The 72,089-nt window shown below is 40.9% G+C and overlaps 1 protein-coding gene, 1 long non-coding RNA gene and 4 other non-coding genes across 6 annotated transcripts; all 6 read left to right on the plus strand.

Moving 5' to 3' along the window:
* The first annotated feature begins 39,291 nt into the window (after nt 1-39,291).
* On the plus strand, nt 39,292-40,121 carry LOC121982628. The gene is made up of 2 exons (XR_006112154.1): nt 39,292-39,517; nt 39,949-40,121. It is a non-coding gene; the product is annotated as an uncharacterized LOC121982628 (long non-coding RNA).
* LOC121983664 lies at nt 39,448-39,541 on the plus strand. The gene has a single exon (XR_006112684.1). It is a non-coding gene; the product is annotated as a small nucleolar RNA U31b (small nucleolar RNA).
* On the plus strand, nt 39,617-39,705 carry LOC121983635. Its single transcript, XR_006112656.1, has one exon. It is a non-coding gene; the product is annotated as a small nucleolar RNA Z195/SNORD33/SNORD32 family (small nucleolar RNA).
* On the plus strand, nt 39,809-39,890 carry LOC121983636. The gene has a single exon (XR_006112657.1). It is a non-coding gene; the product is annotated as a small nucleolar RNA Z196/R39/R59 family (small nucleolar RNA).
* On the plus strand, nt 39,937-40,083 carry LOC121983648. The gene has a single exon (XR_006112669.1). It is a non-coding gene; the product is annotated as a small nucleolar RNA F1/F2/snoR5a (small nucleolar RNA).
* Nucleotides 40,122-47,040: 6,919 nt separating the features above from the next.
* On the plus strand, nt 47,041-49,411 carry LOC121980225 (ABC transporter G family member 5-like). Its single transcript, XM_042532196.1, has one exon. The coding sequence runs from the start codon at nt 47,221-47,223 to the stop codon at nt 49,165-49,167; it is 1,947 nt and encodes a 648-aa protein (XP_042388130.1). The 5' UTR covers nt 47,041-47,220; the 3' UTR covers nt 49,168-49,411.
* The last annotated feature ends 22,678 nt before the right edge of the window (nt 49,412-72,089 follow it).

The following is a 72,089-nucleotide window of genomic DNA, read 5'->3' on the forward strand; positions in this document are numbered from 1 at the left end:
AGCAAGAAGAAGCAAGAATTGTAGTACGACAGTAAATATCGTGTGTAACGCATACCTCCGCCGATGCTTGGACCCTTTTTATATAGAGATCTGGTAGCGTGCGTGCACGCTTCCCAAGGTAGTCACACATATCAAAGCTTTCCCTGAAAAGACCTATCAGTAAAGTGACTCGGACACAATACCTTAACAGGACGAGCATATCTCTGAAGTGACAGTGGAAGCTTCCGCCATACGATCCTTTGTCTGACCATACCACCTGTCAGCGACATTAACTCCCAAAAGCATATCAAAAGATATCTTGCAGTGTCCATTGCTTGGCTGAGCAGAATGGCCGCTCGGCCAGAATTATGCTGTCCACATGATGTTTGTTGTAGCGCCAAGAGGGATAGTCGCTCGGTCTGTTCTCCAAGTGTCGTCCGTTACCAGGTCTAGCGGGATACCCACTCGGCCGGAAGTCCACTGTCGTGATATGTTGGTGGGTCGAGCGGGATGGCTGCCCAGCCGGAAATCCACTGTCTACATGCTCGCCTGATGTTGAGTCTGTTGCTTGGCAGAGCAAAGGAGCCGCCCGACCAGAGTTGAACTCTATCGGTGTTGTTGGACCCCCGGAGTTGTTTTGATGTGATCAACCAAGTTAGGTTAGGTCCTATTTGTTATTTGATCCCTATGTCTAAGTGTGTAGGAGCTTAGGAGCGCGGGAAGTCGAACGGAAGATGCAGCTAGCGAGAAGGACGACACAGGAAGGGAGACGACGGGCTCGGTGCGTCCGAAGGACAAAAAAGCTGCGGAAGAGTACACAGGTGGACGAGAAGAATGTGCACGACATTCAAGGGATGAGAAGCTAGGATGGAAGCCTACTCGAGATGAAGGTCGGAAGTTGGGTTCGGGTGATCCCTATTCCAGATGGCCGAGATCACCCAAACGAACGGAGCCGGAGCAGAAGACCCGGATCGAGGAGAGTTGAATCGGAGCAGAGGTCATGAACGAAAAAGTCAACTGGAGTTGACTTTATGGGTCCGGGTGCCCGGAACAATTCCGGGCGCCCAAAACCGTCCGGGGCGCTCGAAACCATTCCGGGTGCCCAGAACCGTCCGGGGCGCCCGGAACCCTTCCGGGTGCCCGAACTGGAATTTTATCTAGATCGCGGTCAAACCGTGATCCGTACGTAGGGGATAAAATTTTATCCCCCCAGGGCTCCCAGAAACCTTCGGGACGCTCCGACCAAGGCTATAAATATAGCCTTCGTCCAGAAGCTTGAATCATCTCTTCAATCAACTCTATATTCAACTTCTAAGCAACTATCTGAGCTTCAAGTGTGTAAAAGGCTTCTCCGCCTTCAAAGAAGGACACTTTCTTAATGCGCTTTTTCAACCGCCTTGGATTAACAACCTTCTTGGTTGTAACTAAGGCAACTGCTGAGTCTTCTCTACTATTTTTCTTTATTTTATTTTCTTAGTATTATTGTTGGTATCTTTTGAGTTGAAAAGTTTGAGGAGAGTATCTTTTATTTGTAGGCAATTCACCCCTCCCCTATTGTCGGCTCTGCTGCACTAACAAGTGGTATCATTGCAAGACAACCTCAGAAGGACTAACCGCCGTCTGAAGCAACAAAGATCAAGACGATGGCCGGTTCGAACATTCATCCCCCAAAATTTGACGGAGACTTCGCTACATGGAAACGACGAATGGAGGTATTCTTCAAAACTGAATTTGAAATTCTTTTAATAATAAAATATGGATATATAACGGCAAAAGAAAAAGAAGAATACAACTGGATGAAAAAGGAACAAGCCGATTTCGTGGCCAATGGAAATGCAGAATTCCACCTGCTCAGCGTTCTACCGCCCCAGGAGTTAAGTCGGATCGGAAGCTATGAGTCCGCCAAAGAGCTCTGGGAAAAATTCCTGGAGCTCCATGAAGGCACCTCAGAAGCGAAGTTAGCAAGGCGGAAATCCTCCGGACTCAGCTAACGAATCTCCAGATGAACAACGGCGAGAAGGTAGCACTACTCCAAGCGAGAATCAAAGAGCTGATAACTCAGGTAAATAACCTCGGAGAATCGATAACAAATCGAGACTCGATCCGGTATGCGCTCAACGCCTTCCCAAGATCTCCAGAATGGGCGTCCTTAGTAGATGCATACTACATCTCTAAGGATCTTGAGGTAAGTACTTTTGAAAATTTGTTTTCTACATTTGAACTTCACGAGTCTCGAATTGCAGAGCCAAGTCAAGTGAAGTCAAATCTTAATGTTGCCCTACAAGCCGAGATGGATGATCGCGACTCTGAAGCGTTAATCAATGAATCTGAAGCAGCTCTATTGTTAAGAAAGTTAATCCAAACGCAAGAGTCTGAAGGCTACATGGGATGAATCATCATCCTTAGAATCAGAAGTCGAAGCCTTCTCGGGATTAGCACTGATGGCCAACCATCTTTTCGAAGAAACCAGCTCAGAGATAAGCATAGATAAAGGGGGAGGATCATCAGAAGAAGAAAGCTGCGATGAAGGGGGAGCATCAGAAATAAAGGTAAGTGAGGTACGTAATCTAATTCCCAAGCAGTCTTTTCAATTTATTAAAGTACTCACAAAAGATTTAGTTAAATTAGAAAAGGAAAATAGTGAGTTAAAGTTAAAATTAGCAAAAGCATGTCCTCTACAAATGTACGATAATTTAAAATTAGAAAATAAAAAATTAAAAATTGAAATTGAAAAATTAAAAAATGATCATGCATGCTTAAATAACTTTCCAAAATCAAAACTTAGGATCTATGGAAAATTGAATTGGTATATTAGAAAACATCAAGGATAATTTAGAAAAGTTCCTAAAAGTTATGTACCTCCTAAGTTTTTTATTAATCCGGTAGGAAGGAACCTATACTAGACTCCAAAATCCTTTCTAGATTATTTTTTTTCTAAGTTAGCGCTTTCAGCAAGAAAAATTAAACAATTAATTTCTTTATGAGACTTTGTCTAAGAAAGTGGTTGTTGCTTCAATAACTAAGAAGGTCTAGTGCCTCGCCATTACCTGAAAACTGAAATATTGAAAGAAAATATTTAATTAACTTACTGATATATCATTGAAAGTAAATTATGCTTTAAAATGTTTTCCCTCTAAATGCCTAAGGTAGAATTTTTTTTGTTTAATTAGAAAATTTTCTTGCTTAAATTTTTTTTTTTCTAAATTCTCAAAAATATTTTGTCCAAAAATGGCCTAAGTCAGAAAATTTACTTAGAACATTTTGTCTTACTTAATTGTTTTTTTTTGCTAGATAATTATTACTATATTTTTTTTATGTGATCAAAAGGGGAGAGATAGGTACAGTTTAAGGGAGAGTTTTTTTTGGGGGGGAGTAAATTAAAATCTAAATTTTTTACTTAGTATTGTAAATTTTTTATTGCAATCTTTATGCTTAAAATGTTAGTTTAATAATTTCTTTAAATTATTACTTGTCTGTTTTATCCTAAATTGAACTTGGGTTAATGCATATCAAAAAGGGGGAGATTGTTGGAACCCGGGGTTGTTTTGATGTGATCAACCAAGTTAGGTTAGGTCCTGTTTGTTATTTGATCCATGTGTCAAAGTGTGCAGGAGCTTAGGAGGGCAGGAAGTCGAGCGGAAGACGCAGCTAGCGAGAAGGACGGCACGGGAAGGGAATCGACGGGCTCGGTGCGTCCGAAGGATGAAAAAGCTGCGAAAGAGTACACCGGTGGACGAGAAGAACGTGTGCGACATTCGAGGGACGAGAAGCCGGGACGTAAGCCTACTCAAGGAGAAGGCTGAAAGTTGGGTTCGGATGAGCCCTATTCCAGATGGTCGAGATCACCCAAGCGAGCCGAGCCAGAAAAAAAGACTCGGACCGAGAAGAGCTGAACCGGAGCAGAGGTCATGGATGAAAAAGTCAACCAGAGTTGACTTTATGGGTCCGGGCGCCCGGAACCATTCCGAGCGCCCGAAATCTTCCAGGGCACCCGGAAGGGGCACCCGAAATCGTCCAGGGCGCCCGGAACCCTTCCGGGCGCCCGGAACCCTTCCGGGCGCCCGGACTGGAATTTAATCCAGATCGCGGTCAAACCGCGATCCGTGCGTAGGGGATAAAATTTTATCCCTCCCAGGGTGCCCGGAACCCTTCGGGGCGCCCCGACCAAGGTTATAAATATAACCTTGGTCCAGAAGCTTGAATCATCTCTTCAATCAACTCTGTATTCAACTTCTACGCAATTGTCTAAGCTTCAAGTGTGTAAAAGGCTTCTCCGCCTTCAGAGAATGAGACATTCTTAGTGCGCTTTTTCAACCGCCTTGGATTAACAACCTTCTTGATTGTAACCAAGTCAACTGCTGAGTCTTCTCTCCTATTTTTCTTTATTTTATTTTCTTAGTATTATTGTTGGTATCTTTTGAGTTGAAAAGTTTGAGGAGGGTATCTTTTATTTGTAGGAAATTCATCCCTCCCCTCTTGCCAGCCCTGCTGCGCTAACAAGTGGTATCAGAGCAAGATAGCCTCGGAAGGGCTAACTACCTTCTGAAGCAACAAAGATCAAGACGATGGTCGGTGCGAATATTCGCCCCACCCCCCAAATTCGACGGAGACTTCGCTACATGGAACGACGAATGGAGATATTTTTTTAAAACCAAGTTTGAAATCCTTTTAATAATGAAATATGGATATACAACGTCAAAAGACAAAGAAGAAAACAACTGGATGAAGAAGGAACAAGCCGATTTCGTGGCCAACAGAAAGGCAGAATTCCACCTACTCAGCGTTCTACTGCCCTAGGAGGTAAGTCGCATCAGAAGCTATGAGTCTGCCAAAGACCTCTAGGAAAAATTCCTGGAGCTCCACGAAAGCACCTCAGAAGCGAAGTTAGCAAGGCGGAACATCCTCCGGACTCAGTTGATGAATCTCCGGATGAACAACGGCGAGAAGGTAGCGCAACTCCAAGCGAGAATCAAAGAGTTGATAACTCAGCTAAATAACCTCGGAGAATCGGTTACAAACCGAGACTCGATCCAGTACGCGCTCAACGTCTTCCCAAGACCTCCAGAATGGGCGTCCTTAGTAGATGCATACTACATCTCTAAGGACCTTGAGGTAAATACTTTAGAAATTTTGTTTTTTACATTTGAACTTCACGAGTCTCGAATTGCAGAGCCAAGTCAAGTGAAGTCAAATCTCAATGTTGCCTTACAAGCCAAGATGGACAATCCCGACTCTGAAGCATCAATCAACGAATCTGAAGCGGCTCTATTGGTAATAAAGTTAAATAAATTTATTAAAACTAATAAATTTAGATCGCAGTCAAAAAAGCATCAACACAACAAAAGGACGGTCTGTTGCTACAATTGCAACGAAAAAGGACATATCAAGGATGACTGCCCGAAGATGAAGAAAAAGAACAATGAAAAGGAAAGATCGACATCCTCTAAACGCAAGAGTCTGAAGGCTGCGTGGGATGAATCATCATCCTCTGAATCAGAAGTCGAAGTCTTCTCAGGATTAGCACTGATGGCCAACCATCTTTTCGAAGAAACCAGCTAGGAGATTAGCATAGATAAAGGGGGAGGATCATCAGAAGAAGAAAGCTGCGATGAAGGGGGAGCATAAAAAATAGAGATAGTGAGATACATAATCTAACTCCCAAATAGTGTTTTCAATTTATTAAAGTACTCACTAAAGATTTAGTTAAATTAGAAAAGGAAAATAGTGAGTTAAAATTAAAATTAACAAAAATATTGTTGGTGCGAGAACCATCCGACGATCTAACCTATGTTTTGATTATGTCAAAGGGTTCAAAGTTAAGGTGTTTTGGTTTCTAATATGTTGAACAAGTTTGCAGAAAAGTCCTAAGTGTACTTAGACAAAAGTCCTAGCTGCGGTTAGGCAGGTGGAAACCTCTAGGGGGTGGTAACCCTACGTCATAGGAGGTGGTAACCCTATGCAGAAAGTCTTGACGGGTCGAGAGCTTCAGGCAAAAGTCCTAGGGGGGTAACCCTAGGTGGAAAGTCCTGGTGTCGCGAACCAGGTGGAAGACTGGACCAGCCGGGAAGCGGAAGTCCAGCAGAAAGTCCGGAAGCTTCGAACGCTGAGCAAAAGTCCAGTCGATCTGGAGGATCGCACTGGCAACAGGTAAATATCCTGAGTGGAGTAGGTGAGGACGCGTTCCCCGTAGAGGGAACAATAGGCGTCGGGTCGACCTAGGATTTTCGGTTGGAAATCCGAAGTCAGACCCGGACAGTCCGATGACTGTCGATCATATCGCTTATAATATATCTGTGCTAACTTTGTTTTGCAGGGTTTTGTGTTTGGGACTAACACATTTTTCAGGAACAAAGAAGCACACTTGACCTCGGATGAACAGTGTCCGAGGCGCCTCTAGTGTCTGAGGCGCCTCCATGGGGCTTGGAGGCACCTCGGGAGCAAGCTGAAGCCAGTTGTCCAGAGGAGCTGGAGGCGCCTCAGAGCAAGCTGAAGGCGCCTTGGACTAGGCGTTGGAGGTGCCTTGGAGCAGCTTGGAGGCGCCTTCAATGGGATAAGGCGCGACCAGATCAGAGCTTATCCACGCATGCAACTTGGTGACCTGGAGCCGCCTCAGACAGGCTTGGAGGCGCCTCCAACACTGTATAAAAGGGGTCTTCGAGCAACAGCTTAAATAATCAATCAAAAAGTTGTCCTTCTTCAACGTGCTGCTCAAGAAACATTCCAGAAGTGCTGTAGCAACATCCCGACAACTCGGAGCTTCAGATTTAGCCTTTTGTTGTCGGTATAACTTTTATTACAGCTTTCAATTGTACTCAACTTGTAATAATTTAACGAAATATAAGTGTTGCCCAAAGTAAACGTTCAATGAACGTGGGCCTTGGAGTAGGAGTCGCCACAGGCTCCAAACCAAGTAAATACTTGTGTTCCTCTGTGCAATTGTTTCTATTTCCGCTGCGTTTATTTCTCGAGTTTTACGAATCGAACGAAATAGCCACAAGCGCTATTCACCCCCCCCTCTAGCGCGTCTCGATCCAACAATTGGTATCAGAGCGGGGTTGCTCTGAATTGGGACAAGTTTTTTTTGTTTATTTGTGTGCTAGATCTTAAATGGCATTCCAAGAAGGATTTTGCATCGTCCGTCCGCCACTCTTTTCTGGCGAGGACTTTGGATATTGGAAGAACCGGATGGAATACCACCTCAAGATGCAAGTCGAGATGTGGATGATTATCCAGACCAGACTCGAGCTTCCACGTGACGGCACCGGAAAACTTATCTATGCATCAATTGGGATTCTAGCACAATGAAAAAAATTGAAGTCGATGCCAAAGCAACCTGCATGCTACAATGCGGCCTAACCAATGAAGAACTGAACCGGATCCGCCCCTTCACAAGTGCAAAAGAGTTGTGGCAAAAATTGATTGAGCTACATGAAGATAACTCCAATGCGAAAGTAAGTAAGCACAATTTAATAGATAAATCATTTGAACAGGCTAATACTACTCTGGCCGAGGAAGGTGTTGTGTTAGTTGCAGGTACAATCAAGACTAAGGAAGCTAGAAAGAAGAAGGCATTGCAGGCGACGTGGGATGAGTCCTCCTCCGAAGATTCCGATGAAGAGCTTGAACAAACAAGCTTCCTAGCTCTACCGATACAAGCAAATATTGTCGAAACCGAGACCGAGTCCGAATCCGAGATAGAGAGTGAGTCAGACACCGAGTCCGAGTGAAGCCACGGATCCGCATCCGTTTCCGAAGGACCAAAACCCACTGTAAGCTCTGTAATTTCTGGTATTAATATAGATAATCTAGAAAATTTACAAAACCTAGTACCTTACTTGCTAAAGAAATTGGCTAAGTCCAATATCCGGGTCAAGTCGCTCCAAAAGGAGGTAATAGCCCTTAAGGAAGCGACTGACTCAAGTTCTTTAATTGAGCCAGTTCAAATTGAAAGTTCAACTCAAGTCCAACAACTTGAGGAAGAAAATTCCAATTTGAAAACTCAAATTAAAGAACTCAAGGACACGTTGGAACGGTTCACCTTGGGTTCCAAGAATCTGGATCTGATTCTTGGAAAACAGTAAGCCATGTACAACAAATCCAGACTTGGATTTAAGACCAAAACAAAGTATAAATCATATCTGTCGTTAGTAAATAGAAATAATAGAAACATAATTCAAGCATGGGTCCCCAAGTCAAACTTGGTTAATCAAGTTAGACTTGGACAATATTGGGTCCCCAAGGATCAGATACATTACCTTGATAGACCATATCGAGGCTATAATCCAAGGGAGCCAATCGAAAGACCATCTTTACCAATAGATAGAACTGATTGATGCTTGTTTATTTATTTTCCTTACAATATACATGCTTAGACTATGATAGCTTAAGGATCTAGGCGTAATTTACACTTGTTAGTTAAATCTAGGAGTTTCAAAAAGAAAATTAAATATATATTTCTTTGAGCGATTCTGTCTAGGAAGGGGTGGATGATCTCATACCCAAGAAGGCCTAGAGCCTCGCCCTGACCTGGGAATCAATCATGGAAAGACATATTTAATTGACTAACTGGAAAACCTAAGTTTAACTCAAATGTAAATTAATCCTTAGAAATAAAAAGATAACCATCTCACAAAATTATTTAAGATTACCTGATTGATAATTTAGAATCGGGTGAGATGGATCTAGGTTCAAATAAGCTCAAATTGTTCAAAATTAAAGCAAATTTAATTAAAATCAACTAAACCCAATCAACATTTATTTTAAAAATGATTTTGAAAATTCTTTAAAAATTATTTGAAAAATTATTTAAAAATTATTTGAAAAATTATTTCAAAATTATTTGAAAAATCTTTTAAAAAAATATTTTAAAAATCATTGAAAACTTAATTTCAAAATTATTTGAAAAATATTTTAAAAACATTTTAAAAATCTATTAAAATTTAATTTCAAAATTATTTGAAAAATCTTTAAAAAAACATTTTAAAATCTTTTAAAACTTAATTTCAAAATTATTTGAAAAATCTTTTAAAACTTAAATTCAAAATTATTTGAAAAATCTTTTAAAAAACATTTTAAAAATCTTTTAAAACTTAAAATCAAAATTATTTGAAAAATCTTTTAAAAAACATTTTAAAAATATTTTAAAACTTATTTTCAAAATTATTTGAAAAATCTTTTAAAAAAACATTTCAAAAATCTTTTAAAACTTAATTTCAAAATTATTTGAAAAATCTTTTAAAAAACATTTTAAAAATCTTTTAAAACTTAAATTCAAAATTATTTGAAAAATCTTTTAAAAAACATTTTAAAAATCTTTTAAAAAAAATTTTAAAAATCTTTTAAAAAACATTTTAAAAATATTTTAAAACTTAATTTCAATATTATTTGAAAAATCTTTTAAGAAAACATTTTAAAAATCTTTTAAAACTAAATTTCAAAATTAATTGAAAAATCTTTTTAAAAAATCATTTTAAAAATATTTTAAAACTTAAATTCAAAATTATTTGAAAAATCTTTGAAAAATCATTTTAAAAATCTTTTAAAAATTCCAAATTCGTTGAAAAATTTATTTGAAAACAATTTAATTTCAAAACCTTTGAAAAATTAATTTCAAAATTACTTAAAATGGTTATTTAATTTCAAAATATTATTCAATTAATTTCAATCAGTTTATAGGGGTTTAAAATATATTTCAAATTATGATTACATAATTTAACTCCAGTTAATTTTTAATATATTCTCAAAAGTTTAATATTTACTCATTTGAAATTCAAACTTATATTTTCAATAGTTTTATTGACAAAGTTAACTTTATCTCACACTCACAAATAAGCTAAACATGCCTGAAAACCTAGAATGGGTGAGATGAAAAATTAGGCAAAATATAAAAGACCTATTATATTTTATACATGCTTGGACTCTAGGACCCTAGGGATTCATGTTTGCATTAATTAAGGGGGAGTGAGCGGAGTCAAGCTAATTATCAAGTAACTTTTGAAAAGCTTTTCGAATTTAATTAAATATCTTTCGAAAATTTTTTCAAATTTAACTCTGTTAGTTATAGCCCTAGAGCCAATCATTTGATAATTATATGGACTCATGTATATCATATTCTTGTATATATATATTAAGGCATTTGGTTTTTTGGTTATTATGCTTATTTGTATTAGTGCCAGATAAAATAAGTATAGTAACGTCCTTGAGTAGAAGGTTCTTACCTATATCAATCGATTGGTTGAATCAATAGTGAGATGATATAGGGAACACTACTCTAAATCATTCCTAGTCGAGTATTAACATTCAGGGACAATATTAATACAATAAGACTAGCATGTAGGTCAGCTCGATGACTTGATCTCACAAGTCATGGATATAGAGATATCAAGCTGACACATGGGTATGCATTAGAGAATGTATACTGAATGACCCGCCATGAGAAAATATCATGGATCGTTATATGAGTGTCATATACTTTCTCATGTGGCTATTAGTATGACTATTAGTCCTTTGACCTAAAGTCACCATGGATCCCTACATAAGGAGTTATGTACTTTGGTTTCGTCAAACGTCACCCGTAACAGGGTGGACTATAAAGGCGATTACTGGGTATGTAACAAATTATGCAGAGGGATGTGAGTGATGTAGATGGGATCTATCCCTCCCATATGACGGGAGCGACATCAATATTCTTGATAGAGTTAGACCACGAAGTGCATGGCCATGCCCAAATGAGTCAACATTAGATGTTGAGCTCATTTGATCGAGTGAGTCTACTTGGAGTTCAAGATTTAGATTGATTAGAGGATGACACGGTCTATGCCTCACATTGATCAATCTAGATGTCTAGATAGAAGGACAATGTCACATATTGTGAGGAGTCACAATTAGTAGTCATAAGGTGATGTTGGATCTCGACATTTCTTGTAACTTGGGTAGTAATGATGTGTTGCTAGATACCGCTCATTACTTATACTCCTAAATGGGTTTAGGGCATTGCCAACGTTACAAGAACCTATAGGGTCACACACTTAGGACATTTAGATGGAGATTTGGTTCATATGATGAACCAAGAGGATTAGATTCATTTGATGAATCAAATTGGATTAAGAGTAATCCAAATTGGGCTAATTGAGTTGGACTCAAGTTGATTCATGTATTTAATGAGTCTAATTTAGATTATGACTCATTAGATCAATTTAATTTAATGAATTAGATTCATTATATTAAGTTGGCTTGAATCAAATGGTTAGATTAGATCAACCATGAGAGAGATTGAGTCAAGTTTGACTTGACTAGAGAGGAAGAGGAAGAGGAAGAGTCAAGTTTGACTTGACTCTTTGCCACATCATGAGTGAGGTGGCAAGATGTGGACCAATAGTGTTGTTCCACATCATCTTGTTTTGCCACCTCATGGAGGTTACAAGCCTCCATTGCATTTAATATGGCCGGCCACATTAAATGAGTGTAGGTTACTCATTTGCCACATCATTAGTGAGGTGGCAAGAGGTGGACCAATGGTAATGGTCCACATCTTCATGGTGTGCCACCTCATGGGAGTTACAAGACACCTCTTAATGGCCTCCACTTAATTGTAATTAAGTGGAAATGGGGGTTACACAACCAAATGTGGCCGGCCACTTTAGTGAGGGAAAGGAAATGAATTTTTGATTCAACTCCTCATTTACTCCTTTCTTCTTCCTCAAGCTCTCAAGCTCTCCCTCTCCCTCTCCTCTTTGCTTGGCCGAATCTCACCAAGGTGCTAGCACACCTTTTGTATGAGGTTTCTCCACCTACGTGTCCGTGTGGATACTTCTAGAGGACCGGCGCTTGACGGTCTTAAGATCCGACAACTCCTTGGAAGAGCGGGAACGCGAAAAGGCACGCAACAAGGGTAAAGTTCTCAACACATAGATCTAGGAGTAGATCTAAAGATTTTGAAACTCGTATTTGTATTTCGTTCAGTTTTTCCTTGCACGGATCTACGGCTTTGGGTGATTCGGGGTTTCCGCGACGCGAAAAGCGGTTTTCGCGGCTCGAAAAACCCAACAGTGGTATCAGAGCCACGTGCAAGGCGAGTACGAGTTTGTTTTTTGGTTTTATGAAAACTAAAGTTTCTGTAATTTTCTGTAAAATTATGATTTTTGGGTTTTTATGAGTATTTTTCTCGAGTAATCGAAGCACAAGTGTTTAGTCGCTTGTAGGCTTCGGCTACCGGAAAGATTTTTCCAAAACGGCTTCGTTTCACCCCAAAATTTTTTGGGACAGCGGGCTTGGGTGCCATTAGATCCCTTAGGAGCAACTCGCGATGGTTAGATCACGGGTAGGGGTACTGCCCCTAACACCGCAAGGGGATTTGCTCCGCGATTGCACCCGAAATCACTAAAAACGAACCCGCCGGGAAGATTTTTCCGAAATGGCAATGTCTCAGCCCAAATCGTTTTGGGACAGCGGGTTTAGGCGCTGTTGGATCGCAAAGGAACCCTCGCGATGGTTAGATCGCGGGTAGGGGCGCTGCCCCTGGCCCCGCAAGGGGATCCGTTCCGCGATTGAGCCCGAAACCGCTAAACGGGTCCGCCGGGAAATTTTACTCGTAAAAATTGTAAAAATTAATTTTAAAATTACAGAAAAATTATGAAAATATATAATTTTGAATTATATATTAATTTTGTGATAGTCATGTCCCAAAAACCCAATGTGATTGGATTGTGTTGTAATTCATAATACGGCCTGCGTGCTGTTATGTGTTTGCGAGTGTTGTATTATATTCGCGACCTGCGCGTCGTGCCTTCTCTTATATTCTTGTTGTAAATTAGATTTAGACTCGAATGTAACTCGAGTTTCAAATTGTAATGTACAAATTGGAGCGGTGGAGGGTCCACACGAGACGGAGTTCCGAGGCGGGCATGAGCAACACAAGGTGGTCAAAGGGAGGAGCTTGGAGAAGTTGTTGACCCTAGGTTGACCAATCGATCTTCTCATTGGCTTGAGAAGATCGTAGTAGGGCCATGACTAAATCACAAATAGATTAATTAATTGCTTGTGTATGTGATGCATATTTAATAAGTAGTTAATTAATTAGTGCCTTACGATTAGATTAGATCTAAGTCGTGCACATGATGCACCCTTGCGATTAGATTAGATCTAAGTCGTGCACAAGATGCATCCTTTTCGATTAGATTAGATCTCAATCGACTCAACTCTAATGCCTAACCATGCCATGATACCTATCACTACCTCGATCACATGTATTGTTGAATCTGCCAAAGCAGAGCAATACATATTATCTTGGTAGGGTACGGAGGGACAATCTTGGTCCTGCCTATCAATGCATGGGTGAATACAAACTCAATTAGATTGAGTATTCCTAGTTACTCGGTTGGATCGAGTCAACTATAGGCATTCTTCCAACGGTTGGAAAAGATAGGTCAAAATCACATCTATATTAACTCTCGGGCGTATTAGCCAAAGCTAACTCGAGTTTTAATATAAATGCGGATATTGATTTTATAAACAAGAGTTGTATAGAGATGTAATTGGTAATCGTTACCTACCGATCATACTAAGCCTTGGGCGTATTAGCCAAAGCTAACTCAAGGGTTAGTATGATGTGGATCTTGTCCCACAAGAATTATAGAATTCAGTGGGAGCATCATTTAATTAAAGGCCTAATTAAATGATTTTAAAAGAATATGATATTTATTTCTACAAATTTTCATTGTAGATAACCATGACGTCGAATATGAACTCTTTCTCCTCGTTCCGTCCTTAAGAAGGACAAGCTCAACTGAGCAAATGGACCGGTACAGGAACCTGAAAATAGTTCTCACTCGGGAACGAATTGTACGTCTCGAGCAGCCCATTCCGAGGCTCCTCCTGCCGCTCGCCACACAAGCAACGAGATGCTTACAAGAAGCATCAAGATGACGCATTAGATGTGTCCTGTCTTATGCTCGCGACCATGAACTCTGAGCTTCAGAAGCAACATGAGTTGATGGGCGCTTACAATATGGTTGAGCATCTTTGTCACCTATATCAAGGACAAGCAAGGCACTAGAAGAGGAACTCCAAAGAATACCTGGAAGATCTTAACAAGAAGAGAAATAAGATTTCTACTTCAAGTATAAATGTTATAGAAGTCAACCTCTATATTTCTTCGTCTTGGGTATTAGATATCAGATGTGCTTCGCACATTTGTACTAATGTACAAGCACTGAGAAATAGCAGAGTATTGACAAAGGGCGAGATAGACCTACGAGTAGGTAATGGAGCACGGGTTGCTGCTGTTGTTGTAGGGACTTATTTTCTATCTCTGCCCTCTGGGCTTATACTAGAGTTAGACGATTGTTGTTATGTGCCTGCATTGACTAAGAACATTATATCAGTTTCTTGTTTGGACAAGAAAGGATTCTCGTTTATAATAAAGAACAAATGTTGTTCTGTCTATTTAAACGATATGTTCTATTGTAGTGCACCTCTGATGAACGGACTCTATATTCTAGACCTTGAGAGCTCTATCTATAACGTTAGTACCAAGAGGTTCAAATCGAACGATATGAACCACACCTATCTCTGGCACTGTCGCTTAGGTCATATAAATGACAAGCGCTTATCCCCATGAGGATGGTTTCTTGGACTCATTTGATTTTGAATCATATGAGATATGCGAGTCATGCCTACGAGGCAAGATGACCAAGACTCCCTTTAGTGGGCAAAGCGAGAGCGATCGATTTGTTAGGACTCATACATAGTGATGTATGTGGCCCTTTCAATGTCGCTACTAGGCGGTTATAGATACTTCATCACATTTACTGATGACTTGGTAGATATGGTTATGTGTACTTGATGACACATAAGTCCGAATCCTTTGAAAAGTTCAAAGAATTCAATAATGAAGTACAGAACCAGCTTGGCAAGAGTATTAAAATACTTCGATCAGATCGAGGTGGTGAATACTTAAGCCATAAGTTTCGTGACTATTTAGCTGAGTGTGGGATTCTATCCCAACTCACTCCTCCTGGAACACCACAGTGGAATGGTGTATCCTAAAGGAGGAATCATACCCTATTAGATATAGTACGATCTATGATGAGTCACTCAGATCTTCCGACATATCTTTGGGGCTATGCTCTAGACACGGCAGCTTTTATACTCAACCGAGTTCCATCCAAGGCCGTGATAAAGACATCATATAGGATATGGACTGGGAGAGATGCCCAGGTGTCTTTCATGAGGATTTGGGGTTGTGAGGCTTACGTTCGATGTCAAGTCTCAGACAAATTAGGACCCAAATTCGACAAGTGCTATTTCATCGGATATCCCAAGGAAACTAAGGGATATTACTTCTACATTCCCAGTCAGCACAAGGTAGTTGTGGCAAAGACTGGGGTCTTTCTAGAAAGGGACTTTGTTTCTAGAAAGACTAGTGGGAGTGCGTTCGATCTTGAAGAAGTTCAAGATGCAAACAATAGCACTGAAGCCTCGATGGAAGTTGAACTGGAACCACAAAGTGTTATGGATGATGTTGTTCCACAAGGAGTTGAGGAACAACAACCAGTTCAAGTAGATATACCTCTTCGCAGATCTGATAGGGTACGTCGTCAGCCTGAGAGATACTCATTTCTCTTGTCTGACCATGATGACATTGTGCTCATAGAGGATAAGCCTACCACCTATCAAGAAGCTGTGATGAGACCAGACTCCGAGAAATGGCTAGAAGCCATGAGATCCGAAATGGAATCCATGTACACCAACCAAGTATGGACTTTAGTTGATCCACCTGAAGGGGTAAAACTCATTGGGTGTAAGTGGGTCTTTAAGAGAAAGACTGACATGGATGGACTTATTTATAAGGGTCACTTGGTAGCTAAAGGTTTCAAGCATATTCATGGTATTGACTATGATGAAACATTTTCTCCAGTAGCGATGTTTAAGTCCATTCGGATTATGCTTGCTATTGTAGCCTACCATGACTATGAGATATGGCAGATGGATGTCAAAACCGTGTTTCTGAATGGAAACCTACTCGAGGATGTGTACATGACACAACCTGAGGGTTTTGTAGATCCACAGCATACTAGTAGAGTATGCAAGCTGCATAGGTCCATATATGGACTAAAGCAAGCATCCCGGAGCTGGAATCTTCGATTCTATGATGCAATCAAACAGTTTGGATTCATCAAGAATGAAGATGAGCCTTGTGTCTACAAGAAGGTTGTAGAGAACACAGTTGTCTTCCTCATATTTTATGTGGATGACATACTACTCATTGGGAAGGACATCCCTTTGCTTCAGTCTGTCAAGACTTGGCTAGGGAGTTGCTTCTCAATGAAGGACTTAGATGAGGCATCCCGCATACTAGGGATACAGATCTATAGAGATAGATCTAAGAGATTGCTTGGCCTAAGTCAGAGTACATATATTGACAAGGTACTCCTTCGGTTTGCCATGCAGAACTTCAAGAAGGGATTTTTGCCGATGTCACATGGCGTGAGTCTTTCGAAGACTCAAGGTCCCTCTTCTAGAGAGGAGAGAGACCGCATGGATCAGACCCCTTATGCCTCAGCCATAGGGTCTATCATGTACGCCATGCTATGTACTCGACCTGATGTCTCGTATGCTTTTGAGCATGACGAGCAGATACCAGTCAGATCCAGGTGAAAGTCACTGGATAGCGGTCAAGAATATTCTTAAGTACTTAAGAAGGACTAAAGAATATTTCTTGATATATGGAGGCAATGATGAGCTAACTGTAAAGGGTTACAGTGATGCCAGCTTCCAGACCGATCAGGATAATTAAAGATCACAGTCGAGGTTCGTGTTTTGCTTGAATGGTAGTGCTATGAGCTGGCAGAGTTCACAACAGTTCTACAACGTTTCCATCTCATTCGAGAGATTATCGATAGAGGAGATGTGGAGATTTGCAGAGTACCTACAGAGGTTAACATCGTAGATCCCTTGACCAAGGCTTTGGCACAGAGAAAGCATGATGGTCACACTAGGTCATTGGCCTTAGAGCCTATACTGATTGGCACTAGTGCTAGTAGGAGATTGTTAGTTAGAGCCCTAGAGCCAATCATTTGATGATTATATGGACTCATGTATATCATATTCTTGTATATATATATTAAGGCATTTGGTTTTTTGGTTATTATGCTTATTTGTATTAGTGCCAGATAAAATAAGTATAGTAACGTCCTTGAGTAGAAGGTTCTTACCTATATCAATCGATTGATTGAATCGATAGTGAGATGATATAGGGAATATTACTCTAAATCATTCCTAGTTGAGTATTAACATTCAGGGACAATGTTAATACAATAAGGCTAGCATGTAGGTCAACTCGATGACTTGATCTCACAAGTCATGGATATAGAGATATCAAGCTGACACATGGGTATGCATTAGAGAATGTATACTGAATGACCCGCCATGAGAAAGTATCATGGATCGTTATATGAGTGTCATATACTTTCTCATGTGACTATTAGTATGACTATTAGTCCTTTGACCTGAAGTCACCATGGATCCCTACATAAGGAGTTATGTACTTTGGTTTCGTCAAACGTCACCCGTAACAGGGTGGACTATAAAGGCGATTACAAATTATGCAGAGGGATGTGAGTGATGTAGATGAGATCTACCCCTCCCATATGACGGGAGCGACATCAATATTCTTGATAGAGTTAGACCACGAAGTGCATGGCCATGCCCAAATGAGTCAACATTAGATGTTGAGCTCATTTGATCGAGTGAGTCTACTTGGAGTTCAAGATTTAGATTGATTAGAGGATGACACGGTCTATGCCTCACATTGATCAATCTAGATGTCTAGATAGAAGGACAATGTCACATATTGTGAGGAGTCACAATTAGTAGTCATAAGGTGATGTTGGATCTCGACATTTCTTGTAACTTGGGTAGTAATGATGTGTTGCTAGATACCGCTCATTACTTATACTCCTAAATGGGTTTAGGGCATTGCCAACGTTACAAGAACCTATAGGGTCACACAATTAGGACATTTAGATGGAGATTTGGTTCATATGATGAACCAAGAGGATTAGATTCATTTGATGAATCAAATTGGATTAAGAGTAATCCAAATTGGGCTAATTGAGTTGGACTCAAGTTGATTCATGTATTTAATGAGTCTAATTTAGATTATGACTCATTAGATCAATTTAATTTAATGAATTAGATTCATTATATTAAGTTGGCTTGAATCAAATGGTTAGATTAGATCAACCATGAGAGAGATTGAGTCAAGTTTGACTTGACTAGAGAGGAAGAGGAAGAGGAAGAGTCAAGTTTGACTTGACTCTTTGCCACATCATGAGTGAGGTGGCAAGATGTGGACCAATAGTGTTGTTCCACATCATCTTGTTTTGCCACCTCATGGAGGTTACAAGCCTCCATTGCATTTAATATGGCCGGCCACATTAAATGAGTGTAGGTTACTCATTTGCCACATCATTAGTGAGGTGGCAAGAGGTGGACCAATGGTAATGGTCCACATCTTCATGGTGTGCCACCTCATGGGAGTTACAAGACACCTCTTAATGGCCTCCACTTAATTGTAATTAAGTGGAAATGGGGGTTACACAACCAAATGTGGCCGGCCACTTTAGTGAGGGAAAGGAAATGAATTTTTGATTCAACTCCTCATTTACTCCTTTCTTCTTCCTCAAGCTCTCCCTCTCCTCTTTGCTTGGTCGAATCTCACCAAGGTGCTAGCACACCTTTTGTGTGAGGTTTCTCCACCTACGTGTCCGTGTGGATACTTCTAGAGGACCGGCGCTTGACGGTCTTGAGATCCGGCAACTCCTTGGAAGAGCGGGAACGCGAAAGGGCACGCAACAAGGGTAAAGTTCTCAACACATAGATCTAGGTGTAGATCTAAAGATTTTGAAACTCGTATTTGTATTTCGTTCGGTTTTCCTTGCACGGATCTACGGCTTTGGGTGATTCGGGGTTTCCGCGACGCGAAAAGCGATTTTCGCGGCCCGAAAAACCCAACAAACTCAGTATTAAATGGTCTTTCAAAACTAACTCTAATTTGACTATATTTTTTTATTATCCCCTATCAAACTCCCTACTTTTCAAACCAAGAATTTAACTAAGTATTTAAAAAAAATCCTTATTAAAATTGTTTTCTAATTTTAAAAGTTAACTAAATATTTCTTTCAAGAAGTTTTTTAAAAGTTAACTAAATATTTTTTCGAAAGCTTTTCAAATTTAATTAAGTATCTTTCGAACAACTTTAACTAAGTCTTCTTCAAAACTACTTCAAATTTGACTAAGTTTTCTTTGAAAAATTAAGTTAAAATACTTTTTATTTTGGCTATGTTATCTATCCTTAAGTGAAGTATTTCTCAAGCTTAATCAAGTTTTCTTTAAACTAAAATTATGTTCTAAACTTAGCTATCTGGCAAAGTGCTTTTTCAACACAATCATTTTAAAAGCTAAAAGTATAGCTAAGTTGATTTCTTTTCAAAAAATATGTGCTACCCTTTAGGGCGAGTTTAAAATCGAATATTTGTTTTTCTCTTTTCCTAGTTTTCTTTTTAATTTATGTCAAAGGGGGAGAGAGAAAAGTTAAGTAAAGAGTAAACTTAAACATAATCATGGGGGAAGCATAAAGTTTTTTATTTATGCTCATGTTTAAGTTTCTGTACTTACTGTCATACTTTTTACTTAACTTTGAACCGTATTGTCATAATCAAAAAGGGGGAGATTGTTGGTGCGGGAAGCATCCGACGATCGAACCTATGTTTTGATTATGTCAAAGGGTTCAAAGTTAAGGTGTTTTGGTTTCTAATATGTTGAACAAGTTTGCAGAAAAGTCCTAAGTGTACTTAGGCAAAAGTCTTAGCTGCGGTTAGGCAGGTGGAAACCCCTAAGGGGTGGTAACCCTAGGTCATAGGGGGTGGTAACCCTATGCGGAAAGTCTTGGTGGGTCGAGAGCTTCAGGCACAAGTCCTAGGGGGGTAACTCTAGGTGGAAAGTCCTGGTGTCGCGAACTAGGTGGAAGACTGGACCAGCCGGGAAGCAGAAGTCCAGCAGAGAGTCCGAAAGCTTCGAACGCTGAGCAAAAGTCTAGTCGATCTGGAGGATCACACTGGCAACAGGTAAATCTCCTGAGTGGAGTAGATGAGGACGTGTTCCCCGTAGAGGAAACAGTAGGCGTCGGGACGACCTAGGGTTTCCGGTTGGAAATCCGAAGTCAGACCCAGACAGTCCGATGACTGTCGATCATATCACTTATAATATATCTGTGCTAACTTTGTTTTGCAGGGTTTTGTGTTTGAGACTAACATATTTTGCAGGAACAAAGAAGCACACTTGACCTCGGATGAACTGTGTCCGAGGCGCCTCCATGGGGCTTGGAGGCACCTCGGGAGCAAGCCGAAGCCAGCTGTCCAGAGGAGCTGGAGGCGCCTCAGAGGAAGCTGAAGGCGCCTTGGACCAGGCATTGGAGGCGCCTTGGAGCAGCTTGGAGGCACCTTCAATGGGATAAGGCGCGACCAGATCAGAGCTGATCCACGTGTGCGACTCGGTGGCTTGGAGGCGCCTCGGACAGGTTTGGAGGCACCTCCAGCATTGTATAAAAGGGGTCTTCGAGTAGCAGCTTAAATAATCAATCAAAAAGTTGTCCTTCTTCAACGTGATGCTCAAGAAACATTCCAGAAGTGCTGTAGCAACATCCCGACAACTCGGAGCTTCAGATTTAGCCTTTTGTTGTCGGTATAACTTTTATTACAACTTTCAATTGTACTCAACTTGTAATAATTTTACGAAATATAAGTGTTGCCCAAAGTAAACGTTCAACGAACGTGGGCCTTGGAGTAGGAGTCACCACAAGCTCCAAACCAAGTAAATACTTGTGTTCCTCTGTGCGATTGTTTCTATTTCCACTGCGTTTATTACTCGAGTTTTACGAATCGAACGAAATAGCCACGAGTGCTATTCACCCCCCCCCCCCCCTCTAGCGCGTCTCGATCCAACAAACATGTCCTCTAGAAATGTACGATAACTTAAAATTAGAAAATAAAAAATTGAAAATTGAAATTGAAAAATGATCATGCATGCTTAAATAAATTACCAAAATCAAAACTTAGGATCTATGGAAAATTGAATTGGTATATTAGAAAACATCAAGGACAACTTAGAAAAGTTCCTAAAAGTTATGTACCCCCTAAGTTTTTTATTAATCCGGTAGAAAGGAACCTATACTGGATTCCAAAATCCTTTCTAGATTAATTTTTTTTCTAAGTTAGCGCTTTCAGCAAGAAAAATTAAACAATTAATTTCTTTATGAGGCTTTATCTCAGAAAGTGATTGTTGCTCCAATATCCAAGAAGACCTAATTCCTCGCCACTGCTTGGAAGCCGAAATATTGAAAGAAAATGTTTAATTAATTTACTAATAAAGCATTGAAAGTAAATTATGCTTTAAAATAATTTCCCTCTAAATGCCTAAGGTAGAATTTTTTTCGTTTACTTAGAAAATTTTCTTGCTTAAATTTTTTTCTTAAATTCTCAAAAATATTTTGTCTAAAAATGGCCTAAGTCAGAAAATTTACTTAGAACATTTTTTCTTGCTTAATTTTTTATTTGCTAGATAATTATTACCCCAGTTTTTTGATGTGATCAAAGGGGGAGAGATAGGTACAATTTAAGGGGGAGTTATTTTTTTTAGGGGGAGTAAATAAAAATCTAAATTTTTTACTTATTATTGTAAATTTTTTATTGCAATCTTTATGCTTAAAATGTTAGTTTAATAATTTCTTTAAATTATTACTTGTATGTTTTGCCCTAACTTGAACTTGGGTTGATGCACATCAAAAAGGAGAAGATTGTTGGACCCCGGGGTTGTTTTGATGTAATCAACTAAGTTAGTTTATGTCCTGTTTGTTATTTGATCCTTGTGTCTAAGTGTGCAGGAGCTTAAGAGCACAGGAAGTCGAGCCGAAGACACAGCTAGCGAAAAGAACGGCACGGGAAGGGAGTCGACAGGCTCGGTGTGTCCGAAGGACGAAAAAGCTGCAGAAGAGTACACCAGTGGACGAGAAGAACGTGCGCGACATTCGAGGGGCAAGAAGCCGGGACGGAAGCCTGCTCGAGGAGAAGGTCGGAAGTTGGATTCGGGTGAGCTCTATTCCGAATGGCCGAGATCACCCAAGCGAGCGGAGCTGGTGCAGAAGATCTGGACCGAGACGAGCTGAACCGGAGTAGAGGTCATGGACAAAAAAGTCAACTGGAGTTGACTTTATGGGTCCGGGCACCCGGAACTTGAGTAGATGGCAACTAGAAAGTAACGCTGAGGTAGCTTTTCGTCTCCGCTAGTGCTCCTCTGCTCCTGCAATCACAAGTCGTTAGTGCCAGGCCGGGAGGGAGCTCCCGGCGACGGCTCCCCGACGCTCAAGTTACACACCGGCAAGCGAGGAAAACTGAGAAAGCAAAGAGGAAGCAATGAATAGTGGCTCCAGAAGACGTGTATGCGTACCTCCGCTGATGGCTGCTCCTCTCCTCATATAGAGCTTCGACGGGCAGACTACGCACTTTCCGGGTGGATGCGCATCCTCAAACTTTCTCCAAAAGCTAACATCAAGTACGGGTGCTCGGAACCGTCCAGGGTGCCCGAAACCATTCCGAGTGCTCGGAACCGTTCGGGGCGCCCAGAACCCTTCTGGGCGCCCGAACTGGAATTTTATCTAGATCGCGGTCAAACCGTGATCCGTGCGTAGGGGATAAAATTTTATCTCCCAAGGTGCCCCGTCCAAGGCTATAAATATAGCCTTGGTCCAGAAGCTTGAATCATCTCTTCAATCAACTTTGTATTCAACTTCTAAGCAACTGTCTGAGCTTCAAGTGTGTAAAAGGCTTCTCTGCCTTCAGAGAAGGAGACATTCTTAGTGCAATTTTTCAACCGCTTTGGATTAACAACTTTCTTGGTTGTAACCAAGTCAACTGCTGAGACTTCTCTCCTATTTTTCTTTATTTTATTTTCTTAGTATTATTGTTAGTATCTTTTGAGTTGAAAAGTTTGAGGAGGGTATTTTTTATTTGTAAGCAATTCAACCCTCCCCTCTTACCGGCCCTGTTGCGCTAACAAGTGGTATCAGAGCAAGACAGTCTCAGAAGGGCTAACCGTCATCTAAAGCAACAAAGATCAAGACGATGGTCGGTGTGAATATTCGTCCCCCAAAATTCGACGGAGACTTCGCTACATGGAAATGACGAATGGAGATATTTTTTAAAACCAAATTTGAAATCCTTTTAATAATGAAATATGGATATACAACATCAAAAGACAAAGAAGAATATAACTGGATGAAGAAGGAACAAGCTGATTTCGTGGCCAACGGAAAGACAGAATTCCACCTGCTCAGCGTTCTACCGCCCCAGGAGATAAGTCGGATCGGAAGTTACGAGTCCACCAAAGACCTCTGGGAAACATTCCTGGAGCTCTACGAAGGCACCTCAGAAGCGAAGTTAGCAAGGCGGGACATCCTCCAGACTCAACTGACGAATCTCCAGATGAACAACGACGAGAAGATAGTGTTAGTATTAGCCCCAGTACCAATTTTGAGATGATTGTAAAGGGCCCATTTTGTATCATATATCACTATTAATAAAAAGGCAAAGGTTATGTTTATTATATTTATTGCAGTTCAGTGCTGATTGAATAAATATAATAATGTCCTTGTGCAGTAAGTTCTTATCTACAATATCAATTAGTTGAATTGATAGTGAGATATTGTAGAGAACACTACTCTGACCTACATGCTAGTCTCAATGCATTAATATTGTCCTTGTATATTAATGTTCAACTAGGAATAGTTAAGAGTAGTGTTCTCTACAATATCTCACTATCAATTCAACCAATTGATATTGTAGATAAGAACCTACTACCCAAGGACATTATTATATTTATTCAATCGGCACTGAACTACAATAAATATAATAACCATAACCTTTGTTTTTCTATTAATAGTGATATATGATACAAAATGAGCCCTTTACAATCATCTCATAATTGGTATTAGGGTTAATACTGACAATCTCCCACTAGCACTAGTGTCAACCACTGAGTTATCAAATACCCATTGACCTAGTGTGACCATCATGCTTTCCTTGTGCCAAAGCCTTGGTTAAGGGATCCACAATGTTAGTATCGGTCGGGACTCTGCATATTCTCACATCTCCTCTATTGATGATCTCTCGGATGAGGTGAAATCGCCGGAGTATGTGTTTGGATCTCTGATGAGAGCGAGTTTCCTTAGCCTGTGCAATAGCCCCATTGTTATCACAATAGAGGTCTATTGGGTTTCCTACACTAGGAACAACACCAAGCTCTGTAATGAACTTCTTGATCCAAACAACCTCCTTTGCTACAGCTGATGCAGCAATGTACTCGGCTTCTGTTGTAGAATCAGCGACTGTGTCCTGCTTCGAACTCTTCCAGCTCACAACACCACCATTTAAGCAAAATACATACCCTGATTGCGATCTATAATCATCCTTATCAGTTTGGAAGCTAGCATCGATGTAACCCTTTACAACAAGCTCTTCATCGCCTCTAAATATCAAGAAATAATCTTGAGTCATTCTCAAGTACTTAAGAATATTCTTGACTGCTGTCCAGTGACCTTAACCTGGATCTGACTAGTATCTACTCGTCATGCTCAACGCATATGAGACGTCTGGGTGAGTACAAAGCATGACGTACATGATAGACCCTATAGCAGATGCATAAGGAATCTGATCCATACGGTCTCTTTCTACCTTAGAAGAAGGACATTGAGTCTTCGAAAGACTCACACCATGTGACATAGGCAGGAATCCCTTCTTGAAATTCTCCATAGTAAAACTTTTAAGCACCTTGTCAATGTACGTACTCTGGCTTAGGCCAAGCAATCTTTTAGATCTATCTCTATAGATCTTAAGGCCTAAAATATATGCTTCTTCACATAAGTCTTTCATTGAAAAATAATTCCCAAGCCAAGTCTTCACTGACTGAAGAGTAGAGATATCATTTCCAAAGAGTAGTATGTCATCTACATACAATATGAGAAAGATGACTGTGCTCCCACTAACCTTCTTGTAGACACAAGGTTCATCTTCATTCTTAATGAAACCAAACGTTTTGATTGCATCATCGAATCGAAAATTCCAGCTTCTAGAAGCGTGCTTCAATCCATAAATGGATCTTTGCAACTTATAAACCTTTCCAACATGCTCTGGATCTACAAAACCCTCAGGTTGTGTCATGTACATATCCTCGAGTAGATTTCCATTAAGAAATGCGATTTTGACATCCATCTGTCAGATCTCATAATCATAGTAAGCAGCAATAGCAAGCATGATCTGAATGGACTTGAGCATCGCAACTGGTGCAAAGGTTTCATCATAGTCTATACCATGAATCTGCTTGAATCCTTTAGCCACCAATCTACCTTTATAGGTATGCATATTTCCATCCATGTCAATCTTCACCTTGAAGGCCCACTTACACCCAATGGGTTTGATCCCTTAAGGTGGATCAACCAAAGTCCATATTTGGTTAGTGTACATGGATTCCATCTCGGATCTCATGGCCTCCAGCCATTTCTCAGAATCTGGGCCCTGTACAGCTTCCTGATAAGATGTAGGCTCATTGAGACCAATAAGCTCTACATCACCGTAGTCAGACAAGAGAAAAGAATATCTCTCAGGTTGACTATGAATCTTATCAGATCTGCGTAGAGCATGTGCTACTTGAACAGGTTGTTGTTGCACAACTTCTTGTGATGCAACAAACTCCTGATCCACAACATCTTGTGGTACCTGTTCAATTTTCATCAAGGTGTCAGTGCTTGTATCTTGAACTTCTTCAAGATCGACTTCACTCCCACTAGTTTTTCTAGAAATCAATTCCCTTTCTAGAAATACACCAGTCCTGGCAACAAACACCTTGCCATGTGTGGGATTATAGAAGTAATATCCCTTTGTTTCCTTGGGATATCCAACAAAGTAGCACTTATCTGATTTGGGTCCTAGTTTATCAGAGACTTGTCGTTGAACGTAAGCCTCATAACCCCAAATCTTCATAAAAGACATATTGGGATTGTTGGATCGTGAAACGTCGATAGAGGGGGGGGGGGTGAATATCGATTCGAAAAAACAGCGTTAAAAAGAGTTAAGCGCAGCGGAATAAAAAAACTTAGGCAAATGAACACGGTATTTTTTACTTCGTTCGGAGCCTGTGACGACTCCTACTCGAAGGCCCGTACTCCGTGAGTACTTTCGTTGGGCAATTCACTAGCAATTCGAAATAATGATTACAAAGACAGTACAAGAAATGCTAATAAAAATTAAAACAAAGCTATACCGACAGAAAGAAAACCACAAGGACAAGAGCACGCTGTCGGAGCTTTGTTAGCGTCGTTGGAGCACAGAGCAGCAGAGGAAACAGTCTAAGAGTTCTGAGTTGATCTTGAAGCTCCACCCCTGGGGCTTCTTTTATATGCTGCTCCGGGCGCCTGGATCCCTTCCGGGCGCCCTGGTGCGACGTGGCAGGTCTAATCAGTGAACTCCACGTGGCGATGACTGCGCCCGGACCTCCTATTTCCAGAAATTCCTTCTCCTGCAAAATAGAGTTAGTCCGAGGCAAATATATATCCTGTAAAACAGATTGTTAGCACAATTAAAGTTCAACAAAGTAATAGAAAAGAGTATGACTTAGATTCCGTCTTTCCGAGATCGGAATCTAGCCACGATCTCGACTTAGATATCCGAAATGGATCTAAGCCGGATCGACGCCTAATGTTCCCTTCCCGGGAACGCGTCCTCGCAGTCACTCCCCTCCAGTGACTTACCTCACTTACCTGCCAGACGTCCGGTCAACCCGTCAACCTGTCTGGACTTCGTGCCAGCTATCCGGTCAGCCTATCGACCTAGCTGGACTTCATGCCTAAGCGTCCGGTCAGCCCATCGACCCGCTTGGACTTCGTGCCAACTATCCGGTCAGCCCGTCGACCTAGCTGGGCTTCGTGCCAGACATCCGGTCAGCCCGTCGACCTGTCTGGACTTCTCCTACACACTCGATCAGAGTGTTAGACAACAACAGACTAACTTAACCTGATTTTGTCATTCATCAAAACCTGGGTTAAATCGTTAGTGCTAACCGCACCAACAATCTCCCCCTTTTTGATGGAATGACAACCTGGTTAAGTTAGTGAAAACATATGCAAGTAACAACATGCATTTATGTGGTTTTTAAGTTAGTTTGTATTTTCAGTTTGGTTTGGCTAACTTAACCACCTAACCCTCCCCCTTTGTCATTCATCAAAAGAACAAGTGTCAAGTAAGCATAAATACAGTCTTCAGATAAAAAAATAATGTCAAGTTAACCTAGGGGAGTTTAAACGATAGTTTTACCGTTACTTTAAAAAAAACTAAGTCTTGAAAAAATAGCTGATTTATAACTTAGTAACTTTGAAAAATAGCTAATTTTTCAAGTATAGTTTTTAGGTCAACGTTAAAAACTAATTGAAATTTATTTTTCATTTCCACAATTTTCAATAACAAAACAATTTTTAAAATTAATTTTTGTAAAATTTAACTTTCAAATCAAATTGTCAAAATTAAGTGAAATCAAATTTTAAGAACTAGAAATTCAATTTTCAAAACTAAGTTAGATATAATTTTCAAAATCAATTTTCAACAAAAAGTAAAACCCAAAACAAGGTTTAAAAAATTTTTAAGAAAACATTTTTCAAACACAAATTTTAAAATATAAAGGGAAAATTTTAATTAATACCTCCCCCTGAACCTAACATAAAATGTTGAAAGTATTTGCTAAAAATATTCAAAGTAGAATAATTTTTAAAACAAAGGAGTTTTCAAAATAACTTTGTAAAATTCTTTTTCCAGAATCAAATTTTCAAAGTTAAAAAAATTTTCACATTTTTAACCAAGTTGAGTTTAAACTTTGATTTTCAAAAATAAGTTTGAAAAACTGAAGTAGTTTTATTTCTCCCCCTGAACCTGACATTAAATCAAATGTCTAACCAGTTTGTTACTGACTGACTTATTAGAAGATAGCAGCTTTCACTTGGTTAGTCAAGTTAAATTCAACCTTAACTTGATTAATGTATATTTTGTATTTAACGCCCAGACTTATATCGATGCACTGAAATAAGCATCTTAAGTCTTAGGCAAGTGGCCTATACATCTCACCCCTTTCTATGTTCGTCAAACACAAGCAAGGTAAGCCTAGGGTTTTGGTGAGATGCTCAAAACTAGTCCTATGGGTACATGCTTTCTAAGGATTTTGAACTTGGCTAAGGCTAAAAATTTTTTTTTAAAAGGCTAAAAATAGGAAAGTTTTGAAAATGAAATATGTTTTAACGTATAATTTGAGAATAATCATTTTTGAAAATATTTTTGAAATTCGAAACTCCTAGTCTAATAAGATAGAACATAAGCAATCCATATCAGAAATAACAAAAAGTATTCTACAAGAGATGTAGATAACAAAAGTGTGTCATAACTAGAGCTACTGAGATGAGGAAGGGGGTGGTTCAGATCCCAAGGAGCGGAGTAGTGACATCAGCTCAGTGTGTCGGGTCTGCCCGTCAGCTCGTAACTCGGAGACCTCTCGTCGCATGTCTCACTGAAAGTCAGAGTTCTCCCGCTGGAGACTCGCCATAGCTCTCTCTAGTCCGGTCATACGGTCGACTAGAGTGTGAGGAGCGTGACGTGGTGCTCGAGCTGGGGGTGGTGGTGGAGCCGGAGCGGCCTCCTCTGGAAACAATGCAAGCATGAACTCATCCTGCTCGGCCTCCCCCTGTGCGTCTGGATCGGGCTGGTGCTGTGCCCCCCTCCACCAAGACATAGTACCGTCGTCCTCATCTATGTGGATACTAGCTAGGGAGAAGTTCCTATCTGCTATAACGTCAAACTCGGGCATATAGCGAATGTCTCCTCTAGTGACATCAATGTCCAAAGAGGACATATATGCTGTCAGAATGTGACAGTAAGGCATGTGGACTCGTCTATTAGTCACGTATCCAGCAGAGTAGATAATGGTGGAGAAGATATGTAGGCTGATGTCAATGTCTAACCTATGACTCAGGGCATAAAGTAAAAATGAGTGGAATGGGCGCATCACGGCGATGTCACGTGTGGTCAGTGGTAGAATGCAGAAGACTAAAACCCTATAAAGAGCGTAGTCCTGGACTCGAAGTTCTACTGACCTAAACTGGGTCATAGTGGGTACTCGCTCTCCCCCAAAAAAATACGAATAAATCGTATCAAGAGTGATATGCGAGTAGGGATCTCCGAATAGTAGATCCCCGGGAGGATAGCACAAGAAAGAACAAGTGGATGGACGTAACTCTAAAAACTCCCGGATAATCGTAGGGGATAGCGTGATATCAGTACCCGCTGCCCTAGTAGTATAGGTAAGGTCGTCTACTTTCACTAAGTTGTTGTAAAATTCAGCACACAAACTTATGTTTACCAGACTAGTACATTCAACAAGGCTCCGTAAGTTATAGTGGTTTATAACCTCCATAACGGGAGCACACGAAACTAGAAAGAACGATCTATCTATACATTTAGTCCTAATGGCCATATAAATAGTTGACTCAAACTTGATTCTAAGTTCATCTGTGGGGAACCTAGGGTCAGTACTAGCATTAGAGGGCCCAACACCAGTATTTGTTCGTTTCCTACTGTATATAAAAGAAATATTCTAAGTGAAAATATCAAGACAAATTTAAAGAATTCTAAGACAAGGAGAAAACAAATTTACCGAGGAGCCATCGTAAAATATAGAACTGACGACCTCGGTTGAGTCGCAGCAGTGTCTTCACCGCAAAAAAAATTTAATTTTAGATCACTTTCGCACTGAGGTTCAGATAGAACCTTAGTGAAAGTGAAATGTTTGTGGGGCAATTGTTGGGGGCGCCTGCTGCCCCCTATTTATAGGGAGCTCCGGGCGCCTGGAGCCATCCCGGGCGCCCGGGGTTGATTTTGGGCGGGGCGCCCGGATCCCTTTCCGGGCGCCCCGGAAGGGAATACCAGGGGCGCCCGCCCTTGGTCTTTGACCTTTTTTTTTTTAAAGTTAGTTTAAAATAATTTTTAACGTTAATTTAATTTTTAAAATAATTTGTAAAGTTAAAATATTTTTTTTAAAAAAAATTAATTTAATTTTTAAAATAATTTTTAAAGTTAAAATAATTTTTTAAAATAGTTTTTAAAGTTAATTTAATTTTTAAAATAATTTTTAAAGTTAATTTAATTTTTAAAATAAATTTTAAAGTTAAAATAAATTTTTTTAAAATTAATTTAATTTTTAAAATAATTTTTAAAGTTAAAATAATTTTTAAAATAGTTTTTAAAGTTAATTTAATTTTTAAAATAATTTTTAAAGTTTAATAATTTTTAAAATAGTTTTTAAAGTTAATTTAATTTTTAAAATAATTTTTAAAGTTAATTTAAAATAGTTTTTAAAGTTAATTTAATTAAAATTTAATTTAAGATTTAACATAAATTAATCGTAGTTCATTTTAGTTATTTAATTCGAAGTTTAATTTAATTAGTTTAATTCAAAATTTAATTTTGATCCTTAGTCATCTCACCCGATCTAAGTTTTCAATCAGGGAATCTTATAATTTTGTGAGATGAATTGGATTTTAATTATGGAGTTTGGTTTAACTTGTGTTAGATTCAGGTTTAGCTTTGGTCTCAACAAATAGGCATTTTTCGGATAAACTTCTAAGCTTGGTGAGTCACTTGGACGTCATTAGAAGTAAGAATCAAAGAGTTGATAACTCAGCTAAATAACCTCAGAGAATCGATAACAAACCGAGACTCGATCCAGTACGTGCTCAACGTCTTCCCAAGATCTCCAGAATGGGTGTCCTTAGTAGATGCATACTACATCTCTAAGGACCTTGAGGTAAGTACTTTAGAAATTTTGTTTTTTTACATTTGAACTTCACGAGTCTCGAATTGCAGAGCCAAGTCAAGTGAAGTCAAATTTCAATGTTACCTTACAAGCCAAGATGGACGATCCCGACTCTGAAGCGTCAATCAACGAATCTGAAGCCGCTCTATTGGTAAGAAAGTTAAATAAATTTATTAAAACTAATAAATTTAGATCGCAGTCAAAAAAGCATCAACGCAACAAAAGGACGGTCTGTTGCTACAATTGCAATGAAGAAGGACATATCAAGGATGACTGCCCGAAGATGAAGAAAAAGAACAATGAAAAGGAAAGATCGACATCCTCTAAACGCAAGAGTCTGAAGGCTACATGGGATGAATCATCATCCTCGGAATCAGAAGTCGAAGCCTTCTCGGGATTAGCACTGATGGCCAACCATCTTTTCGAAGAAACCAGCTAGGAGATTAGCATAGATAAAGGGGGAGGATCATCAGAAGAAGAAAGCTGCGATGAAGGGGGAACATCAGAAATAGAGGTAAGTGAGATACGTAATCTAACTCTCAAATATTGAAAGAATGCCTAATTCCTCGCCACTGTCGGGAAACCGAAATATTGAAAGAAAATATTTAATTAACTTACTGATAAAGTATTGAAAGTAAATTATGCTTTAAAATATTTTCCCTCTAAATGCCTAAGGTAGAATTTTTTTCGTTTACTTAGAAAATTTTCTTGCTTAAATTTTTTTCTAGATTATCAAAAATAGTTTGTCTAAAAATGGCCTAAGTCAGAAAATTTACTTAGAATATTTTTTTTTGCTTAAATTTTTTTTGCTAGATAATTATTACCCCATTTTTTTATGTGATCAAAGGGGGAGAGATAAGTACAGTTTAAGGGAGAGTTATTTTTTTAGGGGGAGTAAATTAAAATCTAAATTTTGTACATATTATTGCAAATTTTTTATTGCAATCTTTATGCTTAAAATGTTAATTTAATAATTTCTTTAAATTATTACTTGTTTGTTTTACCCTAACTTGAACTTGAGTTAATGCACATTAAAAAAGGGGAGATTGTTAGACCCCGGGGTTGTTTTGATGTGATCAACCAAATTAGGTTAGGTCCTGTTTGTTATTTGATCCCTGTGTCTAAGTGTGCAGGAGCTTCGGAGCGTAGGAAGTCGAGCGGAAGACGCAGATAGCGAGAAGGACGGCACGGGAATGGAGCCAACGGGCTCGGTGCGTCCGAAAGACGAAAAAGCTGCGTAAGAGTACACTGGTGGACGAGAAGAACGTGCACGACATTTGAGGGACGAGAAGCCGGGACGGAAGCTTGCTCGAGGAGAAGGCCGGAAGTTGGGTTCGGGTGAGCCCTATTCCGGATGGCCGAGATCACCCAAGCGAGCGAAGCCGGAGCAGAAGACCCGGACCGAGGCAAGCTGAACCGGAGCAGAGGTCACAGGCGAAAAAGTCAATCGGAGTTGACTTTATGGGTCGGGGCGCCCAGAACCGTCCGGGGCACCCGGAACCGTCCAGGGCACCCGGAACCGTCCGGGGCACCCGAAACCCTTTCGGGCGCCCGAACTGAAATTTAATCCAGATCACGGTCAAACCACGATCCGTACGTAGGAGATAAAATTTTATCCCCCCAGGGCCCACGAAACCCTTCGGGGCCCCCCGACCAAGGGTATAAATATAGTCTTGGTCCAGAAGCTTGAATCATCTCTTCAATCAACTCTGTATTCAACTTCTATGTAACTGTCTGAGCTTCAAGTGTGTAAAAGGCTTCTCCGCCTTCAGAGAAGGAGACTTTCTTAGTGCACTTTTTCAACCGCCTTGGATTAACAACCTTCTTAGTTATAACCAAGTCAACTGCTGAGTCTTCTCTCCTGTTTTTCTTTATTTTATTTTTTTAGTATTATTGTTGGTATCTTTTGAGTTGAAAAGTTTGAGTAGGGTATCTTTTATTTGTAGGCAATTCATTCCTCCCCTCTTGCCGGCCCTGCTGCGCTAACAGGTGTCATGCCTCGTTGTCAGGCTGAGCGGGGTAGTCGCTCGGCTTGACTTCTGCGTGTCGTTCCCCCTTGAGCGTCGCTTGTTTGAATGCTTCCCGTGTCGAGGGTGACGGTGGATCGGATACTTCTCCTCGGTCAGGGCATGCTTTGCCCAACCGGCCAATACCCTATACGTGTTGACCACCTTGAATTTGATCTCCACTGTGGTAGCGAGGTGGGACCCCTCATCATCATAGCATGCCCCGACCAGCCAATGCCCTATACACATTGACCACCTTGACTTTGACCTCATCATGATAACGAGATGAGATCCTTTATCATCACCGCATCAATGAACAAACATATAGAGAAAGAGATTTCTTTTCCTGTTCATTCTCTTTTCATTTTTCTAATTTATTTTATTCATCCATCGTATCCTCTTATGGGTAAATAGAACATTAATGACTAAACTTCAAGTCTATAAATAAAGATTCTTTCCTAAGAGCATCTCTAACATGAAATTTGTCGAAGGTTTATAAAATTAAAAAATCTCAATAAAAAAATTTGAATGACTGTAGAAGTAAAATTTAATATTTTTAGTTAGGAGCATGCTTAGAAAATTAAACCCTGTTTTTTTTTTTCTTTTGAAAATGAAACCAATAATTAATGATATATGTTTGACCCTTTCAAAATAATTTAAAAATATTTTTAATAAAATATTTAATTATAATATTTTATGATTAGTAATAATTAAAATTGTATTTCTTTCTTTTAAAAATATATTACAAATATATTTGATAAGTTAAGTTAAAAAATATACAATAACTAAAATTAAATTAAAATTTATAAATTAATTAAATATTAAATAAAAATATAAATTAAATTAAATATTATAAGTTAATTAATTTATTAATTAAAAATTATAAACATATTAAATTAAAGATAATAAGAGTGGTTGTACCTTCATTATAACTCTCATCATTTTCTATTTTTTATTCCTAAGGTAAATCAAAGATTTAGTATTCGAAACTTAACTATGACATATTATTAAGAATTTGTTTTTTAATAGATAGTGAATTTGAGAATGCTAATTAATAAGGATCAACGCTATGTAATTCAGATGACCAATGAAAAACTTCATCGGACTTAATTAATCATTTTTTTCTCCTATTTTCACCTTCTCAAAGTTGACGTTCAACTTGTTAAAAGTTAATTTATATTTCCAATTAAGATAACTCTTGTCTTTTCAGTTTTCTATGAGTCTGGATAATAGTGTTAATCAGTCATTGGAATTGTGTTAAGGAATTAAGATAGGGTCTAGAACAATCTGATGATTAGTATAAAGATATGCGCTTTGTACTGACTGAAGGGTTGAAAAAAAGGCATCCTAAATAAATCAAAGATCCGTTTCCTCTCTAGCCTTCATTTTCGTATACTACTCTTCATTATCTCCAGCAAATTTGGTATCAGAGCAAATGGCCTCTTCAAATCCTTTAACGTTCTTCACTTATTCTCCTAGTCAAATACCCATATTCGAAGGAGAACATTACGAGTATTGGAGCTCCCAAATGGAGACCATCTTCATTTCCCAAGATTTGTGGGATGTGGTGAAACAAAAATTCGAAATAGTCGCGGAAGAAGAAACCGAGAAGCAGTTGAAGGAGAATATAAAGAAGAATGCTACAGCCTTGCGAATTATTCAACAGGGGGTAAGTAAATCAATTTACCCTAGAATTTTCGGCATGAAGAGCGCCCAAGAAGCATGGGACGTTCTGAAGAAGGAATTCAAAGGGGCTAATAAAGTGATCTCAATTAAGTTGCAAAATTATTCGAGAAATTTTGACAACTTATCGATGAAAGAAAATGAATCTGTTAAAGATTTTTCTTCGAGGGTGGCTGAGATTGTCAACCAAATCAAGGGCTGCGGTGATACAATATCCGAGAAGAAAGTAGTGGAAAGAATTCTCAGATCATTACCGCAAAAATTCGAGCATATCGTTGTCGTGATCGAGGAGACGAAGGATAAATCCCAGCTAACTCGGTACAAGTTGTTCAGCTCTTTGGAGGCACATGAAGGCAGAGTCAATGGCTATACGAATCAGCCACTCGAGCAAGTTTTTCAAGTAAAGGCCAACCTCGGGGAAAAGAAATCTGATGCGAGACAAGAAGAAAGAGGGTTTTCATCTTCCTACAGAGGATCATCAAGTAGAAGACGAGGAGGCTCAGGTCAAAATCATGGCCGGGGATATGGAAGGAAGCCATCATTGGATGTGCAGAGGTCTGGGACAAAGTGCCAGATCTGCAAAAAGCCAGGACATGAATCAAAAAGTTGTTGGCATCGCTGTACTAGGTGCAAAATTTCCAATCATTCGAAGGGGGACTGTTGGTTTAAGGAGAAAGCTGAAGCCGCAGATGCTAAGGCGAATTTTGCGAAGGAAAATGATGTTGAAAAATTATTTTATTCATCTATGGATTCCGAGCACAGTTACAAGGAAACGTGGTTTCTTGACAGCGGGTGCAGCCACCACATAACCGGAAATCGTGATTCTTTCGCTATGCTGGATGATAAATTTTCCACGCAAGTGGAGCTTGGTGACAGCAAGCGTGTAAGCATCGAAGGGCAAGGAGTTGTTGTTGTCTTCACAGAAGGAGGTAATAAAAAACATATTCATGATGTCTATTATTCTTCAAAGATCACCCATAACTTGTTGAGTGTTGGGCAAATAATGAAGGATGGTTATAAGTTGATTTTTGATAATGATCGTTGTGATATCATCAATAAGAAGAACAATTTGAGAGTAGCTGCTGTGAAAATGAATGCAAATGGTTTATTTCCATTCGAGACAGGGAAGTTACAGACATATGCTCTCAAATGTGGAGACCTTGATGAATCCTATCTTTGGCATTTAAGGTATGGACACTTAAACTTTAAGAGCTTGCAGCTTTTGGAGCAAAAGGGAATGGTCACTGGTCTTCCTACAATCCATTCAAAAGATCGAGTTTGTGAAGGCTGTATATATGGAAAGATGCATCGATTTCCATTTCCAAAGACAGCATGGAGAGCTCGAAGTCCATTAGAGCTTGTCCATGCTGATATATGCGGCCCAATTCGAAGTGCTTCACTCGGTAACAAGCAGTACTTCATTCTTTTTGTTGACGATTTTACAAGAATGATATGGACTTATTTTCTCGATAGAAAGTCTGATGCTTTCAGCACCTTCTTACATTTCAAAGCCCTTGTTGAGAATCAAAGTGGATGCTCGATTAAGGCTCTCCGAACAGATCGTGGAGGAGAGTTTATATACAAACCTTTCCTCAAATATTGCAAGGAGAACGGGATTCTACGACAGCTTACTGTGCGGCACACTCCTCAGTAAAACGGAGTCGCGAAGAGGAAAAATCGAACGATTGAAGAAATGGCTCGCAGCATGCTCAAGGGAAAAGGACTTCCTAACAAATTTTGGGTTGATGCTGTGAATACGACAGTGTATATTCTAAATCGTTCTCCAACAAAGGCTGTTTAGAATAGGACTCCGTTCGAGGCATGGTATGATCGAAAGCCAGTTGTAAATCAGCTCAAGGTTTTTGGGTGCGTCGCCTATGCTCGTGTGTTGCCACAGAACAAGGAGAAGTTTGATGAAAAAGGAGAAAAATTGATTTTTATTGGCTATAGTGATGAGTCCAAGGGGTATCGTCTTTATAACCCAAAAACTAATCAGTTAGTTCTCTCAAGAGATGTAATTTTTGACGAATTAGCTGTGTGGAATTGGGACGATAATGATTCACAAGTACCTGTATTATCGGATGGAGCTGGAACAATTCCATTTGCTAATGTTGCTGGACCAACTACGGGGACACAAAGCAGGATGGAAGGTGAAAGTTTGAGCACAGAAGGAGAAAGTTCCAGTACTACTGCGTCAACTGATGACTCATAATCAGATTCTCCTCAAAGGTATCGCTCTTTATCTGACATATATTCAGAAACTAATTTGGCTTTGTTTGCTGGAGAACCACAGAATTACGTTGAAGCTACAGATCAAGAAGTGTGGAGAAAAGCCATGAATGAAGAGATTAAAAGCATTGAGAAAAATCAGACTTGGGATTTGGTTGATTTGCCAGCAGGAAAGGATGCAATCGGATTGAAATGGATATTCAAGACGAAGTATAATGAAGATGGAAGCATTCAGAAGCACAAGGCCAGAGTAGTCGCAAAAGGCTACTCACAGCAGCCGGGGATTGACTTCAATGAGACCTTCGCACCGGTCGCTCGCATGGAGACGATAAGAATTGTTCTCACTTTGGCAGCTCAGTTGGAGATGAAAGTTTACCAACTTGACATCAAGTCGGCCTTCTTGAATGGAGAATTAGAAGAAGAAGTTTATGTATGTCAACCTGAAGGATATGTCGTGAAAGGGAAGGAAGAAAAAGTGTACCGGCTTCGAAAGGCTCTTTATGGGTTAAAACAAGCCCCTCGAGCTTGGTACAGCAAGATTGATTCCTATTTTCAGCATTTCGATCTTCAGCGCAGCCCAAACGAGCCCTCCCTCTATGTGAAAGTCGAAGAAAAAGGGAATTTTTTAATCGTTTGTCTTTACGTCGATGATGTGATTTATGCAGGAACCGATATAAAGATGGTTGAAGATTTTAAATTGGCCATGATGAAAAAGTTCGAGATGTCTGATCTTGGACTTATGAGGTACTTTCTTGGTTTTCAAGTCAAGCAATCAAGTGGGGAGATTTTCATTTCACAAGAAAAGTATGTGGAGGATCTCTTGAAGAAGTTTCAGATGTTGTCTTGCAAACCCGTGCCCACGCCAATGGCACTTAATGAGAAGTTACAGCAAGAAGATGACAGCGAAATGGCAGATGAGAAGCTTTATCGAAGCTTAGTGGGATCCTTGATTTATCTCACAAACACGAGGCCCGATATTGTTCAGCCTGTAAGTGTACTCTCGAGGTTTATGAGCAAGCCAAGCAAGGTTCATTATGCTGCTGCAAAGAGAGTACTCAGATTCTTGCAAGGAACAATGAAACATGGGTTGAGATATGTAAAAGAATTGAACAATGATTTGGTCGGTTTTACGGATAGTGATTGGGCCGGCTCCCTCGAAGATAGGAGGAGTACCTCAGCATATCTTTTCTGTCTCGGATCAAAGGTGATTTCATGGAGCTCAAGGAAGCAAAATACAGTAGCTTTATCATCTGCAGAGGCTGAATATTCTGCAGCAACAAGTGCAGCTTGTGAAGCAGTTTGGCTTAGGCGAATTATGGCTGATCTGCAACAGAAACATATGTGTTCGACTACTATTTTCTGTGACAACATGTCCACAATTGCAATGACAAAGAATCCAGTTTTCACGCCCGAAGTAAGCATATTGAGTTACGTCATCATTTCATTCGAGATTTGGTGAACAAAAGGGAAATTCACTTGGAGTTCATCGGGACTAATGAGCAGCCTGCAGATGTTCTTACAAAGCCCGTGTCATTGGAAAAGCTTGAGAAGTTTAAAGACAAAATGAAAATCACAAATTAAGGGGGAGTGTTAAAAGTTAATTTATATTTCCAATTAAGATAACTCTTGCCTTTTCAGTTTTCTATGAGTCTGGATAATAGTGTTAATCAGTCATTGGAATTGTGTTAAGGAATTAAGATAGGGTCTAGAACAATCTGATGATTAGTATAAAGATATGTGCTTTGTACTGACTGAAGGGTTGAAAAAAAGATATCCTAAATAAATCAAAGATCCGTTTCCTCTCTAGAATTCATTTTCGTATACTACTCTTCATTATCTCCAACACAACTTCATCCACACCGCCTCCAACCGGCAGGAACACACCATTGAGCAGCGGCTGAGTGAAATCTGTACCTTCTTTGGGGCGAAATAGGTTCAAAAATTTGTACCTTCCAGATCTATATGGAGATTTCACTGTGAACATACAACTATTACCACTGTTAGACCATTTCCAATACAACTCATCTCTGAGAAGCCCAGACACAAATCCTGTGAGCACAGTTGTAGTTGAGATATTTTGATCTCTTCTCACTTGTGCTAATTTGACCTGCAATAGTGCATTAATCCTGTTGATTAGGATGAAGTGCCATTTAAGAGACTGAGGAAGATTGTTTGTCTGCAAACAACAAGATGACCTGTAAAACTAGTTAGACGAAGAGCTCCTGTTAACTAGTCGGCGATACGAACTTGTCATAGGAAGGTAATCAAAGGTTTTAAAATGAGTTAAAAATAAACACTATTAAACGTGCATCAATAAACAACCAGTAATGAGACAGTCATTCAGTTCAGTCATCAGTGACTCACAAATAACCGTTCGGTCCGGTTGGCGGTGGACCGGGTAAAATTGGATCGGTCTTGTTAGCAGCATCGCGGATCCAAAACCCTAATTCTCTTCTTTAACTACCGATTCTTCCCCCTCTCCTCTTTGGCGATCAACAGCGCCGCCAGCCCCTTCCTCTTTCTTCCCTCTTTGCTTTTCTGTTTCTCGTCACTTGTTCTTGGAATTTTATTCGGTTCGGAAATCTTTTGTTGGGAACCTGATGAGCGTGCAAATGTCGCCCCAGTCTTACGATCCTTTCGTGCTTTCGATCGGGTTATCAATGGTGATTGACATTTCTATCTGATTCCTTGTCCAACCTTCTGTTTGTTTGTTTTCGCTTGATGTTCGTTTATCGTTTTCACTTTGATGATTTGAATTGTGTTCGAGAACTGATGATTCCAAATCCATAGATTTAATTCTGCCATCTAGATGATGAATTATCTTTGTACATGCACTACCATCTGATCTCGCTTTTTCACCAGCAAATTTTCTTCTTTTTTTTTTTGTAATGTATTTTACTCCGGAGATGAAGTGATTTTTTTTTTTTTTTTATCTTTTTCCGATCGATACGTTGTGCAATCAAGGATGAATATTTATGATGCTGATTTCTATGATTATTTATTTAAATTTATCACCATCTTTCGGCTGAGATTGCACCAACATTTGTTGCCTTTTGATGAACTTAATTGAAAATTCTTGTGTTAATGCCACCAGGTATCTGATGCTCTGTTAATTTTATGGCTGAGCTTCTCGTAAGTGTGGCAGAGATGGAAGGGAAGAACAGGCCTTGCGACACAGGATGCTCATTTTTTGAAGTGTGCTTCCTGTTACTAAATCCTGTTTACATCTCTGAACTTTTTTTAAAAAAATAAATTTGGAGATAAAAATGATTCTGTATAGTTGAATTCTAATAGTTATATATATTTAAATTCGAATTTTGAACAAGTTTGAAGTGATAAAATATTATATGAATATTTTAAATTAATTAATTATTAAAAAATGAACTCTGATGATGATTTCCTATAATGGATTTGTATATTTAGTTGAAAATATTTATATTATTTTGTAAAATGTTAATGTTTTAATTCATGTATGAATTTTGATAAAATCTACCACAATCCAGGTAAATCAAATCTGAAGTTGTTAGAGGTTAGAATGCATAGCAGTACTTGTACTAAATTACCTTACATCACCAATGTTGAAATTGCACTCACAAGGGGCCTCATAATCTGGTAAAGGAACATAGGAATGAACATTATAGGTAAGCATACACTATTTGCACAGAAAATGCACAAATGCATATGGATTTGAGATGTTACATTAATCTTATCTACTTGTCAGTCTTGTTTTAGTTGTGCATTAGATTCTTGACTTGGATTGCTAGATCCAGCTATGGCTGTTTGCTTGGTCCAATGTAAAATTGGAGCATCCATTTCAATATCTGGGCTGATCCTTAACAGACGCATGAGAGAAGCTTTAATTAAGCCGATTGAAAAGAAATGCAATATAGAATATGTTAATTCTTTTGCAAAGCTGATATATAGCATGCACAAGTAATCCCATGTTTAATTGGCTGGAGCTGAGACAAGGTATTTCTTTGAATCTAAGTAGAGCATTAAAGGCTAAGCTTTCATAAATTTTATATATTTTCTCTATCTGCTGGAATTAACAAAACTATAGAATGTTAAAATTTGATAGGTTTTAATAATTAGTTGACTAAAGATAGGAAGAAGATCTTAGATGCTAACTTTGTCTTGAAAAGATATTTCAAAATATCACTTGGTTTCAAATTCACAATCTCTTTTATTTTAATTGCACAAATTATGCAAAATATGCATTGATAAAACAACTATTTCTAAATAAATTTCGAAAGTGTGATTCTATCTCTACATATCTATTTAACACACTCAAGCCATGAATAATATTATTTGAAAGGATATAAGGAATTCTCCTCTAATTTGAGAGGTCAACTTCTCATTTAGCTTCGGAATTAATTGGACATAGTCCGAACACCCTTAATACTTTTGATCCCAACAAATCTAGTGAGCTAAATTTGTTACAATAAAAAATTTATTAAAAGAATATTTTTCTATAAAAAAAAGTAGGAAATTTATCTAGAACCATATCTACTGGTATTGTAAATGGCGAGCAGATAGTATTGGGACGGTCTTATTTTCTCGGCGGCTTAGGCGGTGTTTAGTCGGTTAAATATTTTTTATTTTTTTAAAATTTAATATTATAAATAATTATTATTTTTTAATATTTACTTTTAATATTTAAAAATAAAAAATAAAAAATAAAAAATACAATTATATATATATATATATATATATATATAATTTTATTAGATTTTAATTAAGTTTATTTAAATTATTTTAATTATAGTTAGGAGTTAATTAAAATTATTAACATAAAGTAATTTAATTAAATCTTAACTTACAACTTACTCACGTATTCTGTTTCAATCGGACAATGAGTTTGACACATCGTCAAGACCATGTGGCCTGAATAACGTGTTGAGGCCTATCGTTGGGCTCGAGCGACACTTCCGGGCTCGTTGTCTAGCTCGAGCAATGCACCCGACCTCGTTGTCTAGCAGCGGTGACTCCAAGTGTGGTGGTGGTGGAAGAAAGTGAGTTACTGTCTAAAGTACCACCTCAGTTTAAGGCGGTGCATTTGATACCCACCTCCCGCCTAGGCGGTGGCTAGGCAGCTGCCTTGATTGTCATTTAAAACACTGACCATAACTTAAAATCCAATAACAAGATTATAAGCGCTCCTTAATTATATAATTATCGTAGTTGATGGTCGATCATCTTCCATCCAACCATTAAACATTCCATCATGTCCCCAGGGCATAGCACAGCTGGGGGCGCATGGTTTCGTGGCCGAAAGGTCCAGGGTTTGATCCTCGGGTTGTCATTGTCTGGGGTTAGCGTCCCGACTATATGCTTTCAGTTGTGTACCTGTATTTACCTCCCTCCATATCCGTGGGACCGGCTCTAGGGGGGTCGCTGATGTGACGGTTCCACATTTTTATTAAACATTCCATCTTAGAAAGAATCTCCGGAGAAGGAAACTTCATCATCCTCACCATCGACTCCACTTCCTTCCATCGTTGATCATCGATGATTTTCATCTGAGTGTCTCACCATGGGAGAATTTTATATGATTAAAATTTGAAGTTGTTCTATTCTTTTTTTTTGTCTCCTTATAGCAATAAGGGGATTATGCGCACTCTAGGTACTCCTCACAGCTTGTCTCTGTTGAATCGAATGAGTGCAATAGAGGGAGGGTGAATATCGCGCTTTTAAAACTTTTCTTTTACTTGTTAAAAATAAAGTCGTGTAGCGTTAAAATAAAAAACATCTCGGTTACTTGGTTCGAAACCTAGGTCAACTCTTACTCCAAGGCCCGCGATCTTTGACCACACCGATGAATAATTCACTAAAACCCTTTTTTCCGAAAACCACGGAAAGAAATAGTGCATACAATATGCAAGATAGTAACACCCTACTATCTTGTAACAATTTAAGTACAATGCAAGAATAAATATACCCACAATAAAAGACGAAGCTTGGTCGATACTTCTAGATGAAACAACTTGCGAGTTGTAGAGCAGTAGCACGATCAGCAGAAGCTTCCACAGTGATTAATTTCGAATCAAACAGCGTTGTCTTCAGCCTCTGACCTCGAGTCTTTTTTTATAAGAATCGTTAATGTTCGGTCGACCGATCCTAGGGTTCGATCGACCGATCCTAGGGTTCGGTCGACTGAACCAACTCCCTTCCTTCCTGGCTGAGATTCGATGTTGACTCGATCTTCGGCAATTAATAACCATTAAGGGTTCGGTCGACCGATCCCTTTGTTCGGTCGACCGAACGAGCTCCTTCCCTGTTCGTCAAGATTTGACGAGATTCACATTTACTATGCCTTTAATGATTGAACGTTTGATCGATCGATCCTCTAGTTCGGTTGACCGATCAGTGTAGTTTCCTTCTTTTGATCGTTGCTGATTGAATTGGTCTGTGCTGAGTTAACCTGGTTCATTCGATCAATCCCTACATTCGGTCGACCGATCAAGCCATAACCTGTAAAACAGTGTTAGACAAAGTATCCTTGCAACACAAAGGTTGGCACAGTAATATATAATGCATGAGTAATATTAGACAGTAGAACCTGTCTTGATCTCAACTTGGAAACCTTCCGGTTTGTTCAGTTGGATCAGCGACCTTAGGTTGTTCCCTTCAAGAATTCGACCTCTCTGTCGCTCCTCCAGTTGTTTACCTCAATCTACCTGCCAAACATTGATCCTCCAGATCTTGTTTGGACTTTTCACTTAGTCTTGATCAGCTCGCCAGGACTCTTCTCTTGATTTTCGGTCCTCTACACCTCTCGATTATACTGCCAAGCGTCGGGTCCTCTCGACCCACTTGGACTTTCACCTGAGTTCTACGATCTGCTAAGACTTCTCCTGCCTAACCTCCAACTAGGTCTTCCCCGGTTGAGTAAATAGTCTGTACGCTTAGTTAACTTGTTAGATCACAACAAAACTTAACTTGAACCTTTGATAACATCAAAACTAAGGTTTGATTCTGATGCAAGCTGCACCAACAATCCCAAGTTATTTAAAGGGAAGTAAATCACTTGATCAGCTTATAGCCGACCTCTAGTTGACTAGAGGGTGACAGACTTACTATAATGCGGTAAAGGATTAATTCACGATGGACACATGTCATGGGAAAACCCCCCCTCTCACACCTAGCCAACTCAGCAATAGACTATAAGCTGACCCCGTGACCTTCCTTCACATAACCCAGGACGGGCTATGAGGGACGTCTGAGGCGAATGTAATCACCTTGTTGCTACGAGACAAAAATGACAAGAAAAACTCTAAATTATAATCATATAAACTCGTGAGCTGGTTCGATTTGATTGCAGCTAATGGGGATGAATGGAGGAGTTGAAGATGATTAAGTTGATGCCTCAATTGGAGATCCCTGGTGAGTAGGAAAATCCCTTTTCTTCTTTGGAGATTCTTCTTGAGGTGGAATGTTCAATGATTGGGTGGAAGATGATCGACGATCATCTGCGATAAGCGGAGGTGGTGTCGGATTGAAGGGGATGAAGGTCGACGAAATGTTGTCGACTGTGGATGGAAGTGGTTAGGGAATAGGGAAGGGAAAATCCCCTTGACCCTTGTGGTGGTGGAAAGAAGATGCTTCGGAAATCGCCAACGGTGATAGTTGGTGATAGATGAGGTGGGTGTCGGGTGTGAGGAAGATGAGGTCTGGAACTCTGATGAAAATGGATAGGGAAGGAAAATACTTTTACCTCAGGTGGTGTATATCGATGAATGGAGGAAGGAGAAGTCCCGATCTCTGTTTGCATTGAGATGGAGATGGAGATGGGATGACCGGAGCTTCGATGAAGATGGAGATGAGGATGGGCGAGGAAGGGGAATCTCTTGACCTCGATGGATGATGATGATGAAGTGGGGTGGTCGGCAGAGTTAAGAACAAGGAAGAAGAGCACCGTGCCTCTCCAACATGCCTTGGCCTTTGTTTTTGATTATCACTTGAAATCGTGAACTGGCTTCCTACTATAGCTTCTCAATTGAATCTGAGTAGTCTGTTCGTTCCATATTTGAATCAAGTCTAGGATCAACCAGATCTAAATCAATGGCTAGAATTACTCTAGATTTGGATCAATGGTTGGAATCAGTTCAAATATGGATTAAAGATTTTAGATCTTAATTAATGGTTGTGGTCTACTCTCCCTTTGACTTAGATGAATCATATCTTGATGGATGGATCATATTTCCTGGGATTTTGGATGAATGGTCAAGATTATTCCAGATTGAATCTTAGAATTAAACCTAATTTGAATCAATTTGACTTGAGTTGATTGCATATAAAGACTACATTCAAATGATTAACTATTATTCCATAAATATAAAATAAATCACATCAAGACCTATAATGAATTTAAACTCATAAAATGTAGTATAAATATGGAATTAAACTAACAATAGGATTAGAATCATGAATTTAAGAGCCTAAATAATATAATAAAATGATGATTATCTCTCAGCCAAGGTAACTTGGCACTCGAGAGCTCGACCGTAGCATCTCGGCCAAGATAGCTCGGTACTCGGTAACTCAACCAAGACAATCATGCACTCTGCTATAAGACAGTTCAACTCGATCATATAAGGTAGCTCAACTCAACTATATAAGACAGCTCAATTTTCTAGATAACTTAATCACCTCAAACATTTATTCCTCCTTATTTGATAGTATGAAATTGTTAGCTCAAGGCATAAGTTTAAAATTGATTTTGTAAAATTTTAATTCAACTAATTCCTCTATCTCTCTGACACAGATTATCCCATACATAATATTATAAATAAATGAGAAATATTTATTCAACAAATCGGATAAGTTACAAATTAATACACTACACAATCTCTTTACTTTAATTGCACAAATTATACAAAATATGCATTTGATAAAATAACTATTTCTAAATAAATTTTGAAAGTGTGGTTCTATCAATACATATCTATTTAGCAAAAACCCAAGCCATGAGCATGATATTTTGAAAGGATATAAGCAAACCTCCTCTAACGACACACCTATAAAAATGACACTTTTTTGCCATAAACAAAATCAACGTTTGAATTTCAAATGAAACAAATATTTTAGAGGCTTAGAAGTTTCTGACTATGTATAAATTGCATTTTAAATTTATCTTGTAGGCAAATAAAGTAAAGATCATTTAACTTCCATATTAATTAGACAAAGTCCGAACACCCTTAATACTTAAAAGCTAAATTTGTTTTAATAAAAAATTTTAAAAATAATTTTTTTCTATAAAAAAATAGGAAATTTATCTAGAACCAACTCTTAAATCCAACAACATGATTACAAGTCTCCCTTAATCATATATAACCACGAGATATAAAAAAGAAAATAAAAAGTCTAAATTTTATCCACCAATAATTTATATAGGACGTAGGTATAAGGTAAATGGGTTGCTAATGGAATACGGTTTTGGGTCGTAGAAGATGAAGGAAGCCTCTATCTAAAACTCTATATATATTTAAATGTTCATTTGTATTTCTTTGTAAAAAATAAAATGAAAAAGAAAATATCTTCAGGCACGAGCTAAAAGAACTCCTCTCTTTTCTTGAACTATAAATTTTTTTTATCTTAACAAGTACACCAAGCAGACAATGTGATGATGTTTCTTCACTCTGCCAAATCAAAAGTCTAGGGGTGGCGCATATGTTGTTGTGTAATGAATTGTATTCAGTAATATACATGTCTCCTTTGCAGATTTGGTTTACCATCCTTTTGTTGTTATCTTTCTCTGCCCTTTGTCATTTTCCCCTGTCCCATTAAATTAATTTGTGGCGAAACCTGTAGGAACATGGATTATATAGGCTGCCATGCTCTTACCAACCTGTAAATAATTATCCAGATAATAAGACTCATGTGTTACACTAAGAACTAAGAAGCAGTTTGTGTGGAAATGGTGGGGGTATAAGATACACAAGCCACGAGTTTTGTCTGACCAGACAAAAAAACGACTGATCAAATTTTATCGATTATCTTAAAAGAATAACAAACTAAATCGATGTAAAATCAATTATCAAATTAATCAAACTTTTCTTATAAAATCAGGTTATGAGATTTATAGAAGCTAGCTAAATGTCAAACGACGATCGAGATATTTTGCAGCTTCGGCCAGCGGAAATGATCAAACCAACCATGAAGCTGACCTGCCAAGTCGCCCTTGTCATACTACTCACGACGCCTGTCGATTGGAATCATTGAGAACGTGACATCAAACTCGGTTCACGGGCGCACATCTCTTGCCTTTTTAAATTTCTTTTAGGTGGAGTGGCAGTGGCCCTGTGCTGTGCAAGGTTGAGAGTTGCAGCAACCGAGCGAGAGCGAGAGCGAGAGCGAGTTGAATCTCATGAAGTCACAAGGTTGTGACGTTGAAGCCAAAGGCATCACCTACCACATCCCCGTCTCGACCGCATCGTGCAATCTCTTCCCAAGGATTTTATGGAGAAGAGAAGAGGAGGCTGGATCATGCAGCGTTAAAGGAGGCAACGACAACGGAGGCCGTAGCGTTCTCAAGAACGTGAGCTGCCGGGCGAAATCTTCGGAGATCCTCGCCATCGTTGGTCCCAGCGGCGCAGGGAAGTCCACATTGTTGGAGATTCTGGCTGGTAAGATCACGCCCACCACCCCGCCTACCATACTCATCAATCGCCGCCCGGTGGAGAAGCCTGACTTCCGGCGGATGTCCGGCTACGTCACGCAGAAGGACACTCTGTTCCCGCTGCTCACGGTGCGGGAGACGCTGCTGTTCAGCGCCCGCCTACGCCTCGGATGCCATGGGTGCTGCCGTCCGTCCGAGCTCAGGTCCCGGGTGGAAGCCCTGCTCCAGGAGCTCGGCCTGCGGCACGTGGCTGACGCCTGGGTCGGCGACGGCGCCCGCGTCCGGGGAATCTCCGGCGGAGAGCGCCGGAGAGTCTCCATCGGCGTCGACGTCGTCCACGACCCGAGAATACTCATCCTGGATGAGCCCACGTCGGGGCTCGACAGCACGTCGGCGCTGCAGATCGTTGAGATGCTGAAGGCCATGGCGGAGAAGCGCGGACGCACCATCATCCTGAGCATCCACCAGCCCGGCTTCCGCATCCTCAAGCTCTTCGGATCCCTACTCCTCCTCGCCGACGGAGGAGTCGTCCACCACGGCACGCTCAACGAGCTCCACGCCCTCCTCTGCTCCACCGGACTCGACCTCCCTCGCCACGTCAACGTCCTCGAATTCGCCATGGACTCCATCGACGTTCTCCGCCGCTCCAACCATCACCAACGAGAAGATCAACAAGAAGTGGCGCCGGCGACAACAAGGGGAAGAAAGGAACAAGGGAAGAAAGACCGGTGCACTCTGCAGCAGCTCTTCCAACAGAACAAGGTGGTGGACGAGGAGTCACTTGCTCGGCTCGAAGACGACGACCACGACGACGACGACCTCATCTTGCGCGACTATGCCAACTCTGGTCTCTGCGAGATCGCCATCCTGACTCACCGCTTCGTCAAGAACGTGATGCGGACTAAGCAACTATTCGCGTGTCGAACGATCCAAATGCTCGTCGCCGGCCTCGTCCTCGGCTCCATCTTCTTCCACCTCAAGGACGAGAATATCCGAGAACGAGTCGGCCTCTTCGCCTTCATCCTAACCTTCCTGCTCTCCTGCACCACCGAAGCCCTGCCCATCTTTCTCCAAGAAAGAGAGATCCTAATGAAGGAGACATCGAGCGGGAGCTACCGCGTGTCCTCCTACGTGATCGCCAACGGGCTCGTCTTCCTCCCCTTCCTCTTCATCCTGGCTCTGCTCTTCTCCGTGCCGGTGTACTGGCTCGCCGGTCTCCGCCCCACCTTCCCCGCCTTCATGTACTTTCTGCTCCTGATATGGCTGATCCTCTACACCGCCAACTCGATGGTGGTGTGCTTGAGCGCTCTGGCGCCCAATTTCATCATCGGCAACTCGATCATCTCCGGCGTGATGGGCACCTTCTTCCTCTTCTCCGGTTACTTCATATCGAAGCAATGGATGCCGAGCTACTGGGTGTTCATGCACTACATTTCGCTCTTCAAGTATCCATTCGAGGGGTTCCTGATCAACGAGTTCTCCGGGGCGGGGAAATGCTTGGAGTACGGCTTCGGGGTGTGCCTTCTGAGAGGGGATAATGTGCTGCGGCAGCAAGGGCTGAAGGAGGAGTGCAGGTGGAAGAATGTGATCATGATGGTGGGCTTCATCTTGGTCTACAGGTTCTTCTCCTTCCTCATCCTCAGCTGCAGGTGTGCGTGGGTACAGAAAGGTGGGCTCAAAAGAGCCTTTCAGTGAGATGAACAACCACATCACTGGTATCTATATCTAGCTAGCTTGCTAGCTACGTGAATGTATGATTTGCTCAAGGACCTTATCATAAGTTTTCTTAATTTCTTTTCTCATCCTTTTCTTAATCCCATTTGGTCTTCAATTTGTTAATACTTTGCTGTAATTTAATCGTCTGATTTGTCTTATCCTTTTATGTTCTTCCTGTGTAAACAAGTAGCTGTTATATATATCGTGCTTGATTATAAGCTCACATTAAGAGTTTTGTGATTATAAGATTGGTTTATATTAAAACATAACTACTGAAATTGTGAATATGCAGGGTTGTAAATGAGCTAAAATGAGTTAAGTTTTGTGGTGTTTGAATTTATTTGATAAGGTAATTGAGTTAAACTAAGCTGAGTATAAAATGAATCAAGCTGTTGAAATCATTGTTCAAGTTCTGCCTTGGTTTTTTTATTTTTTTTATTTTTGAGTTTGAACTTAGTTTAAACTTGACACTTGATTTGTTTAGATGTTGATACGGTGATGAAAAGAGGTCTCACCAAAGAAGGGTCAAAGGGAGAAAAGGCTACTAATGTAGAGGTCAAAGTCAAAAATAATCAAAGGCTCTAGTCGACTGATCGGACCAAGCGATCAGGAGCCCTCGGTCGGCCGTGCGAGGATGCCGAATGACCATCCTCTGGTAGCGGTGATTGGAGTAAGCGACAATCCACGACAAGTCAATCCTCGCCAATCGAGCGTCATGACCGGTCGGACAAAGGTAACCACTGACAATCGCGAAGCAGAGAAGGGGACAAGCTAGAAGCTTTGAATGCCACAACCGAACAAGGACATCCAGTTCGAGCGGAATCCGGTTGGCCTACAGTTGGACTCAATTGCATATCTCATCGTACCCTTTTGGACGTTAGTGTTACTAACAATAGAGCATGTCCAGCAGACAAATCGTACTTTAGAAGCTTTCCGCCTGACACATCAGAGATTTGCGCACTCGCTTAAGGAAAGATGTTAGAGACACTTTTTGACTTGTCTTTTTTTAGAATACTTTGGAAAATGTATATATGCTTTGGGGTGTGCGCCCAGACATTATATTGACACTATAAAAGGAGGTTTCTCATCTATAGGTGGAGGTATACGCAACTTTGCTATTCGACAGGCTCCTTATTTCAATATTCTTACTATTCTCCACTATGCCAAAAACTTACTTGAGCGTCAGAGTGCAAATGTCGGGAATCCCTTGCCGGCTCGGCATTAACGCCTTTTGTGTTGTAGGACTATACGGAGTCGCCGTTTTGTCAACCCCACAACCACGTCCCCTGCTCACCATCTTCTCCGTTTTCGGACAGGATCATATTTGACGTTGTCTATGGGAATTCTACCTGAATCCAAAACATGAACATGGAGGATGCTGGATGACTTACCATGGTAACGCTAACACAAGAAGACTTAGAGATGTTGATACAAGCCCGAACCGCGAAGATGGTGGAGAAGCAGCAAACATCAGTCGACTGCTAAGTGAACGACCTTGTGACGTCGATGACAGGACCGCAAGCAGATCCTAGAGCTCGAGCAGAAAATGTCGCCGCTCGCAAGCCAAACAACAGGCTGGCCGGTGCCTTCCGGGATGCTCCAAACATGCTAATCCCCTACCACTATGCATTATTCCTCATGTCCTCGGAAGAGCAAGGTCGAGGGGAAAGGACACATGGGTCCTCTTCAGAGGATGCACTCGTCTGGGATGGGCGGAAAGGCAAAGCACCTCGACTCGATGACTCTCCTGAGCAGATCAATAGGCAGTTCTTTTAAGAGATCCTAGACGACCAACTGCCACCTCGCTATAGACCACTGACACTGAGCAGAGAAAGTTCAAATAGGTCTGGAGGACCATGTTTAGCAGGTAAATTGAGGTAAGCAACTGGAAAAGAGCGATAGTGAGGCCACGTTCCAGAAAGGAACAAACCTTAGGTCGCTGATCCAATTGAAGAAATCGGGAAATTTCCAAGTTGAGATCAGGATAGTTCTACTGTCAAATACTACTCATGCATCTTACTACTCATATATTATATTGTGTTAACTTTATTTTACAGGGATTTTCTGTTTAACTCTATTTTACAGGAACTAGCTTGATCGGTCGTCTGAACCTAGGGATTGGTCGACCGAACTAAATTGACTCAGACCAGAATTCAGACTAAAGCAGAGTCCGATCAAACAACTGATCGATCGACTAAACCAGTGGATTGGTTGACTGAACCTAGTCAACGTGACATAGACTAGATCGATCAGAAGCAAAGTTAGAAGATAGCCTGATCAGTCGACCGAACACAGGGATCAGTTGACCGAACATTAAATATAATTAAAGCTTATTAATGGAGGATCTCGACGAACCTAGAAACCAGATTGATCAGTCGACCGATCAAGGGGATCAGTTGACCGAACCATTAAAGATCATTAATGTGAGAAAATCGGATCTCAGCGAAGAAGGAAAGCCCAGGGTTCAGTCGACCGATAGGAGGTTCGGTCGACCAATTGGATCAGTCGATCGAAACTGAACCATGCTTATAAAAAGGGAGCTCAAGGTCCGAGCCACTAACGAAATTTTCTGTTCATCTCTATGGAAAGTATCTGTTCGTGCTACTGCTCTACTTCTCATCTTCAAGTAAACTATTCCATCCAGAAGTGTCGACTGAACTTCATCTTCTATTCTTGTCGGTATATTTATTTAAGCTTGCATTGTATTTAACTTGAAAGAAGATAGTAGTTTGTTAGTATCTTCTACTTACATTTGTACGCATTGCTTCTTTCCAAAGATTTCAGAAGGAAGAATTATAGTGGATTGCCCAATGGTGCGATCAAGGATCGTGAGTCTTAGAGTAGAAGTAGACGTAGGTTCCGAACTAAGTAACTAACTTTTGTCATCTATATTGCTTTTTCCGCTACCGCTTTGATATTCGTTTTCCAAATCGATACGAAAAGAAAAATTTTTTAAAGAGAGATATTCCCCCCCCCCCCCCCCCTCCACCAATCACTCCTTTTCGATCCTTCAGAGACTGCTTGTACAAAAGACAAAAGAGCCTTCTCGAGGCTATTGTTGAAATGCATCGAATCAAAAGACATTCAATACATCCTGCAAGAAGTTCACTACGATTCCTGTGGAAGTCATCTGAGTGGCCATTCATTGGCAAGGAAAATCCTATTAGCAGGCTATTTTTGGCATACCATGTAGGTTGATGCCGGTCGAGCGATGAAGATGTACTTGTCTTGTCAGAAATATCAAAACATACTACACAGACCTACTGAAAAGCTTAAGGTATCTATTGTCTCTTGTCTGTTCGACTAGTGGAGCATGGATATCGTCAGACCTTTCTCCTTGGCAATCAGACAAAGGAAATTCCTTCTTGTGGCTATATATTATAATGGAGCAAATGGTTATCAAGTTCTTATGGTAAAATATTGTGTACTGGTTCAACATCCCTCACAAACTCGTCTCCAACTAAGGAAGGTAATTTTAAGGACAGAGGGTCAGGGAGTGGTGTGCCAATTATGGTATTATACAAGCCTTCACTTCAGTAGCTTACCCTCAAAGCAATGGACAAGCGAAAGTTACCAATAGAGAAGTCCTCAAGGGACTCAGGGCTCGGCTCGACCACGTTGAAGGAACCAGGATGAATGAACTGCCTAGTGTACTGTGGACCTATCGCACCATGCCCAGAGAGGCTACCAGCATAACTCCATTCCACTTAATATATTGGGAGGGGGGGAGTAGTGGTGCCGATTGAGATAGGAATTGAGTTCGATCAGATGCAGCTCTATGACGAGGAAAATCCCGAGTGGCGCCTTATGAAATTAGACTTCATAGATAAAATCAAGGATAAAGCAGTCGTTGGACTGATAACATATCGGCAGAGGATGAAGCAGAACTATAACAGAAGGGTAATCCCGAGATCCTTCCAAGTCAGCGACTTAATCTAGAAAAGAGTAAAGTAAATTAGCAATGTCAGCAAGCTAGAAACCCCTTGGGGAGGACCGTATAAAATAATCCAAAAGCTTAGTTCGAGATCTTATTATTTACAAGATGAAAATGGGAGGAACTTGGAGTGACCTTGGAGTACAAACCATCTACAGCCTTACCGATCCTGGTAGTAAGTTTGTGATTGAATTCATGCAAATTGTTAAAATATTTGTTCCATGAATGTAGAAAAATTTAAAGGAAAAATTAATAAGTGTTCTAGACTCTTGAGATGTTCGGTCAAGTTATAAGTGAACAAAGCCCTCGCGCTAAGTGTCAAAGACTCTCGACCCATTCAGGCGAGTTATAAGTGAGCTGAGCTCTCACGCTTCCAGACTCTTGAGCTGTTCGGTCAAGTTATAAGCGAACAAAGTCCTTGCGCTAAGTGTCAAAGACTCTCGACTCATTTGGACGAGTTATAAGTGAGCTGAGCTCTCACGCCTCCAGACTCTTGAGTTGTTTGGCTAAGTTATAAGCAAGCAATGCTCTCGTACTAAGTGTCAAAAACTCTCAACCTGTTCGGGTGAGTTATAAGTGAGTTGAGCTCGCACACTTCCAGGCTCTTGATCCGTTTGGCCAAGTTATAAGCGAGCAAAGCCCTTGTGCTAAGTGTCAAAGACTTACGTGCTGATCAAGATAGGAATTGAGTTTAATCAGATGCAGCTCTATGACGAGGAAAATCCCGAGCGACGCCTTATGAAATTAGACTTAATAGACGAAATCAAGGATAAAGCAGTCATTCAGCTGATAACATATCGGTAGAGGATGAAGCAGAACTACAACAGAAGGGTAATCCCGAGATCTTTCCAAGTCAATGACTTAGTCTAAAAAATAGTAAAGTCGATCAGCGATGTTAGCATGCTTGAAGCCCTTTGGGGAGGACCATATAAAATAATCCAAAAGCTTAGTTCGAGATCTTATTATTTACAAGATGAAAGTGGGAGGAACTTGGAGTGGCCTTGGAGTGCAAACCATCTACAACCTTACCGACCAGGTAGTAAGTTTGTGATTGAATTCATGTAAATTGTTAAAATATTTGTTCCATGAATGCAGGAAAATTTGAAGGAAAAATTAATAAGTGTTCCAGACTCTTGAGACGTTTGGTCAAGTTATAAGTGAGCAAAACCCTCGCGTTAAGTGTCAAAGACTCTCGACCCATTCGGGCGAGTTATAATTGAGCTGAGCTCTCATGCCTCTAGACTCTTGAGTCGTTCGGCCAAGTTATAAGTGTGCAAAACCCATGTACTAAGTGTCAAAGACTCTCGACTCGTTTGGATGAGTTATAAGTGAGTTGAGCTCTCACGTCTCAGACTCTTGAGTCATTCGATCAAGTTATAAGCAAGAATGCCCTCGTGCTAAGTGTCAAAGATTCTCGACCTGTTCAGGCGAGTTATAATTGAGCTGAACTCTCACACTACGAGACTTTTGATCCCTTCGACCAAGTTATAAGCGAGCAAAACCCTCGTACTAAGTGTCAAAGACTTACGTGTTACTTGGTCATGTTATTAACAAGCAAAGCACTCACACAAAGTGCTCAAGATGCACGTGTCGCTCGACTGAGCTCAACTTTGTTCTACATATTACACAGACAAATCTAAAAAACCAAGTCTCCTACGCTAAGTATAAGCTTAAAGATCGTAAGACTCTAGAATAGAGAAATTAAAAGAGTTGAACGGGTGTGCATGGATTCATACTTAGAAAACTTTTTACAGGGTGCCTGGGGAGGGTACAAGAAGCTGCTACCAAACTTATAGAAAGAACTATGCAAGGTAGTCAAGCACGTCGTCTGGGAGTGAATCTGCTGTCTTCTCCCTTTTTATAATTTTGGTCGACATCTCGAGGGAGAGGTGGTCATCGTCCTTCAGCTGTTGGAGGGTTCCATCAATGTCGTAGTCAAAGAGACAAAGAGTTTGATTGGTGAGTACTTGGTTAAAATATGGGGAGCGAAAGTACTTCACCCTAAAAGATTCCAGCCGATCACACTCCTCCTTGAACTTGTTCAATTCAGCCTTATACGTCTCTAACTCGACCATCAACATAACCAACTCAGCATCTTTCTCATCAATTATTCGTTTATGCTCCCTGAGTTAGAGCTCGCTCACCATTTGCTTCATGGTTCTGCTAACCTGCTTGGCCGCTAACCCAGCTTCTACCTTTTCAAGCTTCTTTGCCAAGACTCAAGCCTCCTTATTTTTAATATCCAGGTTTTTAATGACTTGGAGCTTCCTGGCGTTGGTAGAATTAATCTTTGATTCAAAGTAATGAGCCTGCTTGGTTAGCCAGTTGAGTTGGAGAGCCTGATCATGATTCTTATTATTTTCCATCGTGATCACCTGCTCGGACCCCAGCAGTTGTTCAAAGCTCGTGTCTAAGTATTTCTTCAATTGGATCACCTCCGTAGTCAACTGCTTGATCCAAGCTCGTGAGGTGTCTGTTTGCCTGACCGGGGCTCGCAGTTGCTAGTTCTCATGTTATAAGAAGGCTAGTCTTTGGCACATAACCAAACTCTCTACCTTGAACTATAATCGAAAGAAGCCATTTAGTGTCTATCAAGGAAAGTAAAGAAAATATTTGACTAAACTTATCCCAGTTGTTTTCTGACTAAAACTGTCAGTGAGCTTCCCAGGCGAAATGGTCGCTGCTCTAGCCCTAGGGTCTGACCAGGTCTGTGCTAGGGGACCATGAATTTTGATTTGGTGCTCTGGGGAGTGTGGCTCAACGTCGTCTAGATGACACCACTCATCGGTTGTCAAGAGGATGATGACCCTGATATATCTGCGGCCACTTGGATCTGAAGGCTCTGAGGAGGCCTTTCCCTTGGACTTGGACTTGGGGGAGGAATGAATAATGGAAGTGAGGACTTCTATGCTACCGGCGGAGGTGATAGATAGGAGATCGGTGACGCGAAAATCATCCCAACCGACAACCTAGACAAAGAGAGAGTCCGATCAGCAAAAGGAGGAGTCGATAGGACAGCCTCCCTCTTAGGAATTATGGATGAAGAAGTCTCTCCTCGCTTGGATGGAAGTCGAGGAGTCGCTGTGGGAAGAGGGACCTATAAAGCCGAACTTGCCAAGTGGGAGGAAGACTCCGCTCGTTGTCTCTTACGGTGTTGGATCAACGGCTCGCCAGAGGTGGTTGACTCTAACAGGACCATGGTTTGCGCCATAGAGGGGCGCTCGGGCAGCAACTTGCTAGTGTTGGGCGCTGCGTTGCTAGCCGCCACCCAACTTCCCCTTGCTTCATCAATCGACTCCTCAATGCTCGATCAGTAGCAAACTACGATTCTCCAGCTCGACCACTCCTTTAGAGTTGATCTTCACATAGGCAAGTTCCACTCAGCAATGCTCTATTCATGATTTGATCTGCAAAAGAGAGAGAGAAATCAGTTATATTCAAAGATGATAGAAGAAAAATGACGTACCTAGAGGGATGGGTAGCAGTGTTTGGATAGGGCTTAGCCTGAACACATACAAGAGTCCCTCCAAAAGTAGCTTGTATATGTGATACTTTTGACCATCCAGACTCGCGGCTGCTTGGAGGTAAGCCAACTCGCCTCAGTATCTCCCAAGCGGAGGAGGTTTCGACAATTCTATCTACTAGCCAGTCGAAAAGATGGACTAGTCGGGGAGATGAACGAAGAAGTTGTAACACCCGTAAAATTTCCATTAGTTCAAAAGAGCAAAAAAAAAAAAGAAAAATAAATAAATTTATAAATGGCCTTGGGTTAGAATTGAACCCAAAAGACCTCTTATATATGATTGGTTAAAGTTTCCATTAGGGTGGTGGTAAAGCATCACATGAGCAATATGAAACAATTCATTATATGTGGTGGTTGTGTGAAGAGATGCTTAAACTTCCACATAGTATAAAAGGGAGTTAAAGAGATGAAACCTAGTTTTTATCTTCTTCCTCTTCTCTAGCCGAATTCTCTCCTTCCTCTTGCTAAATTTTGGCCAGAATTTAGGGTTTTATGTTTTAAAGCCTTTCAAGAGAAGAATCTAGGAGGATGATCTCTCCCAAGGAAGGAGTACGCTTAGAAGGGTTAACTAGGGAGAGTAAAGCGTACAAGAGAGGTCGTTTTCCCTAAACCCTAGCGGTGTAAGAGTAAGAAATAGCAAAAAAATGTAAGTACCTCTCACCTGCAGTATAAGTTACTTCGAAGAAGTATTTAGTAATGTCTTTTATGCATGATTTAGAAGATTTATGTTGAGTTATGCTTTAGACATGTTAAGGAAGAAGCTTATCATATTATGTAAGAAGCCCTCTAAAGTTTTGGGAACTAAGAGCATGAGTAGGGAGTATCGAATTGCTTCCCATTTAGTTTGGGGCTAAGTGTTAGGATCGATGATCGCGGCTAGAGAGGGGGGTGTGAATAGCCGACCCCAAATCGTTCGTTTCTTTCTACAAATCAAGGTTAGCGCAGCGGAAATAAACAATAGAAACGACAACGGAGAATAGCAAACCTCAAACTCGTCGATGTAACGAGGTTCGGAGATAAACTCCTACTCCTCGGCGTGTCAGTAAGGTGGACGAGCCCTATCAATCCGTCGGTGGATGAGTCCCCGGAGAACCGGCTAATAAATACTCCTTGTGGGTGGAGAAACCTCGCCACAATCTCTTTGCAACAGCAATAAGGAGTACAACCGTAGAGAAAGCAAACAAGAACAATCGAAATGTAAAACCCTTTGCTTGCCTTCTCGTTGCCGGCTGGAATCCTGATGAAGCAGCAACTTCTCGGATCCAAGCTCAGCTAGAAAACCAGTAGGAAGCTCAACCGAAGCTTCGGCAACGAGAGCTCAGCAGGAAGAAGAAGAAGGAAGAGCAGAAAAACTATTCTGTAGAAGCCCTTGATCTCCTTTTATAACCTGCGAAGAAGACACAGAAGAAACTAGCCGTTGCTACGCAACGGCTAGGATGTGGACCGATCAGGCTTCATCCTGATCAGTCCACAAGGGTCCTGATCGGTCACAAGACCGATCAGGCCCTTCCCTGATCGGTCATGGAGACCGATCATGTCCTTCCCTGATCGGTCCCATGACCGATCAGGACCTTTCCCTCCCGAAGGTGATCTCCTTCTGATCGTCTCCTGATCGGTCTGCAGACCGATCAGGAACTTCACCGTATGCTACTGATCGATCACTGATCGGTCTACTAAATGATCAGATAAGCAACAGAATACTTCTGTTTGGTTACTGATCGGTCACCAGACCGATCAGATAACTAAGCGTATCACTGGATCGGTTACCAGACCGATCCAGGTTTAGAGCTCCCAGCCCTAAACCCTACTTGGTCCTGAGAACGAGCTACCGAGCCCTCTCCGACTTCGTCCGGTCCAGAGAACGAGCTACCGAGCCCTCTCCGACCACAGTCCGGAGAACGAGCTACCGAGCCCTCTCCGACTTTTCGTGCCAAGTCTCCATCTTGGTCTTCTCCGTGCCAAGTCTCCATACTTGGACTTTTCCCGTGCCAAGCTCCCTGCTTGGACTTTTCACCAGATGTCTGGTCAACCTTGACCCATTTGGATTTCCCTTGCCTGGCTTCACTCACCAGGACTTCTAAACTGCCTAACTTCACTCACTAGGTCTTTTACCTGGCTTTACTCACCAGGACTTTCACTTTCACCTAGCTTCACTCACTAGAATTTTCACCTGGCTTCACTCACCAGGATTTCCCGACTGCCTGGCTTCACTCACCAGGACTTTCCGAACTGCCTGGCTTCACTCACCAGGACTTCCCGAACTGCCTAACATCCCAGTTAGGACTTTCCAGTCAAGTATACGGTCAACCTTGACCTACTTGACTCTTCTTCATCCAACCTGATCAGACCCTGATCAGTATCTCTCCGCATGGACAACTGCACCTGCATTGTCCATGTCTACATGTCTTTCTGTATTGTCAAACATCGAAACCATGACCAAGGTTTACGCTTGGTCAACTAGGTCAACCTTGACCTACTGGAAATTGCACCAACAATCTCCCCCTTTTTGATGTTTGACAATACCTTTAAGTTAGGCTAATCCAATAGCCTCAACTTTCCTCATGCCACTAGGTAATGAAACATAAGTTACAACCTTACATTCTCCTTCTAAGAAGGCAACCTTCTTCTTAGATAATGAAGGCCTAACTTAAACCCTTCCTTCTCCCCCTATTGGCACACATCAACAAACTCTCCCCCTGAAGAGTAAGTTATCGTTGTTCACAACTTCACTCGTCGTGATCAACAAACTCTTCCACTAACTCCAATGTTCTTCCTTGAACATTCTCTAGACATTCTTCCCCTTTTTGACACACATCAAAAGGAGTGAATCAAGGTCAAGAGTTTCTTCCTAATGAAAGTCCCATACCTTTCATTGAAACCCTTAATTTCCCCCTTGAAACTAAATTCAACAATCAACTTAGTGATAATCCCATATCACTCATCCTCAAAAATTTCGACGAGTAAAAACTCCCCCTAAAAGTCAACTCCTCCTTGACTAATAGGTAAAATTCCCCCTAAAGGTCAACTCCCCCTTGACCATTGCACCAACAATGTCTTGGAGAGTTTCAAACCTTTAGAACTCTAAAACACCACTTCCATAGCTGCAATTTCAGACAAACAGTCGAAATTCAGCAGGTTGGCACGCCCTGATCGGTCACCAGACCGATCAGGCTCCCTCTGGATCGGTCACAGTGACCGATCCAGGCTCCCCTGGACCGATCAGAAACCCTTCTGATCGGTCCACAAACCTGATAAAGGTCTGATAAGTTCTGATTTCTCTCCACGAAATTCAGAAACCTCTAGAAAATTACAGAAAATTCAAAAAATTATGAAATTTTGAGGATACATTCCTCATAACATATACTATCAAGGAAAAATAATTTTCTATGAAAATAACTTTCCTTTTCAAATCTTGATACAAAGTTCAAAAGTCTTTGAAATAGCTCAAAGTTAACTCATTTTGTATCACTTTGCTCAATGATGAATGCTATCACTAGAAAAGCTTCATCAAGGTTTTTCAAATCAATTTTAAAATGATTTTAAACCCTTTAATTTAGGACCACAATCTTAGGGCTAAATGTACATGACTTGTACACAAGCTTTCCCTATGATCCCCAATTAGAATTAGGCTCATCTAGGTACAAGAACTATGTACCTTGATCCTAACTCACAATCCTAATAACTCACACACATCTAAGGTGTATCAAACACATCCAAGTCAATTTTGATGTGAGATATGGGTTTAGGTCATCTTAGGCTAAGTTCTCATGCATTTTCTAAACAGCAATTTGATCTCCATATCAAATTGTGTTTTAGTCCTTAAATTAATTTCATTGATCATTAATGCACAAGATGATGACATGGCATATAATTGTATCATAAATGGAAACATGTGCCAATGTCATGATGTCATGGCATAAAGTATGAAACTTAAATAAAGCATGACATTTAACTAACCTAAGCATTATCATGACATTTTAAATGATCATAAAATAAATATGATGTCATGACATGGCATATGGCAAACAATATATGGTAAATAACACGTAAAGGTATAGAAAATACCTAACTCTAGCCTTAGTTGCCATTTTTGATCATTTTTCCATAAAATCCATATTCCTAAGTGTATTAGACCTAAAATCATATACTAAGGATTTTTAGATCACTATGTGCCAATTAGATTGACCCTAGAAAACTCTTCAATTGTGATTGGCACATCCTAAACACCTTAGGAATAATCTTCCATTTCATTTCCAAGGCTTGATTACACCTTGAAAATTCCTAAAGTGCCACCTTTTGCCATGATTAGGTTAACTACCTATTCAAGTAAGGTTGGCACACCCTAACTCATCTAGCGTGATGAAATCACACTCCTAGGAACCCAATACCTATTGGAGCTCATTGGGTTCACTAAATATTCACTAGGGATGTCTTCCCTAGCAACCCTCCTAATGACCCTCCTAGGCTTTAAAGCCTTGGTCATTTGGGACTCATCAAGATCCACTCTAGGGGTGACTCCCCTTGTGACCTTGGTAATGGTCTTCCTAGCCCTAGATTTTGTTCCATAATCAAATGGAACATTATGATAAGTGGGCTTGACCATTTGAGACTTAGGTTTGTGACCCAAACCTTTCTTGTCCTTGGACATTGCTTTTTGACCCTTAAACCCTAGAGATGACTTCTCCAAGTTCTTAAGAGCCTTTTCCAAAGTATCAAGTCTTGACCTCAAGACTTGATTCTCCTTCTCTAATACCTCAATTTTTAATTTTTCATTTTTCTTTGAGGTATTCCTAGGCATGTGTCTAGTTGATTTGGGATTCCTACCTAGGTTTTCCTTAGCCTTAGATGGGTTAATTCTAGGGTTGGCTTTCCAAGTGTTATCCTTATCTAGACTCATATGTTTGGCACCTAAGCATGTGTATCGATTTCTAATGTTATCATGCTTACCATTATTAACAATAGCAATAAGGCTACTAGCATGTGTCTTATTATTATTGTAATAATGTGCCTTAGAGATTACCTTAGGGTTTGCCTTAGCTCCCCCTATCGATTTGCTCGTCTTCTTGTCCTTGTGAGGTTGCCTCCCCCTCGGACATTGGCTCCGATAATGTCCCCTTCGCTTGCATTGGAAGCACACCACGTGCTCCTTGCTCTTGCGTATCGGGACTCCGGCTTCCTTGACTTTTGGTACCGGTGGAGTCTTTCTAATCCTCCTTGGACACTTACTCTTGTAATGTCCATACTCCCTACACTCAAAGCACATTATGTGTAATTTATTTGAAATTAAATGGCTTGAGTTACCTAGGGTTGAGGATGGATGTGAGCTCTCTTCTTCATCCCTTCCGGAGATAGAAGCTTCTTCTTCTTGCTCCGATCTTGAAGAAGAACTCTCCTCCTCTTCTTCTTTAGATGTTGAGTGACCCTCAACTTCTAAATCCATTCCTCCATGAAATGAGCTCCTTGGCTCACTTGACTCCTCTTCATGGCTTGAAGTGGAGTTCCCCTCATGGAACTTAGCCAAGTTGTTCCACAACTCCTTGGCATTGTTGTATCCACCTATCTTACACAAAACATCATTAGGTAAAGAAAATTCAAAAATTTTCAATACCTCATCGTTGACTAGGGATTGGTGGACTTGTTCCTTGGTCCACTCCTTCTTCTCTAGGGTTTCTCCTTTCTTGTCCATCGGAGGCTTGAAACCTAATTGAACACAACTCCAATTTTCAAGGTTAGTAATAAGAAAGTACTTCATTCTTACCTTCCAAAACGCGAAGTCGTCGCGATCGTAGAAGGGTGGAATCGTGACATCTTCTCCGAATAGATCCATTCTCTAGCTCGTGCTCCCCCGGGTGTTGATCCAACGAAGAGAGACCTCGCTCTGATACCACTTGTTAGGATCGATGATCGCGGCTAGAGAGGGGGGGTGTGAATAGCCGACCCCAAATCGTTCGTTTCTTTCTACAAATCAAGGTTAGCGCAGCGGAAATAAACAATAGAAACGACAACGAAGAATAGCAAACCTCAAACTCGTCGATGTAACGAGGTTCGGAGATAAACTCCTACTCCTCGGCGTGTCCGTAAGGTGGAGGAGCCCTATCAATCCGTCGGTGGATGAGTCCCCGGAGAACCGGCTAAAAAATACTTCTTGTGGGTGGAGAAACCTTGCCACAATCTCTTTGCAACAGCAATAAGGAGTACAACCGTAGAGAAAGCAAACAAGAACAATCGAAATGTAAAACCCTTTGCTTGCCTTCTCGTTGCCGACTGGAATCCTGATGAAGCAGCAACTTCTCGGATCCAAGCTCAGCTAGAAAACCAGCAGGAAGCTCACCCGAAGCTTCGGCAGCGAGAGCTCAGCAGAACTCAGCAGGAAGAAGAAGAAGGAAGAGCAGAAAAACTATTCTGTAGAAGCCCTTGATCTCCTTTTATAACCCGCGAAGAAGACACAGAAGAAACTAGCCGTTGCTACGCAACGGCTAGGATGTGGAACCCTTCTGATCGGTCCACAAGGTCTGATCGGTCACAAGACCGATCAGGCCCTTCCTGATCGGTCATGGAGACCGATCAGGTCCTTCCTGATCGGTCCCATGACCGATCGGGACCTTCCTCCGAAGGTGATCTCCTTCGATCGTCTCGATCGGTGCGCCGATCGGGAACTTCACCGTATGCTCGATCGATCACCGATCGGTCTCTGAACGATCGGATAAGCAGAATACATTTTTGGTTCCGATCGGTCACGCACCGATCGAGATAACCAGCGTATCACTGGATCGGTTACCAGACCGATCCAGGTTTAGAGCTCCCAGCCCTAAACCCTACTTGGTCCCGAGAACGAGCTACCGAGCCCTCTCCGACTTCGTCCGGTCCAGAGAACGAGCTACCGAGCCCTCTCCGACCACAGTCCGGAGAACGAGCTACCGAGCCCTCTCTGACCACAGTTCGGAGAACGAGCTACCGAGCCCTCTCCGACTTTTCGTGCCAAGTCTCCATCTTGGTCTTCTCCGTGCCAAGTCTCCATACTTGGACTTTTCCCGTGCCAAGCTCCCTGCTTGGACTTTTCACCAGATGTCTGGTCAACCTTGACCCATTTGGATTTCCCTTGCCTGGCTTCACTCACCAGGACTTCTAAACTGCCTAGCTTCACTCACTAGGTCTTTTACCTGGCTTTACTCACCAGGACTTTCACTTTCACCTAGCTTCACTCACTAGGATTTTCACCTGGCTTCACTCACCAGGATTTCCCGACTGCCTGGCTTCACTCACCAGGACTTTCCGAACTACCTGGCTTCACTCACCAGGACTTTCCGAACTGCCTGGCTTCACTCACCAGGACTTCCCGAACTGCCTAACATCCCAGTTAGGACTTTCCAGTCAAGTATACGGTCAACCTTGACCTACTTGACTCTTCTTCATCCAACCTGATCAGACCCTGATCAGTATCTCTCCGCATGGACAACTGCACCTGCATTGTCCATGTCTACATGTCTTTCTGTATTGTCAAACATCGAAACCATGACCAAGGTTTACGCTTGGTCAACTAGGTCAACCTTGACCTACTGGAAATTGCACCAACACTAAGGAGCAAATTCAAAGGCCCTAAAAGTGCTTCCCTATAAGGGTGAAGGGATAAAGTGCACATCAAGTGTTTGTTGAAATGACAAGCAAGTGCAAAGTAAAAGAAAATGATATTAGAAGAAAGTATTTTACTTTGAAGTGGCATGTACTGGACCAAGGTCCTTGGGATGATCTCCTAGATTGCCCCTAGGCATAGGTTCGCCTAGTAGTACCTTAATAGATTCAGGATTAGCTATCTTATTAAGGATGCACACAAAGTGGTACATTACCGGGCCCAAGAAAGTTGATTATTATGTTCACTAGTATGTATTATAAAGTTTTCAAAGTTCATTGGTTTGTTAAAGTAAAACCATCATTAAGTGGACAACTTGAGTTACAAAGTGTAGTGTTGATGAACTTTACGATATGCTGAGATTTCTGTTCTCGTTACATCACTAGCATGGTTTAAGTTGATGATTTGCATGATAAATTGGTTTAAAAATACATATCATGTGCATATTTACAAAGCATGTGTATTAGCGTGAACTATACTCAGTTGCATGTTTGTTGTTTTCTTTCCAAGCAGTTTTCTTTTTAAAAAGCATGATCTCTTTAATGAGTAGTTTGTGAGTAGATGTTACTTACTAAGCCTTTGCTTATAGATTGCATTTCCTTATGATGCAGAAAAAGGTAAAGGAAAGCTCGAGTAGGAGGGGTAGCAGGAGCAATGTTTGTTGGTGTGTGTGACGGAACAGTAGGAAACGATCTTGGAGGTTGCTAGTGCTTGACTATGTTAGAGTTTGGTACTAATGGATATGTTTTCTTATCTCCTCTTAGTATGAAAAATGCTATTAAAAGTAGTGTATAATGAATTGTAGTTTGGTAGTGATTGGCGTGTCAAAGATTCTCCCTAAGGTCATGGGATAAAGTGGTAAACCAAGGAGGAGAACAAAGGGGAAGAATGCCCCATTTTTGTGTAGCAGGGTGTGACCCCGCACGGCCGTGTCACGGCCATGTGGAGTCACACCGCCACACCCCTCCTCCTCTCGACCCAAAGTGTCATGGCCGTGTGAAGTCACACGGCCGGACACTTCCTCCTCTCGGCCCAAAGTGTCACGACCGTGTGGAGTCACATGGCCGGACACTTCCCTGTCTCGGCCGGGGTGACACGGCCGTGTGGAGTCACACGGCCGTGCACCTCTTCTCTGTTGTTCGGGGTGACACGACCGTGTGGTTCCACACGATCGTGCCCCTCTTCTCTTAGGCCGGGGTGTCACAGCCGTGTGGTTTCGCATGGCCGTGCACCCCTAGGTGCGCACGGCCATGCACCCCTAGGTGCGCACGACCATGCACCCCTGGGTGACATGGCCGTGTGACTTTCACACGGCTGGGCCCTGTGCTAGTCGGGAGCGCTTCACATCTCGATCAAAGATCGAAACAAGTTTAGAGTAGATCTCTGAACTAGACAGTAAGTTATGTGTGAAGTAAGATGTGAAAAGAAAATTAGATATATACGGAATGTAACATCGGTCCTTGTAAGGTAAGTTACGGTAGTAGAAGGGCGGTCATTACAAAAGTAGTGCTCTTTCCAGTGCTTATTTAAGGTGGACATTTTATCAAAATAAACAGCGCCCACTCGAGCTTGAAAAAAGAAAGTGCTCAGCTCGGACAACTTCGGATAGTAAAAGTAGTGAAACATATGGGGTAAAAGGAGAATTCCGTACATACGGAATAATATAACAACCCTGCACAGTAGTCTAAAGGAATTGGGCATTAACTGATGCAATAGAATGTGAAAGTATCTGCAAACTTTTGAGAAGGGATGGATGGGAAAGCGTAGGCTGACAAAGATATGGTCTTTAAAGAAGGGAAGAAAGTCATGTGGAGGTGCATGGGGACAAGCATAAGCAGAGAGGATGACTATTTGGTAATCGTCGGAAATGTGGTACGTCAGTTTCATTTGATTGACCTCGTCATCGTTAAAATCAGACGCTGTGGAGGTGTACCACAGCCCGAGGATTTTTTTTTTTTTTTTTGGGGGGGGGGGGGGGGGGGGAGGAGGAGAGTGCGCCATGAAATGAAAGATAGGAATCGGAGATCGAAAGGGAGAAAGAAAGGAAACTTACTAGAGAAGAATTGCCGACGACAAGCAAAGGACCAAGAGTAAGGAAATGAATAAGAAGAAGAAGAAGGAAATACAGGAAAGAAGAAGGAGACGAAGGGTTTACAAAACTTGGACATGACATTCCGGGGCCGTCTGATCAAGGGTTTTGGAAAATGAGACTCGATTTGAGCCATTAAATTTGAAAAGGTAGCCATCGCATCAAATCCAAACAATCGCCTATCACATCACACACGCGGTAGTAGGGAAAAGCGACATGTGACATTCGATTACAATTGACATTAATGAGGAAGGAGAGCGCATGATTAAAGGGCATGGCCATGCGTGCCTTGCATTAATGATTAGGGATTTGAATGGCTTTAGAGAAATTATGTTGACATCAGCGATAATTAAAAGGCACTACGTGGGGGTGAGCGGTCGGAGCAAAGTTTAGAAGGAAGCTAAAAAATGACTAAGTGTTAGCCATGATAGATCTGAATGGCATCAGCCCTGGCGTATGAATAGCCGATTGGGATATTGATCAGAAGAAGTACAAAGATGGATAAAAGTGTCTTTCATAGCCGAATAACGACTTTGAAACCTAGCATATCCGATCAGAGAAAAGGCAGCTTCTCGACAATTAACGGTAGGAGATAGGAGGAGTGAACGTCATAACTGAGCAGAGGCTTTAAACCCTAGAGCGCCAGACCAGAAAGAGAGCAACTTCTTGAAGAACATATAAATATTGATTGTGATAGTCAAACGACGGTTCTATAGTGCGTTCGATCGGCGAGAGTGTTCAAGGAGAACATCAAATGTCTAGTCACTCGGACTTACAGCCACCTTCGACTAAATTTGAGGAGAAGGCTTGTGATATAGTGATGAAGAGGGGCCCCACCAAAGAAGGGTCAAAAGGGGAAAATACCTGCTAACATGGAGGTCAAGGTAAAAAATGGTCAAAGGCCCTGTCGGCCGATCTGACTAGACGATCGGGAGCCCCTCGGTTAGTCGGGTGAGGATGTTAAACGACCATCTTCTGGTAGTGGAAATTGGAGTAAGCGACAATCCATGATAGGTTAGTCCTCGCTGATCGAACGACATGGCCGGTCGAACAAAGGTAACCACTGACAGTCGAAAAGTAGAAAAGGGACAAGCCATAAGCCCTGAACGACATGACCGAACAGGGACAACCAGTCCGAGCGAAATTTGATCGACCTATAGTGGGACCCAACCGCATATCTCATCGTATCATTTTGGAGGTTTGTACCACTGACAACAGAGCATGTCCAACAGGCAAATCATACTTTAAAAGCTTTCCTCCTGTTACATCAAAGATTTGTGTGCTCGCTTAAGGAAAGGTGTCAGAGACACTTTTTGACTTGTCTTTTCTTAGGATGCTTTGAAAAATATGTATACACTCTAGGATGAGTGCCTAGACACTACAGTGACACTATAAAGGGGTGTTCTCATCTACAGGTGAAGCTATGCGTAACTTTACTATTTGCCACGCTCCTTGCAACAACATTCTTACTATTCTCCACTGTTCTAGAAACTGGCTTGAGTGTCGGAGGGCCAATGTCGGAAATCCCTTCTTGGCTCAGCACTAATGCCTTTTGTGTTGTAGGACCGCGTGAAGTCCCTGTTTTGTCAACCTCATAGCCACGCTCCCAGCTTGCCACCTTCTCCGCTTTCGAACAGGATCAGATGTTATCGAACTCTCAATTATTTGAAATTTTTAACTTTTAAACTAACTTATTTGATTGATATTGAGTTTGATAATATAAATTTGATTATTTTTTAAAAAGTTTCTTTGTTTATTTAGTGATACGGATTGTTATGAACAAATCCTGATATGACATGGTAGTCAAAGTCAAGGGAACATGGTAGTCAAAGTCAAGATAAGGTGGCCCCACACTACAATAAGGCTTTGTTCTTCACCAAGCGCTAAGACCCTCGGTACAAGGATGCTCGACCAACAAACTGGTCGAACCAAAGGGGCCTAGCACTCCCCGTTTGTAGTAAGGCGCCTAGCATATACCCAACTAGTCATTATCTGTCCATATTCAAGAGAGTCTCAACTGACCACAAGGCCAACTGAGTGTAGTATTCAAGCAAGACTCAGAGACCTAGCATCCTGCTCTGGGTGCCTAGTATACAATGGGCTAATCTGGCAACCGGTCAAAACATAGGGGCCTTCATTGTTCATTTTCTCATCCTTCTGTATATAGGCAGTTGAATAAACAACTGGCTTATCTTCACTAAGTAAATATACAAGGCAAATCTTAGAAAAAACCTGATTAGATTCCCATTACTCAAATATCACTTCAGGGGGAGGCCTCCCAATACTAAGATGATCGGTTGAAATTACTGGCTGGGCTTCTCAGAGGGCTCACTTCTCCATTCTTCGAAAACAAGTATCCTTGCCTAAGATCGGTCGATTTTTAGAATCGCCCGAATCTAGGGGACTTGGCTTCCCATTATTTCATAATCGGATCTCCAACATTACACAATCTAAAGTTGAGCGGTCTTAAGGGTTGCCCATCCTACCATACTCAATATTATGCTCTTATATATATGCATCTAGTCGGCCAAACATTCGATCGGGCTGGGATATCTTTGGGGACCACATTGCTAGAGAATCACAACAGCTTGTCAGAGAATAACAACCGCTTGTCAGATAATATTTTTCTATTATTATATGGGCATTCAATAGAATTTTCTTTGAAGGTGATTCTACACTTTCCATTAGCCAACACTTTATGATAACATATTCCTTCAACCGTTTCATTAATGGCGTCAGTTATAAAAAGGGTGCTCACGGGTAATGCAAGATTTCTCGGACAGTGACTACACACCTCCCAAAATATATATTTCCTTACTTGATAACCTCTGACACCCAAAATTCTCTGCCATCTCATGATTGCGGGGTTATGAGACGTGGTATATAAAGGAGGGACATCTCCAATGGCAAGAAACACTTTAAGACGCTTGAATACGCCTGAACATGCTCTACTACATATCTACTATTCAATTTTCCGTTGGACATCACATTGACTTGAGCATTGGAGGGCTTTCGCAGGGACTCCTTCCCTGATTTTTGGGTACTGACATTTGTCTGCTCTTTCGAGTGTGTGCAAAAAGAATTTTCGTTCCTGTTTGCAACCTCTGCTCCTATCTAAAGTCTCCATTCAGTTAACCTCATCGTCATCTACCCTGTGCGCCATCTTTCCATCTTTCAGACAAGATCATTTAGTATTGATAAGAGTTTTTATTAATTAACATAGTTCATGAACATTGTTCACAAATATAAACGATCTGAACATATATATATTCAACCTTATTTATTTATTTTAATTAATTATTCAAGTTTGTTCATTTAATTAATTATATATGATACGATGTATAAGTAAGGGCCCCGAGGGGACATGGCAGTCAGAAGTGAAGGGAACATGACAATCAAAAGTCAAGGGGACGTGACAGTCAGAAGTCAAGGGGACATCTTGAGGAACGAGGGTGGTTAGGCCGCCCTGTCTCACCTGTTGCATAACTCCCGATCAGTCAATGACAGGTTAGGTATTCAGATCTGAGACACAAGACCGAGTAGTTCCTGGCTTGTCACCGATTGATCAGTTCTTACTCACTCGGGCTTTACTTGGGTCAGTTCACATGATTCAGCTCATTTTCCATACCTAATGCCTCGACACGACAACTTGGCCGAGTAGTCTCCCGGTCGGGCCGCAACTGAACCTGAGTAGGTACAGACAATACTAAAGGACAACAGGGTCAGAGAATCGTAATCGTCTGTCATTGAATAACTATCATCAGCCAGGGAATATTCAGTGGTAAGCCATTCTCAAGGAATAGAATCTTCTTTCAACCAATAAGAGGGCAACATGTGCCCTCCATCACCCGACAGACCCTAACATCCGACATTCTCTGACATCAGTTAGACTCCAGAGGTACGTAGTGTCATATAAAAAGGGAGGTCCTCTCCCTTGAGCAGGTACGCTCACTTGCACATTCGCACTCGTCTCCTATATTTCTTTTTTTGCTTCGTACATTATTCTTCTAGGAAAAAAGTACCTGACTTGAGCGTCGGAGGGCTTGTGTCGAAGACTTTTTCCCTAGTTTCTACTCTCTAACGTTCCGTGTACTTGTCTGAGTGTGCGCAGAGTCTAAGTACCGCTAGTTTCGTCACCGCCATCCTTGAGTTCCACGTGGGGGTCTGCTTTTCGGTGCACATATGCTAGGTGTGTCCGAGTCATGTCAACACTGACGACATTTCAGCTAGACTTCGTCTGACTCAGATTTTGGACAGGATCAATATATATAAATTGAATAAATATAAATAAATTCTTACTAAGTCGAACACTAAATTTATTCATAAGTATTAGATTTATTTACAATCTTATGAATATATATGGAGAGAAATTCACTGTCACGCACAGATCATAGGGGTATAAATCCGCAACCTGAATTATATCGAACTCAAGTGACTCGTATGGGAATCGGTTCTATCCGGATGTATACATTAATGTGCCCCGTCAGAATTTCAATTTGTAATTTGAATTCAAACTATTCCCTTATAATTCGGACAAATATCTCCTACAACATAAATTTTCCTACAGCTTTCACGTTTCATTTCAATGTGTGGTCACAAATTCTCGAGTTTTAATTTACTTCAAATATTATTCAGTGTCATAGATTCTACAAGCTATATGATATAACAAAGAACAAGTTGTTGGCGGTAGATAGACTTAAATCACGTCATTTCTTTTTTTTTTTATCAAATCATATTATATTATTAGATAGTATTTACCTAAGTTCCCTCGTGCATGTTTAATAGTCAAGATGTTTCCAACAAAGTATGATGGGCAACGGGACAAGACGAAAATGATAGAATAGTGAGAGAGAGGAAAAGAAACACAACTTAATTAGAGGAAAAAAGAAATATTTAAAAGGATCAAGATCATATCAATAATCTATTTTTTTTAGTTAAAGAATCATCCTAAAAGCTAAAAGCTTTGCTAGAGTAAAAGCAGAACTAGTTGTCTAACACTAATGGGCGGATATTTCGTTCAGCGACAAATAAATTGAATTCGAATAAATGTATTTTGAAGGGAATTAAACAAAACAGTAATTCCTCGCGCATCTTCTAGCTATTTGATAAAATCACATTAATTAGGGAAGCGATCTCGAACTTATTGTTCTGATTATAATAAACAATATACACACAGACCAACCAATAACAAAAGGAGCTTCTAATATTTTCCAAGAAGCTCAAATGATGGAACAACCACGCTGCGCTGCCCAATCTGCTGGCTGTTGCCCCCACGGGCTGGATCAGCTGGAGAGGTGCCTGATTCTTGCAGCTAAGGTTCTGGGGTCAAAGGTCGCCAGCTGCACACGGGGTTAAAATCCTGGTCTGCTGTGCTAAAAATTCCTGCGACCCCCAGTCACCTCTCTTGCCCAGCATTAACCGTGATTTACTCCCTCTGGAATCCTGGGGGGCCAGGCCCAGGGGACCGCTAGGGTGACGGTTCCACCTTTTTACAGCCAATCTGCTGGCTGTTCATACAAGTACCGCACCCACATGACAGAAGAGTAATATGATTCAGGAGTAGCAATTGGAATGCTTGAGGACGCGACATCCGAGCCGTCCAACAGCACCACTACGCTTCGGATTTGGTTGGTGAGAGGAGGTTCACGGGCGCACAGCGATTGGATTTCTCTTAATCGTCGAGCAAGCAGCGGCAGACATGAGGGATGGGTCTCGCCTCACGAGGAAG

Source organism: Zingiber officinale, chromosome 5A (genome assembly GCF_018446385.1).
Source record: "Zingiber officinale cultivar Zhangliang chromosome 5A, Zo_v1.1, whole genome shotgun sequence".
Classification (NCBI taxonomy): domain Eukaryota; kingdom Viridiplantae; phylum Streptophyta; class Magnoliopsida; order Zingiberales; family Zingiberaceae; genus Zingiber; species Zingiber officinale.

Coding starts and splice junctions, on each gene's coding strand:
- LOC121980225 (XM_042532196.1), top strand. CDS start 47,221: ATGAAGTCACAAGGTTGTGACGTTGAAGCCAAAGGCATCACCTACCAC.